A 72089-nucleotide genomic window follows, 5' to 3' on the forward strand; every position below is an offset into this window, starting at 1 on the left:
TGAAACCCTAATCCGCTGCTGGGCTGGTTCAGGCCCCAATTTCGTTGGACTTCTATTGGACTCAAAATGGACCTGACAATAAAAATGGAAAATAAAATTAATAGAAGATAAAAAAAATAAAAAAATAAATAACGATAATAATAATATTATTATAAAAAATGTTTTCAAAATTATATAGTTTTAAAAATGTTCTTAAAATTATATCATATAAGTTTTCAAAATAATGTCAAAACTATAATATACGTGTTTAAAAATGCTTTAAAAACTATATATTTCAAAATGTTTTAAAAACTATATATATTTATTTTTAAAATGTTTTAAAAACTATATATATATAAATATGTTTTCAAAACTATATTATATGTTTAAAAAAAATGTTTTCAAACTATACAATATATATATATATATATATATATATATATATATATATATATGTATGTATATATAAAAAAGACGAAAATGAGTGTCTACAGTCCCTACCTTCATATATGTTTGATTTAATATGCTCCAATAGAAGATAAAATAAATATGATAACTAAATAATAAGGGGAATCATTTTGATTTTATTTGTAATTATATTCTCTATAAAAATATAATTATTTAATTATAATTTATTAACGATTAATCATCACTTAACTGTTCATAAAAAATTATAATCATAATCGTAATCGTTAATCAGTATTTTTAACAGTTCTATTAACTGAAACCGTTCAATTTTAAAGGTTTGATTAATTAACCTATAAAATATAGATTTTACACAGATTAATAATTACTTATAGTTTAATTTAAACACTCCTAATAATAATATAGTTTAAAAAACAATTCTTTTTTATCAAAGAGCCACTAGACAATAAATAAAGAGAAAATCGCCTCAGTGACCAAAAAAAAGTTATAATATACGATTTTAACCAACTTTTTTTGGATTTGCCAAAATGACCAACAAATTCGCAACGCGAAATAAAAATCGCAACGCGATCCCCAGAATCGCAAATCAGTTTCCAAAATCGCAACGCGATTCTTGAAAATCGCGATGCGATAGTACAAATTCGCATTGCGATTTTCCATAATCGCAACGCGAATATGAAAATCGCAACGCGAACACATAAATCGCAACGCGTATCCGTAAATCGCAACGTGTATCCGTAAATCGCAACGCGTATGGGTAAATCGCAATGCGTATCCGTATATCGCAACGCGTATCCGTAAACCGCAACGTGTATCCGTAAATCGCAACGCGTATCCGTAAATCGCAATGCGTATCCGTAAATCGCAACGCGTATCCGTAAATCGCAACGATAATCCGTAAATCGCAACGCGTATCCGTAAATCGCAACGATAATCCGTAAATCGCAACGAGAATCTGTAAATCGCAACGATAATCCGTAAATCGCAACGAGAATCTGTAAATCACAACACTGAAATTTTGGGTATATAACACTGAAATCATAAACTAAATCCCTAAATCGCAACTCATTCCATCTCCATCTATCACTCTCTCCGGCGACATCCGTTCCTATATCCAACGACATCCTTCCCAATCCGGCAACAGGTTTTAGTTTCGCAGCTCGTCTGTTTAGTAAATTAATTTACAACCATGAAATCATCTAATGTTGATCATGTTTGGATAGATTTGTGTTTTGGAGGGTCATGGGATAATGTTCATGGTGTTTTACAATATATGCCTTTACCCATGAATCTTCAACTAAAATTGTCTTTACAAAAGTTAACTTATGAAACTCTAATGCTACGTGTTTCAAATAAATTGAATTTAGAGCCCCTAAGTGGATTTAGGCTATCTTATCAGAGAAATGGTAAAGTTTATTTGTTAACGACAATGAAGATGTTGAACGATTCATTGCTTACATTAGTGTTTCACAAGATGATGTTACATGTATGTTGTTGAACCTAGAAGTAGTATTGTTGGGTCAGTAGCGGGTAGTAATCAACTAAGTTTTTCTCAAAACCCACAACCTTTCTCTAATCCAAATCCCAATCAACTTTCAGCACCAAATTCCGGTTTTCGTATTGACCAGTTAGACGATGATGAGCCAACAGAAAAAATTGTGAGTACTAGTCAGTATTCGAAATTTGGTCTTGGTCAATATCCGGACTTTGATATTGGTCAATACACGGATTTTGATGATGTTCAGAAGAAGAAACAGACCATGCGTGTAATGATATTGATATTGGTCAATACCGAATTTTGATGATGAAACAGCCGTTGCCGAAGAATGTAATGTTGATGATAATGAGGAGGAAGTTACGACTGTGAATGAACATGTTGAACATCCATTCTGTAATTCATATAATCCTGAAGAAGAAAAAGAAGAAGAAAAAGTCCCCGAAGAAAAGAAAATGCCACGGGCGTATAACTGGAATATGCCAGAATTACTTCAGATACCGGAAGAAGAGTTGATAAAGAAAGCAGTTGATTGTTACACAAAAGTTATTCGTATCAAGAAAGATGATTGTTTGATACAAAGGAAGACTTGAAGATAGCTTTATATACGAAATGTGTGGAAGATGGCTATCAACTAAAAGTTAACAAATCAAGCAAAGATCGTTTCGAAACAAGGTGTATGATTGACAAAAACTGTACGTGGCGTATGATTGCAAAGAGAATAAAAGATTGCAAAATGTTTCAAGTTAGGACTTTTATTGATAAACATACATGTTCAAGAACCCAAGTTTTTCACCATATACAGGCAAACAAAAAGGTGTTGGGTGGTTTTCTGGCTGAGTTAATGTTTTGAATGGCAGGGTATATCGGGGACATGAAATTATGACTGACATGAATGCTCGGTTCAAGATTAGTATATCATATCTCAAGCTTGGAGAGCCAAATGTTATGCCTTGGAATTGTTGAGGGGGTCGCCAGAAGCATCGTTTGCCCAACTGCCGGCTTATTGTCACAATTTAAAGCTGAAAAATCCTGGGTCGGTAACTCATATCAAAACAGATAGAGATGGACGCTTTGAGTTGCTGTTTATCGCCATTGGTGCTACGGTTAGTAAATCAATATAATTTTGTTGACTCATTTTTGTTAGTTACATGCATTTCACATTTAAATGATTATATTTCTTGTGTATATTTTTGTAGATTCGTTCGTTTATTACTTGCATGCGCCAGTTATTATAGTTGACGGAGCACATTTGAAAGGTCGATACCTTGGAGTAAACTTATTAGCAGTAGCCATGGATGCTAACAATGGGATATTGCCAATAGCTTACGGGGTTGGCAAATCTGAAACTCTGATTCATGGACATGGTTATGGGGCATCTTAGGGATTGCATAGGTCCTATTAGCAATCTGACAATCATATCCGATAGGGCAAACTCAATTGACAACGCTGTTAGAAGGTGTTTCCCAGATGCTTTTCATGGACTTTGTGGTGTTCATTTGTATAGAAATCTAAAATCAAGGTCTGCTGGTATAAAAAAGCACAAATGGACATACTGGAAGGCTGTAAAAGCTTATCGGGAAGTGGATTTCAATAAGCATATAAATTGTTAAGACGTGTTTTGCCTCAGTGTGCTCAAACACTAGAAGATGTCGGGTTTGAAAGATGGTCAAGAGTACATCAACTTGGAGCAAGATATGGTTTCATGACGTCTAATAGTGCAGAATCAATCAACGCTCTAAGTCGTCATTCCCGGAAATTACCATTACTATGTTAATGGAGTTTTTTCGAGCCTCTATTCAACAGTGGTACTACAAGAAAAGAAACCATGCAGGTATTATTTCTTTGAATTCATAACTTATCATATTTATATATTTTACTAAGTATTGTTTATTTAAATTACAGGAACATTGGAACATCGTGTTACACCATGGACTGAAAAAAAGATAACGAAACGTGTTGTGAAGTCAACGTCATGGAGAGTTGAACCATGTTCAAACACTTTGTTTCAAGTACTGGATAATAACTTAAATGGGCTAGTCGATCTAAATGCAAAGACGTGTAGTTGTATGAAATGGCAAACATCTGGTTATCCGTGTGGCCATGTTATAAAAGTTGCTCTTCATTTAAACCAAGATGATTCAAGCGCATACGCTATGGATTGCTACACTACAGAAGTTTATCGACAGACTTATGCCGAGATTGTCTACCCTATTCCACATCCTTTGAGTGGGACATACCAGATGACTTACAAACAGTTTTGCCACCAGCCATGGACAGAAGGCTACCTGGCCGACCAAAAAGTCACGATCGTATACCGTCTAAGGGTGAAGAGAAGAAGAGATCGACATGTAGTCGGTGCAAGGAAAGTGGTCATACAAGGTTGACATGTGGATCACCAGTGCCATCAAATCATCTTTTCCTCTACCAAAATATGGATCCTCATCAAAATCCAAAGCTCATATGGTGTCAAGCAAAGGCAATCATCTTAAAATCCAATCACGATTGGCTTCACCTTTTGAGACTGTTAACTTAGGTGATTTTTAAATGCAAACGTTGTATTATGTGGATTTTATGTGTGAACTTTTAACATTTTCAGTTGAATTAATGACTCAGGCCAACCATTTTGACTTAACCAACTCTTGTTATTCAGTTGTTATCACTATTAGGCATGCATTGACTATCGCAACACGGAAAATACAATCGCAACGCGAAATGAAAATCCCAACATGAAAATCGCAATGCGGAAATGAAAATCGCAACGAGAGAATCGCAATGCGAAATGAAAATCGCAATGCGAAATGAAAATCGCAACGAGAGAATCACAATGCGAAATGAAAATCGCAATGCGAAATGAAAATCGCAATGCGAAATGAAAATCGCAACGACAGAATCGCAATGCGAAATTAAAATCGCAATGCGAAATGAAAATCGCAACGAAAGAATCGCAATGCGAAATGAAAATCGCAACGAAAGAATCGCAATGCGAAATGAAAATCGCAATGCGAAATGAAAATCGCAACGAGATAATCGCAATGCGAAATTATAAACGCATTGCGATTTTCATTTCCGCATTGCGATTTTCATTTCGCATTGCGATTCTCTCGTTGCGATTTTCATTTCGCATTGCGATTTTCATTTCGCATTGCGATAGTCATTTTTGCCTTCAACATAATGCAGATTGAAATCAACAAAATCAACCATTACATTTCAATCAATTAAACAAGCACAAATAAGAATTATGTTCGCATCAATTACACAAATCAACTTTTACAAATCATCTTTTACAAATCAATTAAACAATCAAAAAATAAGCAATAATTCTTATTTCCGATCATCTACTATTGAATCAACTTTTACAAATCAATTAAACAATCAAAAAACAATCAATTAAACTATTGAATCAACTTTTGCAGCTCGACATCATTTTCACGCAGTTCACTTCTGAGAATGTTGGCCTCCTAAAATATAAAAACTCAAACAAAGTTAAACGTCTACTATTAATAACTTGTTTATATATTATATGAAAGTATTTGTGTTAACTTACATTATTTATTGTGACATATGGTATTAAGTCTTCCCAATCCAACAGAGTTTTCCTCTTCCAGGAAATAGCCCTGGGAATATCATTTGACGTTTTTATTGCATATGTACGCATGCTGGGGAAAGCCTCGAATATCCAAATCTACAAACAATATAATAACAAAATTAGTAATTGTTAAATAATTAATTATAATTTTAGAAACATTATATAGAAATTCTTACCTTAAAGGCCCAAACAAAGCCTGACAAAGTGTATTTGGACCCATCGCCCCGCAAACTTTTGCGGTCATCAAAGGCAGACGACAACTTAGTCCAGGTAGCTTTCCATATATACGAACCCCACGGAAACAGATTCCATGCATTCAGGTCCTCTACCAATATTATTAGCTCCCGATGAATAGGTTGTCTGGCCTCTCTGCCTAAAAAGCCAGCATACACAAGTAGTAGAAGGCATACTCGGACAACATCGACGTCTTCCATCCGAGTGAAACCAGCTTTCTTATTAAATAATTTCTTCAGGTCGTCAACATGTAGGTTCGGCTTCTCCATTGACTCATCCGGAAAAACCCGGGATAACCATGATGGGCGGGCGATATGACGAGTGTACCGGCCTACATCATCGTGTCCGAATCGTAGACTAGTGATTAAGCAGAACTCCTTCCGCCCAAAGCAAGTATACGCTGGTGGAAAATGAAACCATATCTCTTCCTCACCACGTTGTATACTGTCGGGTAGATTTGATGTCATGGTCTGAAGCCACAAATGGGTCAAATTAGCATCTCCACCCGGATGCTGTACTCTCAGCCATGGCCCGAAGCAGGTTTCCTCAAACAATTGTCTTTGAGCAGGTGAAAGCTTCTTTGCAATTGTAGTGGCCAGGCTGACTTTATTTCTCAAGGTCAATTGAGCCGAAAAAAATTTCTACAAAAACAATAAACATACCAAGTTAGATATACCAAAAACTACACTGTGAAGATATACCAAAAACAATAAACATAAAAAGTAGTAGTTTATTCTTGAAACTAAAATTTGCAACACTGTTTTGTCTTTTGGTTGAAATGAAAATCGCAACGAGAGAATCGCAACGCGAGATGACAATCGCAACGAGAGAATCGCAACGCGAAATGAAAATCGCAACGAGAGAATCGCAATGCGAAATGAAAATCGCAATGCGATTTTGGTTTCGCGTTGCGATTCTCTCGTTGCGATTTTCATTTCGCGTTGCGATTCTCTCGTTGCGACAGTCATTCTCTCGTTGCGATTTTCATTTATCTCGTTGCGACTCTCTGCAAATTGAAACTTGAATGGATTGCATTACTTCAACCAAAAGACAGAACAAAGAAAAAGACAAATACTAACTTGAAAATCGCAACGAGAGAATAGCAACGCGAAATGAAAATCGCAACGACAGAATCGTAACGCGAAATGAAATCTAAGTGAAATGGTTAATCTATTATTGAAATGACCAGTAAACTTATCATCAGTTTCAATATGAAAAACCTACAATAATGCAAACATTTCAAAATAAAAATAATTAAAAAAACTAACCCTCGGAGGTTGATTTTCCATTTCTGAATATTGTGAGGGATTTCTGACCGTGAATGGTTGTGAGGGATTTCGCCGGAGATGGGGACGGAAATCTTCGGAGATGGGGACGGATTTCTTCGCCGTAGAGAGTGAGAGATGGAGATGGGACTGAGTTGTGATTTTAGGTTTTAGGTTATGAGTTGCGATTACGGGATTTTGTCTTAATATTCTTTTTGTAATTTGAAAATAAAATACGCGTAGCGATTATAATGGCGCTTTAAATATCGCGTTGCGATTTACGGATACGCGTTGCGATTTTATGTATTATCGTTGCGATTTACGGATACGCGTTGCGATATACGGATACGCATTGCGATTTACCCATACGCGTTGCGATTTACGGATACACGTTGCGATTTACGGATACGCGTTGCGATTTATGTGTTCGCGTTGCGATTTTCATATTCGCGTTGCGATTATGGAAAATCGCAATGCGAATTTGTACTATCGCATCGCGATTTTCAAGAATCGCGTTGCGATTTTGGAAACTGATTTGCGATTCTGGAAACTGATTTGCGATTCTGGAAACTGATTTGCGATTCTGGGGATCGCGTTGCGATTTTTATTTCGCGTTGCGATTTTGTTGGTCATTTTGGCAAATCCAAAAAAAAGTTGGTTAAAATCGTATATTATAACTTTTTTTTGGTCACTGAGGCGATTTTCTCATAAATAAATCATTGTTAATACTAGCTTTATCAGACTCAAAAGTGCTAAGCACTGCGCTTGGAATGTGATGGAAGAGCGGGTCAGTAGGACCATCCCTTCCAATGTGGGCAAGCTCGTGAAAGACAAACTTTTAAAAGAACATAAAACAACCATTGTACTATTATTCCTTAAAATTAATTAACTAATAATTAATCATTTATCAAAATTTACAACCGTAATTATAATCATTAATCATCGTTTTTAGTAATTTGATTAATCCAATTGTAAAGGTTATAATTATTTTTTTATTTACTCTTATACAACACATTGGGAAGTTGCTTTGTAAAGATGATGAAATGATGCTGTTTTGTTTTATGTCGGTGATCTAAGTCCATGTTGGTTACCTAACTGTGCTCGTGTCTCGAGGGTTTAAAGTCAATGGTTTTTGGCTCTTAATAAACAATTCCAAAATCTTTGGATTGATATGGTAAATAAAATTGGACCAAGTGGCATTAAGATATTCTATATTTTAAATGAATTTATTTGCAAATAAAATACGAGTGGCTTAAAGAATTTAAGTATTTAATCAACTATAAACATTTCTTATACCTAACAACCACTGGTCTTCGCCTATAAAAATGTTCTTTGAAGCACAACGTGCTGTTTGGTTTCATTTTACTTTTGAAATGGAAACTTCCACGCACTTTAAAATTTCTAATATTTAAATTATCAATTTATCTTATTTAAATTCTTTCGTTATTAAAATAATTAATCTAACCGATAAATACGTATTAGATCTGGTGTACATTCTATTATAATCAGATGTAATTGAAAGAATTCATTTGATGACTTCGGTGGTAAAAGAAATATTCTTCTTCTTAGAGATCTCGAGTTCAAATAGCTTTGTTGGTAGGGCGTGTATACAAGAGACATAGAAATATAGGGCAAAATTTATGGTTTAATAGCATTTCAGGTCATTATCAGTTTGAATTTAAGTAAAATTGGATTTTTGCCCCCTAAATTTTTAGATTAAATACATAATAAGTTCTTATTATTTTGAAATTAAATATTTTGTCTCTCCCAATATTTGATCATGACTCTGTCCCTAGTGTATACGTTGTCCATAAATTAAGAAAATTTAAAATAAATACCACTTGTAGTTGCTTTTGACTATTTAAAAAAACGATTATAATATATTATTTAAATTTCCACAACGTGTAGAATAAATTCCAAATATTAGGCACATTTTCCAAATCTACTTTGAAATTCATGCATATATGATGAAAGTCGGTCAACTATGAGCAAACATCTCCGTTATATAACCCATCTTCCATTACCCCTAAGCCTTGCATCGATCGTTCAACCATTAAAGCATGGCATTTGCGACAAAGTTTTTGGTTATCATGGCGTTTTCTTTGTCTGTCTTCAACACAGCTGCGTTGAAACAGAAGGTGACTCGGATCCAGTTTTACATGCATGACATTGTCGGAGGACCCCATCCGACCGCCGTCCGCGTCGCCGGACGCTCGAACTTCACGGGCCAAGACCCCATGGAGGCGGCGTTCGGGTCCATTTCGGTGATCGACAACCCGCTGACGGTCGCCCCGAACATAAACTCGACGTCGGTGGGGCGTGCTCAGGGGATTTACGCCATGTCATCGCTGGAACAAGAGTGGAGCCTTCTTATGACGCTTACGTATGCTTTCACCGCGGGGCCTCACAACGGCAGCACTTTCAGCGTCCTCGGTCGGAACCCGGTGATGAAAGAAGAGAGAGAGATGCCGGTGGTCGGAGGCACAGGAAAGTTCAGGCTGGCTCGTGGGTATTGCCTGGCTAGGACTTACTCGATGAAAGAAATGGACGCAGTCATCGGATACAATGTTACTTTACTCCACTATTAGTCATTTCGAGAGAAGTAGCATATAGTTTTGTTTTCTTTCTTTCCTGCCATTGAAATACAGTTATATAATTTATTCTAAATAATTAATAAGATTATAATAATTTTTAATCTTATGTTAATGGATTATATTTTTTCCCCTTACCCTGCCTTCCTACACGTAAACAAACAGATTCAAAACATCAGAAAATTGAGGATTTCTCAAAAGCAAAATTCAAACTTTCATATCTTCTGCATCAAATTTGTCCGGCCTATTTACTAGAGTTCAATGCTGAGTTAAACGAGTCGTGTTGAAAATAAATCCGAACGGAATTAATCCGAATCAGCTTAACGGTAGCTCAAACCTAAGTCTAAACCATGATTCAATTGTCTTTGCCCTCAATACACTCTCCCGTACACATAGTATATATTAAATTAGGCGTAATATAAAAAAAAAATGTCTTGAATTTTATATTGAAAAATGTTTTAGTGCTACCGTTTTCATCGGAGCACTTTTAAGTGCCTGAACCGTAAAATCCGTTAAATTTAACAATTAAGTGACACGTGTCAAGCCCTGATAATCTTGATAATTTATTTTAGAATTTTTAAAAATAAAAATATTTTTACCTCAAATTTGAACAAGCTAGCAATTGAATGAAGTAGCAAGCGGACAAGAACATATCAAAACGAGTATTCAAAGTTGGGAACGAGGTTTACCTCAAATTGTAACCTTACAGGCAAACTTCCCTTGCCTTGCACAAAAACTTTAAATTGACAGCCAAGTATTATGGCCCATACAAGATTTTAGAGAAAATCAGGGAAGTTTCATATTGTCTAGACTTACCTATGACATCGCGTTTGCACTTAGTGTTCCATGTTAGCCTTCTAAAAAAACGTATTGGTAAATCCTCGACATTTACAACTGATCCTCCTACAGTAGATGAAGATGGTCAATTCAAAATAGAACACTCTAAAATATTGGACAGACGTATTGTTAATTGTGATAACAAATCGGTGACTCAACTTTTAATACGTTGGGCGAATCTGGATGAGACGCATGATGCTTGGGAGGATGTCTTTGTTCTCAAAGGCCAATTTCCCTCATTTGATCCTTGGGGACAAGGATCGTCTCAATGGGCGGGTATTGTCACAGTAGGAGAAGAAGAATGATGAGGAATCGAAGAGGGATTGGGAATTGATGGTCAAGGGTTAGGGATTGAAGGAGCATAATTGGCAAATTGTATCAATGGTGCACGTGAGAGGCACGAGGAAGAATTAAAACTCTCATCAGCCGAACCTGATGCTGTTGGATTAGGCCAGACAAGGAAGCCCAATATACTTGCAGAAGAATAATAGAGTTTGTTAACAAGGACAATCGCCTGGCATTTCATAGATTTTCAGTATCATTGTAAACAAATAAAACTGAGTACCTTGTCGAGAAACGTTATGCATATTTTGAATGAAAAATCAATTCTCTCGTATCTCTATCTTTCTCTCCTTGTTCCTTTTTCTCTCTATTTTCTCGCAGGGCAGAACACTATGCAACTCGGAAACATTGAGAAATCGTAGTTTGCACCTGCCGGAATTCGAGCTTTTAGGTAAGGCATCATGGATATATCCTTCCTTGTCACGCTTAGGTTTACTGTTGGTCATCATAAAAGAAGAATCATATCTCGTGTACCTCATAAAGTTGAAGTGGAGTTCAGAAATTGGGACAAATGATTGAAGTTTGTGAATGGTGTAAACATCCCGATTGAAATAAAAGAGGTACTGAAATATTCTACTTCATTTTTCTTGGACCACCATGCAACCGCTGTGAATCTATCTGAATTCGGGATCGAGAATATGAAGTGGCTAAAATTTTGCTTGTTGGTGGACTGTAATGAAATGGAAACACTTGTTGATGGAGATGTGCTTTATGAAAGAAAAGAAGTGGATCAATATGCATCCGACCCTGGCTTTGTAGACTGTGTGCTCGAGTCCCTAGAGTGTTTGAGCATTTATTACATGGAGAGTTTGCAGAGTATTTGGAGAGGACCAAATGAAGTTGAATGTATGTCTAAGTTGAAATTCCTAGCATTGCATACATGCCCCCGGCTGAGTGAAATTTTCAATCAGACTTTGCTAGAAAATTTTGTCAACTTAGAGGAGATAATTCTTGAGGACTGTCCCCAAGTCACAAGCCTTGTAAGTCATTCATCCGCCAAGCCGGTGATGTCAGGTAAATTATTTCTTCCAAGTTTAAAAAGATTGCTGCTTCTTTACCTTCCTGCACCGGTCAGCATTTCAAGTTGCTTACTGATAGCACCTATCGATAATAAGCAAGATGTGATGTCCCAATTGGTAGATGATAGAGACGTACTTGAATAAACCATACAACATGAAGGCCAACAACTAGGTAATATAAAATTTGGTTTATTATCCTTATGAAAATTGCTAGATTTGTTATCCTTAGTTTGCTGTTCTTTTGAAAAACAAGTATGCTCCTCCTATTGATGCATTTTAAACTGGGAGAATTTGCTGGTGTTCCTGAAGCTTCAACAAAAGGCGAATCCCAACAATCAGGTAATCTTGTTCATTTTTTATTTTATTTTTTGAAGCACAGTTGTTCAATTTGAGTCAGAAAATGTATTTATTTGAGAGGCTAGTAAGATTTTTGTGTGTGTGTGTGTGTGTGTAGCTAATACTGTGTAATTCCTGTCCTTTCTGGTAATATAAGTTATCCATTGCCATTTTGTCATACAAAATATAACTTGATTAATGTCTAACAAAAGATAAATGAATCCTTAAGCCATGTTTGGCACAACGGTGAGATTAGCTACGTGAGATTGAAATTAGTGGTGATGGGACACTGATACTTTAGTGGTGAGTTTAGGAATGACTGCAATGAGATTGAGATTAGTACTGTGATTAGATAGAACCAAACTGTACCACAACATGCTTTGCCGATCAGCATGGTGTGGAATAACTGGACCTTTAAGGGGGGCAACTGGCCAACTGCACTGAAATATGGCTCCGAAGGAGCCTGATTGCTCTTCTGTTGGTTGATAATTTTGCTTTTCAATGAAGTTGGCCTCTCATATGAGCTTGATCATGATGTGTTTGCTCGATACGATAATCTTGTCATGGGTGAAGCGTTCAAAAGAGTGCGATAAATATGCAAACACAAGGACTAGAGCTAGCCAAGCAACTCCAAGTTTATCAAAATGTTCCTATTTCTCATGAAACTTGCTAATTGTTAGTCCAACGGATCCAAGCATTCATATGAGACGGCACATTCAGTACTGAAGTTCAAAATTACCTCTTTGACAGCAGGAGCAGAGCCACAGTACTAGAAGTCACAACGTCGGAGTTGACAGAGTCGATCCCTCTTTCTCGTACTGGAACTTGGAGTGGAGACTCTAACCGTGGTTTGAAAGAACTGGATGAGTTCAATCTAGACGCCTCCAAGAAAAGGTATATATAAGACGAAAATCAAAGCACTTATACAACTAATATCTCATGCAATATAGGTTCATTATGTTTTCTTTCTCTGTTTCATATATTCAGAAAAACTCTGCCAAGATTTACACAGCATGTCCGAGTGAGGGATGAAACAGACTCGAAGGTAAATTCTGAAGATGACTTCTGCTGGAGGAAATATGGGTTAAAACAAATACTCGGAGAAAAATATCCAAGGTTTGCCAATTCTACTTTCCTAATATCCAAACCAACAGATTAAAGCATACTTGCTAGTTGTTTATATATTAAAGAGCAATTAATTAACCTTTGACATGCTTCACATCAACTCTAAACCATGCAAATTGAAACACCTATTTGACAAAGTCCTAGCTTGCAAAGCTTGAACTGTATATACTTTATTGTTAACATTTTAATGTTTGGTTATATAAATATATGTTAATTGAGTTAAGCTATGGTTTCAAACGATAGCGGTTTGCAACTTCTATTCCACTACTATCTCTAGAAATCCTAGACCTTGTTTATCCTTTCTGGATTGCAGAAGCTACTACAGGTGCACACATCGTGCCCAAGGTTGTTTGGCCAAGAACACAGAGCAGATGATGACCCAAGAATATTTGAGATTACTTATCGCGGAACGCACACTTGTAAGCAAGTAGAAGGAACCAGCATAGAGCCACAGAAGTTGCTGCATAACCATCATGGGCGGGATGTCAGGGGGCTGTATATGTTGCACTCTCAACCTTGCAATGTTCATGGGGCCAATGAAGTGGAAGATGCTGCTGAGGCAGCCAAAACTATCACCTCTAAAAAAGATGAAGAGTCAGATCCCTTCCTTGATCGTCATAGTATCAGTCTTGATGCAAATTAGAGAGTAAAGATGATCATTGAGTTTAACATTAACAGGAATAATTATCTTCTCTGTTTTGGTGTTTAATGCCTACATCAGAAAATTTCAGAGGACTGTTTACAACAATTATTGCAATCTAATACTTGATTTGGTGTGTGTTTATAATATGCAAAGAACGACTTTTTTTTTCTCTCCTAACATCTAGAATCGAAATGAAACAGAGTTCGAAAATCAGCCAGATTATCTGAAGTTTATGTTTTCCCCAGTCGATAAGGAGAAAGGTGTGATGACCCAATTGGCAGAAAATAGAGGTCTAGTTAAATTCACCGTAGAAGATGAAGACCAACAGCCAGGTAATACTTCTTTTGATCCATTTATTTCTTTTCATCATCCTATAAAACTAAAGAGTAGGCAGATTTATCTACAAATGGTACAAACTGCAAAGCACTGTAAAGGAAAAGCACCCAGAGCTAATTAAGCTTAGGCAAACACCCTTTCATCTCAGTAACCAAATTGTACACATATATGCACTCCAAGCAAGTCTCTTAGTACAGAGACAAATGCTTCCTTTTAATCTTTGGACCTCTTTTATCCCTTGGTGCTAGCAATCATAGTCAAATCACGTAATTTTTTGTATTATTGTGGTATTACTTTCTCTTCTTTTCTGTCCATACGTGGAATTAAAGATGTAAAAGCTTTATTTCTTGTGACATCTATAATTGTAATGAAGAGGAGTTGGACAATCAGCCAGATTATCTGATGTGAGTGAGTGTTTGCCTTATTATCTGATGTGCATCTTTTCCCTTATAGATAATGAGAAAGATGAGATTACTCAATTGGCCAAAGACAAAGATCTACTTGAAACCCCCATAGAAAACGAAGGTCAACAACAAGGTAATATATCCTTTTTATTTTACTTTTTATTCATTGTCTAATATTAGCATACGTGTGAAACTAAACCAAGGAGCATGCAAGCTCCACAACAAATCTTATAAACTTTATTGTGTAATTAATTAGTTGCTCTAACATTAGTTTCTGTTCATCGGCAGAATATACAGGTATCGATGAAGTTCAAATGCATGATAAATCCCAGCAATCAGGTAATCTCCGATTCAAGCTGAACATTTAACGATATTATCCAGGTACCATAATAATACACAAATTGATAGTTTAGGTACCATATTGGATTTTTTTTCTTGACAAAGTATAGGTACCACATTGAAAATTTTAAAGGTATAGGTAGTACATTGGAGATTTTATTAAAATACATGTATCATATTAAACAGTTTGTCAAAGGACAAATATTGCATTAGGACATTTTAAAAGTACGTGTCATATTGAATATTTTGTTGAAGTACAACTATCAGATATGATTATACCAAAAAAATTAATCTCAACTTAATTTTTATTTATAATATATTATAAATGGCTAGGTATGTAAATAAAATTATCTTTATATATATTGGTAGTATAAACAATTAATTTCATAGAGAACTAAAAGTTTCAAATTACATAAAAATATAATATAGGGACCTTGTATTAAATTTAACGTATTTAGGACTATAACAAAGTGAGATAGAGAGAATTTAAGAGTACGTATATCTCAATAACTCTTCTCTACTAATTATTGAAGTGTGATAAGTTATTCAATATTAACCCTAGAATTATTATATATGTGTATATATTATGAGGCCATGAATGCAATGGTATTTGGCCATGCATGCATGTGCTGTAATTAACAAATAGTTAGGTCAAATATCTCATCTCTAATGATAATTAGAGACAAAGTTTACTACTAAAAATCTTCTTGATTTTTTTTCCTATATAAACCCCATCTACCTTCTCCATCACACTCTCTCCATCTCCCTTTTCTTTTCTCTCATCAACTATATTGCTAAGCATGGTGAAGGTCGTTGGCATCATCTTGCTAGAACCGCTGGTAAATATATTTCAAATATAATTTAAGCTTTCTTTTATAAAGCTTTCATGAACCATACGAGAAAGCTAATTTATTGAAGAACATGCATAGTGCTACTTCAGTTTTACATAGTAACCTTAATGATACAAAATAAATTGTTTCGTTAGGGTTGAAACGTACCGGAAAAAGTTGTCGATTCCGATGGTTGAACTATCTTCGCTCGGACGTACGTCGAGCCAATATCACTCCTGAAGAACAACTCTTCATCAAGAAATTGCATGCTAAGTGGGGAAATAGGTTAGTTCATGTTACGATAATATATTGCTGCTGCTCAAATATATGCAACAATATATGCATTATTCATATACAAATTAACATATAATTATAAAACTCTATTACCTGTTGATCTTCTTCACCTCTCATTGGTGTGTGTTATGAGTTGAAATACAACATTTTGAATTTTGATTTTGAGGAAAAGAGAATTGCACTTCTCTAAAACCTATATCGTTTTTTGAGGATTTAGCAATGTGGGGTTTGATTTAGCAGAAATGTGTTCTTCTCATATCAGTAAATCAGGATTACATGATCATAAAAAAATCACATGCCAGTTGGCCTGCAATAGTCCTGCTAAATCCATGGAAACATACTCTACAATTTCGTCATTTAACCATGACAACGGCGAACTGTTTCCCAGTCAACAGCAGCAGCAGCAGCAACCACACATCGTGGATTTAATGGAATAACGGAAACGTTTGGAGTATGGAGGATATATGATCCATGCAGCTGCTTAATTGTGACTAGACATGAAGATTAGTTAATCACATTTATATGGAATGAATGAGGCTGAGATTTGAACTTGGTGCTTCCCAATATGTTAATTTGGTATTACAGATACATACATATACATGTATTAGAGTTTTTATTCAGTTACTTTATTTATATACAAATTTGTATGCATTGCACATACATATATGTATATATTGCTTTTCATTGTGGTTGTCAATTGTATAATTGGGATCTGGGACTGGAAGGCCTGGATGAGTAGAAGAGAAACTCAGCATATGCATCTTCCATGGCCTGCTGAAAACAACATTGTCACCCAATAGGGCTTATAGGGAAGGAACCAGCACCGTGGAGCCCCAACTGAGTAATGAGATTGGCTCTTTTGAAACCTTGAAAATGAAACGTGCTTAGAAATCCAACAACTGCTCACGTGCCCTGTTTTCAGCTTATTAATTAATTATATATAGAGATGGCTTTATGGGTCCATCCCAGATCAACAATACCAGTGAAGTTGTCCAAATGATAAATGAGAATATTCTTCTTTTTAAAAGATTCAAATTCGAACAATTACATCTATAAAATATATGTTTATTGTCAATAAACTACATTATAGAATGAAAATTGTTGATCTCTAATAAAAACTTCATCCACCACATAAAAATTAAGGTTTATGTTTTCTTCTTATGATTAACTAATTATTGAATGAAACAGAACTCAGAAGTGTGCAGTTATTTTAATTTTGATGAAACCGAAATTATCATATATTTTAGATATTTTTTTATTTTATATTAACAATATACTTTTATTCCACCAAATTTTTTTGAAATTTGTCCCTATCGTAAAATTATATATCCGTCTGATTTTAAGTGAGGTTCATTCTTTTGGTAATGCAGAAGAATCCGAAACTGGTGAAGCCCAGTGTTCACCAAAACCAGCATTGCCTAATGCCTGAAAGGTATGTAATTGTTTGGTTCGGGTCTCACGAGCCATGGTGAGGGTCAGGGTCCGGAACCTCCACTCAACTCGACCGAGACCTGTTGTTGTTGAGTTGGCCAACGGAGTGGCCGTCTTGGAACTGTCTAAATTGTTGGCTGTGTTGCCTAAAATTCCCTTCACCCCGCGTGCACGACAATGTGTCCCCACTCCATTGGAGCTTCCTAATGCGTGAATATGACTTTGTTTTTGTTATTGTCTGTATGGTTCACTATTAGGCTTTATTAATCTCTACAACAAAAATAATCTGTCAATTCTACAAATCTCGTGGTTTATAATATTTGCCCAAGGATTTGTCATTTCTCTACCTATAACAGTCATATACGTCAAGTAGGTTTATGATTGATTTAGTCTGGAATTTCAACCAACTTATGATTTCAATCAACACTCTTATAGACGCATCCTTTAATCATTGAGGTTGTTTGATTTATACGACATATTTGAATGATCTCAACACTTAAATTCTAAATTTATTTAGTGATTTTAATAGTAAAAAAGAATATTATTCTTTTTAAAGAATTTAATTTTAATAATCGCACAACCTGCAAAATGTGTACGCGTTGAGTTAAAAAAATTGATTGATCGAACTCTTCCATCGAAGTTTCAATAACAACACAAAACATATAATAACACAACATATAATTTGTTACGCTGAGTTCTGATAAGCATTTTCCCTGCAAATCCATCAAAAAGAACAAAGGAAGCAGTTTCTAGTTTCGTTTACCGAACCAGATGCCTGGTCTTAACTTGGAACCTGTTTGACAAGGATCTGATAGAGCTCGTTTGGCCTTGAATGGCGTATGTTTCCTCACTTCTTCGTCTTGTTTGTTTCTCATTGCCTCAAGCTTTTGTTTCTCCATTGATTTCTTCCCTCTCTTGTCCAAGAAACAACCCCTTTCGTCCTCCTCCTCACCGTCTTCATCATGCTTAGTGGTTTCACTTCCATGGCTCTGACGTCTTGGACCTGAAGAAGCATCAGACGCCATTGAATCATGATCGCTTTGATCATCATCATCGGCAGCAGCTTTTTCACTGCCACCGTCGTCGCTGCCGCCGTGTATGGGGGAACCAATATACATTGTCCACCCCGATTCACTGCTATGGGATTCTTCGACGGCTCCATATGCCTTGGAAGGCTCCATGTCAGGTTTTAGGGCAATTACAGGAGAAGAAAGAAGAAGACACAAGAATCAGGAGGATAATAGCGAAGGGTTTGATGGATGGGAATTGTTAATGAGTAAAGATGAAATTGAAGGATACGTATTTAGAGAAGGCATGAGAAAACCTTAATCCATCTCATTGTCAAACCAGCTTTGATCAAAGACACCTGGAAATCTACATTATATATATATGTACATTCACCACCTGGAAATCTATAGACCCATTAATTCTCTGACCTTGAGCTAAGCAGAAGACAGCTAAAAGGTGTCAAAAGAAAGTGAAATTTAGCATACAAAAAGTTCAAATAATGCCAATGTTTCTTAAATACCAAAGAACAAGAGTTGTTGGTTTTGCATATCTCATTATGGATTTGTTGATCGGTATGCTTTTAATACAACTTTTCATATAATTTTGCTCCTCATCTTTCTTGAAATGTATATTTTTGTGTTGTATCTTCTAGAGATCTTTATGTTAAATATTTGCTGTAGTATTTAAAATAAGAGTTTAGAATCATTTAGCGATATCAATGATAGAAAAATAAATATTATTTTTTAGAGGTCGTAGATTCGAACGATAAAAAAATTAAATTTTACTTTTTAGAGGTTGTAGATTCGAACAGATTAATGAGTAAAAAGGATTTTGAACATATATATACTTATAATTATCTCAATTATTTATGAAAAATGAGAATTTAGTTGAAGAATAGAGAATGAATTTGAGAAATTATTTAAATTTGAGTAAACTTAAATTTTGAGTTGAAATTTGATTATTTTGAATAGAATAAAAAAAATTAAAATGGCGTAAATTTTATGGTTCGTTAAGTAATTTGATTATTTTGTTGTTTATTTGGGTCTCTCAATTTCCTCTTGTTTTAAGTTCATCTTAATCCAATTATACCTATCTCAAAGAGTATATTTATAACTCCAAATCCTCTTTTGTAATAAAGTTACTCTTTTCATAATCCAATCCTTCAAATTTTTATTTTATTTAATTTGATCATTTGATTGTAATTCTTTACAAATTCTATCTTTTCATCAATACTTTATCCTTAAAATTTCTTCTTTAGAAAAATAACATTATAAATATATTATATAATTTTGAAAAATATTTGATTTAACAAATTACATTATAATTCTTATTTACATATATAAAAATAATTAGTACCATAACACTATAAATAATTATGTTTAAATTTGAAATGAAACTCGATCAAATATATTTTTTACTCAATTTTAAATTTCGTAAATTATATTCGACTCAAAAAAATAAACAAAATTTAAGTGATAAAATGATACTAATAAACTTGATTAATTTTGTTTTTCATTTGATTCAATCTGATAGAACATGACCCCTAATTCTTACCAAGAATGTGCATTATTACTAACAAACAGTGAAAAAAAATTCATATATATTTTTTTGTTGCCCTCCAGTTTCAAGGCTTCGTCTTAATTAATTTGGACCGACTCGGGTCGTACACCTGGTTTTGGTGGGTGAGTCTTCCAGCGGGAATTTTCTGCATACATAATGACTCAAACCCGATACCTTACTTAAGTGATATTAAGCTGCTTACCACTTGAAACTAATCCATTTGATAATTTTTTTTCATTTATAATATGATTTAAATGCAAAAATAGATGGGCCTCAATTTACAAAACAGTGTGATAAATAAAGGCTAGAGTGCATACCTTTCAATATTATTATCCCTTGATTCCCTCTGCTAAAACTTGAAAACTTTATTTTATTAGGGATAAAGAAATTAATATGAAACATAAAACAAAAAGGCAATTCAATTTTTTTTTCAAATATTTAATTCTGATTACTAAATAACCCAAATTAATGATAATAATAATAATAATAATAATAATAAAGGTAATATTGAATGGAGCAAAAGGAGTGTTGAAGCAGCCAAAATAGCTTTCGATGTCGGCTCTTCTGTCTTCCTCTAACATTGAAAGTGCCTGTCTTCTCAACAATTAGGATCTATGTCTTTTGTTTTTTTATCGGACGAGGAATATTTCAGTTTCTAATATTAATTGTGATTGATTATTTTAATTCAACTGAGACCAAATTTATTAAAGAATTGGCTGTTAAACGATTGCTCTGTTCGGCTGGATTATAGTGATACTGATCAGACCGGTAACTCGCCAAATTTACTTCTTGTATTCACTCTTGAAATGACCCTTTTTAAAAATAATAAAAATCTTTGGGTTATATATAAAAAATTTGGGAAATAATAATTTTAAGTGGAAAGGCATCGCTAGTTCATGTTAAACACGGTGAAGAAGTGATAATTAGTTGGTTTAGTAGGATAAGTTAATAGATCTTTTAAGGTTTGGGGTTCGAATCCTGATATTATAAATGAAATCGATTGAATTAAAAAATTATTTTTATAAATAAACATATATAATATCTGAGTCAGATTAATCGATGAAAATACTGATGACCAGAAAAAAAAAAGATATGAACAAGTGAGAGAACGTTGCATGAAAAGGGCACAAGAATTGTAAGCATGATTTGTGGTCATTCCGCCACTTTATTTTCAGGGTTTGTGGAATTATCAGACACCATGTCCCCATACGTTGCTATCTGTTTCTCGGTCATCTTCTTTACTTTCCCATTCCACAATCTCTTTCCTTTCTTACAGGGTTTGTGAAATTATCAGACACCATGTCCCCATACGTTGCTTTGTGTTTCTTTGTCATCTTCCTTACTTTCCCATTCCACAATCTCTTTCCTTTCTTACAGGGTTTGTGAAATTATCAGACACCATGTCCCCATACGTTCCTCTTTGTTTCTTTGTCATCTTCCTTACTTTCCCATTCCACAATCTCTTTCCTTTCTGTTTCTCTACTTGTATAATGAATGGCGTTATCTGATGCTTGTCAGAAGTCGAATTTATTTAATACTAAATTGAGTATTAAAATGTTCTATACTTTATAATTCTCAAGTAAAATCCCGATCTCAATCCTAAACCTCATCCTCAAAAATGATTAAATAACTAAAACAGTGAATATAAACATAATTTAGAAATCGATCCACTCTAAAATTATTACGTCCATTCTTTCTTTTTCTCAAGCTTCTACTAAAAAAATTAATTATATATCTTTATACAATAAAACTAACAGTTATTATTAGAATAGTTCAAATAATACAAGTATACAATCCAATAAAAAAAAATAAAGAGAACAAAAAATATTAAAAAATTATATCTGGGATGTAGGGGGAGATCAGATCTGGTCTTGAGTAACTCACAGATCATGAAGTTTAATAGGTATGACAAAAGAACAACTACCACAACTACTCCAAAAAGCTACGACTCTTCATTTCCCATAAATTCCACCTTTCGGACACCGTATCGTATTCGGATACGGATATGGATACAGATACAGGATATGATTCTTTAAATATATAGAAAAATGCATATGTATGCTCGATACTCACCCTCGAATCCGAGTACCGTAGGCAAAAGGACTACCATGTAACATTTTAATAAGGAACTGCTACTGCTTTCACTTCAGAAGTAATTCAAAACTCACGTTTATTAACAAGTTGCTGGACTGTGGATGATCAGATTGTAAGTTACCGGTTGAATGCCCTCTCCTCCTCAACCGAGTACCGGTATGATATCTCACTGTGAAAACTTCGAGATCAACTTTTCGACGTGATATATGATATCATCTATGCAAGGGCGAACGGTAGCCTGAGGCTGAAGCATCCAAGTCACGAATTGGTGAAGAGCTTCGGGATACAGCGGTTTAGGTCCGACTGGCCATTTAATTTGTGCATTTACAATGGCCAATTGCAGGCTTCCTCCAGATTCCCCAAGTGCATACTCAAATGGGGATACCCCATACCTGCAACAAATCACAATGAATGATTGTAGATAAAAGAAAATTGCTAACCACATATGCCAAAAAGGTTCGAAAACGGAGATCTTTATGTTAAAATATCATGAAAGAACTTCATCATTCTTTTTACCAATACGAACAGGCAACTTACGAAAAACACGAAGACCTGCAACTTTAAAACCAAATACTTAAATATACTCCAGAGATTTAGCCACAAGGAAAATTCCAGCCATAAAGGCTTCAAACACTTCTTTTACTATATTGTTTGAAGAAACTTAATTGACAAAACGAAGTGAATGTACAACAACAAAAGAGGTTTAAACGAAAGAAAACATTGTATAAGTATCAACTCTTACATTATCGCATATAAAGTGCACCCCAGTGACCAAATATCGGTTCGCTCATCAATATCTGCATGGCTCGGGCAATCCCACAACTCAGGAGCTCGGAATGGTGCTGCACAGTGCTCAGATGCCCATTCCTATATATGGAAATAAAAAACAACCATGATCATGGTAGAAGATGCATTAAGCTGTGATAGACAGAGATGAATATTATTTCAAATTTCTGCAGAAAATACAAGGATGACAACCATAAGCCAATGCAGTAAATTATTATAGCATTTAAAATCAAGAAAAAGAAATAGCATATTTTATGATGAAGATAACTAAACACATCATACAGATAAGCCAATTATGTACTTAACTTATAAATCATTTTATACATGTGTAAATACGTGTACGTTTGTTGGAAGAACATGAAGCATACAGATTTAAGGAACTAGAAGAGCTTGGGTTATTTTTCAGCAAAGATGAAAAAGAAGTTTCAAAGAACAGAATCTAATAAAACTGTTCAGTAATGAAGAAAAATAGAGAAGAAATAAGCACCTGAAGCTGTAGTGCCTCGGAACGAGAACGAATTTGCTTCCTTGCAGGACGAGCACTCCCAAAATCCATTAATATAGCAAGAGGTGATTCCCCTTTTCTGTGGGTTATAAGAACATTGCCAGGCTTGACATCGTTATGCGCATATGGAGGCTCGAGATTGTGCATATGTTGGAGTCCGGCACACAGCTGAGTAAATAATTAGGGACAGTCAAAATGCTTATAGCCATTTGTAATCAGTTATAGCATTAACATGAGAAAATAGAAGAATGCATCGGATCCACTGATAATAAGTGCCACATGGTTATCGATTAAATCTGTATGAGAACATGTTCAAAACTAAGATAGTTTTACTTACCTGCCGAAATATTTGAAGAACATCCGGGGTAGAAAAGAATTCGTTTTTTTGCACTCATGGCTTTGGAATTGTCCAGTAATGTTCCATCCAAATGAACAGGAAATAGTAAATATGCTTCGTGATTCCACGATCCTTGTTGTGTAGGCTAGACAATTGAATCAAATTGTTTCAGACAAATACAATTGCATGAAAAGTGATTTAATAAAAGAAGAAAAGCATCTTGAAGAATAGTTTCTTTTACACCGTAATTACAAAGAGATTCGAATAATTACCTTAACGGAAATGATAGCATGATCAAGAAGGGGAAGCAGATTACGGTGATTAAACAAGGATGAAACACGGATCTCCTCTCGAACCAATTCTAACTGTTCAGTATTCTGAATGAGAACCTTCTTCATTGCATAAGTTCCATCATCTACAAATGCAATCCGAGAACATTCATTCCGAAACCAGATTAATTTTCTCTTTGATCTAATGGAACAGAAATACTAAAATAACACATTAAAATCCGGAAGATGGCATAGCAAATCCATTTAAGATAAGAAGGGGCAAAATGCAAAAATCTGAAATCTGATAGGAAAGAAATCAAACCTTCACAAAACTGAAAACACGGTTGACTCAGTGCTTAAGTATGAAATTCTAGTCAAATGCCATAGTTTTACCAAAAGAAAAGAGATCAAAGATTCAACTGATCCGAAATTGTAATTATCAATCCAATTTTATCAGATTCCATATTCCATTTTCTGATCAATAAGCCAAACAAACCCAGAATTTTACCGTAAAAATTCGTTGGAAGTAACATAGAAGGTTTCAATATTCAGTGACACATGAATTCAGTTAGATCTCCACCCAATCCAAAGAAGAAAACAACAATGCACAATTTAGCAGAAACATGTAGCTAAACATAAGATTCAAACTAATTAGAAACTCAAAGCAATGAAGAATTAAGATTGAAAGGAATATCCAATGGAGAAACACCCAAATCATAATACCAGAGAGATAAGAAGGGTCTTTGACTTTGTTGGCTAAGCCACCGGATGAAGCAGAGGAAGAATCGGGGATGGATTCCTTGACCAGATAAACGTAAGCGAAGCCACCTTCACCCAACTGCCTCACGATCTTGAACCTGCTTTCGTTGATCCAAACGTCACCTCCCACATTCGTGGAGTCGTATAACGCATTCAGCCCTGAAAATGTACACCCCATTGTTTTCCCTTTTGCTTTTCAAACTCTGAGAACCTAAAAAAAATCCCTTTTTACACCATCAAAGATCTAATTTTTGGGGTGTTAGACTTGAGAAACGTGAAAATGTCGGATCTTAATAAGCTCTCCCCCCCCCCTTCCTTCCGCTCTTTGGGACATTTATTTTTAGTTAATTAGATTTCAACGTTTACAGCTTTCATATGCATGTCAACTATAAGTTAATTTTATTACTTTCGTATAAAATAATATTTATTCTAAATACTCTTAATTATTTGATAATTAACGCTCATCACTGGAGCCGCTGATGTTTAAAACCTTGATCTCTAGAAATAAAGACGATTATTTTAACCAATAAAATAAGTTGGTTCATGCTCATCAAACAATATTTAAATTATTCTCTTTAAAAATATAGTTAAATTATCAACACGAATAAAACCAAAATAATTTTTAATAGAATTACAATTAAAAATTTCACAGAATACATATTACATGTACACATTAGTTTATATCCTCAATTGAAAAATGCATACAATTTTATCAAAAATCTAGTCTAAATCCCACAATTTTTTCTACACCGTTTTATAATATTTTTAATTTAGGACACTTTTTTTAATAAAACATTAAAATATTTTTTCTTTAAGATTCGATACATACGTGTCAAACTTAGCAGGTGAATAGATAACCCTGCGAATATGTCATTTTCCTTGAATTTAATTATTTATGATTATGTGCCCAATAAGAACTAATTATGTTAAACTACACTTGTCCGAGATTGTCCCAAATCCATATCAAGTTTTTGTCCGAAATCTAGAAGGTGGCTGCCTAAGCAAGCAGCCTTCCTTTCTTCCTTTAGTTTATTGCAAATAACATCTATCCAACTCATCTGCTGTTATAGGGTTAACTACACGGATAATCACTTGTATTTATATTTTATCCACTTTTGGTCTTTAACTTTAAAAAATATAAGATTTAGTCACTTTTGTTTCTATTTAATTAAGATGTAGTCGCTTTTGTTTTTATTTAATTAAGATGTGATCACCCTGAGTTAACTTACATTAATAGTAGTTAAATATTTTGATATAATCACACATTTGATTCATGTTATTTACATATTCTCTCAATTTAGTCTTAATTTTATATAATGTTAAAGGTCAGATTCTCATTTTAGTCTATTTATTATGCTTAATTTTGTGTTTGTTGTTTTTTAAAAGGTAAAATACATTCTTAAATATTAAACATTGACCATATTTCTGTTTTGATCATTGAGTTATACAAAGTTAAAATTATAGTACTAAAGTTTTCTAATTCATTTTCTAGTCATCAAACCGTTAATATTTTAATACAGTTTATGATGTAATCTTTTTCTTTGTAAAAAGGTCTTAAAATCTTTTCAATTATCATGTACAACAATGTTTACCTTTTATCCCCCATTTTCTTCTCAGTAATTTTGTTTTTCCCAAAATTCATTCAAAATCCATGAAAATCAAGTCAAAATTTTAATTTTTTTAATGCTCAAATCTCTGACGATAATGGTCTGATGAAATTAGTTTCATAATATATTATTTTTCTTATCGAAAGCATGTTTCTTATTGTTTAAATTTTTGGTTGACTATGTCCAAAACCATTAAATCTGACAAAGTTTTTATCCCTCTAAGAAAGAAAGAGATAAGTGTTAAAGTTTTGTTAATTTTATAAATCTTTTGATAAAATTAAATTTATAAACGATAATAAAACAAATTTATAAGTGTTTAGAGTGACCAAAGATGTAAGAGAATGTGATATAATGATAGTTGATAAACAATATAATTAGACTTATTGTATCATGTACATCATTCAAATAAATCTTGTTGTTAACAAACTAATATAATAGATATAAAAATAAGAATAAATTGAGAAAATATGTAAATAACATGGACCAAATGTGTTATTATATCAAAATATTTAACTAATGTTAATGACAGTTAACTTAAGGTGACCATATTTTAATTAAATAAAAACGAAAGTGACTATATCTTATATTTTTTAAATCAGTGACCAAAAATATATAAAACACAAACATAAGTGATCGTATGTGTAGTTAACCCGCTGTTGTATATCTGTGTCTGCTTAGCAATCACGAGAATCTTAAGCGCTTCTTCGCCTTTTACATAAAAATCCCAGTAACTTGAAGTCCATCTTTTTTCCTGGTCTTTTAAGTTTGACTGCAAAGTCCTCAACACTAAAGACTGAGATAAAGGTATGATCTTTATGCTATGATTCTTGGGAATTGGTTTAAATTTGATCTTTTGTTTAATGTTTGTTGTTTTGGATTTTGGGTATTTTGGATTGATGTTTATTTTGTTGTTTGTTGTTGAATTTCATGGATTTAATCCATAGGAGCTTGAAAGTTCAAATTTTTTATGGATGGTTTATAGTCTTTTTGAGATTTCAATTTGGACTTGTTTGCTGTGTTTCTTCAATCAAGAGCACCAATGGACACCATGCTTTGATCGTATTTTTAATTGCTTTTTCTTGGGATAATTTCTTATATTTATGAAATCAGTGCACTTCAACAGAGACTTTTTATTACCTGAACAAATTGATGATTAGTGATGCGTGAAGAAGCGCCCTAAACTGTCTGAAACTTTGGCTTAGCTTTTGATGTTTGGTGATTGAACAACTTACTGCTTAAATTTTACTGCAATCTTGAATCATATTTGTTCAGTTTGTAGGGTATGTGAATATATCATGTAGATATAGATATAGACAGGACATGAAGAGCATAAAAGAAAGAGGACCTAGTGTTCTTAAATCTGGTGAAGGGGTAAACATTTTTCTGGTCAGAAAAAAGACTTTAATGTATTGCAAGTGTGGGAACTTAGAAAGATATATGACGGTTCGGTTTATCTTTGCTGGTTTAAATGTTACCATTACATGAGCTGCTGATTCTTGTATAATATGGGGCCTGTATTATTGGTTAAGATCCTTTGTTTCACTATTCTATAACTGGTCCATGTGCGTTTCAGTTTGTTCATATTCCAAACTTGTGTCTTTTTCGTATTTTCCCTAGTCCTCCTAGATTTTTTACCACTTCATATTTCTTAAAAGTTGTTGAAATTTCGGCAACATGTTACCTTATATTTAAATTTCAGGAGTCCTGGACTTTTCACCCTTGGTGTGTAAAAAGTCATGATCCCACCACAAGAAAACTCCGTGATTTTATCGCATTTCATCCTTATTGCTATGAAAATGTATATCTGACAGTTGCATCTGTCAATGCAGCTGCATAAAGAAGTTTACTAATCTTTTAATGGCTCATGATACCTCTTCTGTTGCCGAATCACCTCGACGTCGTTCTGGTCTTCTGCGAGACCAGGTGCAGTTGACTAAACGAAAGGACTGTGATCGCTATGAGATTGTTCCGATCGAAGATAAACTGTCGTTTGAGAAAGGTTTCTTCATCGTAATTCGTGCATGCCAATTATTGGCTCAAAAGAATGATGGATTGATTTTAGTTGGAGTAGCTGGACCATCTGGAGCTGGAAAGACTGTGTTCACAGAGAAGGTGCTCAACTTTATGCCTGGCATAGCCGTCATAACCATGGACAACTACAATGATGCTAGCCGAATTATTGATGGGAACTTTGATGGTAACATCTAAAATTCTTCACATTTTAGAAGAACTTTTATGTAAGGGCATCCCATCGTTAATTATGTTGCTTTATTTCTATATATGATAAAAATGGATGCCACCCGATATTGCTTTCTGACATTGGATGATTTACAGCATATGCTTTTAAGAGCTTTTATATTAGGAGTTGTTTTACTGCTTGAAGAATCATTTTAGATCTTTCGGTCAACATTTTAAACTGGTCCCATTGCTAACCTGAGTGTTTGGTATATCTAATACCGATGCCTTACCATGTGGCACGCATTGCGCCAATGTGTGGGATCCATTTTCGTTACTAGAAAGATTTTTGTATTGCAATGACTGGAGGAGGATGCATGGCAAAGATCTAATTATTGTTGCATTATGATACAGACCCACGGCTGACAGATTACAACACACTGCTTGAAAATATTCACGGTTTAAAAGCTGGGAAACCTGTTCAAGTTCCAATATATGACTTCAAGTCTAGCTCTCGCATAGGATACAGGTTGTCTCTCTTAATTTCTTTTTTCTACCTGCTAGGAAGAAAAGAAATGAGAAAAAGGAAGGAAGGGTTTTACAGATGGAAATGAATAATATGCATGTTCTTGATCTAGTTTTATTCATTACAATTACAGGACACTTGAAGTGCCTAGCTCCCGCATTGTGATTATTGAAGGAATTTATGCCTTAAGTGAAAAAGTACGGCCTTATCTAGATCTCCGTGTATCTGTCACTGGGGGAGTTCACTTTGACCTTGTCAAGCGAGTTTTACGAGATATCCAACGTGTTGGCCAAGAGCCTGAAGAAATTATCCATCAAATCTCTGAAACGGTTTCTTTATCTTACCTAATTTACTTAGGTGTCTGGTTTAGCTGTTTTCTGGAATCATGCATAGTTATAGCCTTGAATTCTTTCATCAAATGTCCCTAAACCTAAGAGTAGTTAAAGTAGTTATCATGTACTTCCTTTCACGCAGGTATATCCCATGTATAAGGCTTTTATTGAGCCAGATCTCGAAACAGCTCATATTAAAATCATCAACAAGTTTAATCCATTCACTGGATTTCAGAATCCTACTTATATTTTGAAGGTCAAGCTCTAACTCCGATATTTCTATTTCAAAGTACATGGTTGTATGTTCCTTATTGTAGTACTATTTTCTTTCCTCAACCTTACGGTCCTTAGTCCTTACCGCTGACTGTTTTCTATCATTTTAGTCTACAAGGTCAGTGACAGTGGATCAAATTAAGGAAGTCATATCTGAGGAATACAAAGAAAGTCTAGAGGAAACATACGACATTTTTCTTCTACCCCCGGGTGAAGATCCTGAAGCATGCCAGTCGTATCTAAGGATGAGGAACAGGGATGGAAAATACAATCTCATGTTCGAGGTTGGGTTTTAGTTTCTAAGCATTTTAAAAATTCTTAACAAGAATCTAGTGGCATTTGCATAGTCTAAAACCGCTTTCTTCTTTATATCAGCAGTGAGATGTTTGAATCATCTTTTTGTTAGACTCTCTCTCTCTCTCACAAAAACATCCTTGCCTATGGCGAAAGTGTCGCTTGGGTGTTTGATTTGCCTTTTAACTCTTGATTTTTAGGATTCTGCTTAATATTCTTTTAAGATTGACCAAAAGGTGGTATATTTTAAGGCTTATAACCAACTTGCATGGTTCTCAGGAATGGGTTACTGATAGTCCCTTCATAATATCACCAAGAATAACTTTCGAAGTTAGTGTACGCCTTCTTGGAGGACTAATGGCTTTAGGGTATACAATCGCGGCCATCCTGAAAAGAAGTAGCCATGCCTTTTCTGGTGATAAGGTGACCGTGAAGATTGATTGGTTGGAGCAACTCAATCGCAAATACGTTCAGGTATCACATCCTTAATACATGTATATCATTTGTCATGTTTTATTTATCCGGTTCGTGTCATCTTTTGCCTCTTTTCTTTCTCTGAAACATGTGTTTGGACTTTAATTATGACATTCTTTTCCCTGATTAGTATTATGTATTTGGTTATGGCAACGTGCAATTGCTATTCTTTGTTTGGTAAATGAAGAAAACACTGCAGTAAAGAGAACCAACAGGAACTGGACTAGTTCTCCATTGACAACAAGTCTAACAAAATATCGAACAAGTAGCTATAATTTCAAAAGGGATAACTCTTCTCCCTCAAAAGCCCTTGTCCTCGAGCTCACTACTGATCTATAACAGGACCGGAACCCGCTTCCCATTGAGTTTTCAGCTGAATAACTCAATGAATTATGGTGAACTGATTTTGTCACTGCCTTGCAATATAAAGCATTGATTGGGTTGTTTCTGAGGACTTATTAAATCTTTGTTGCACAACGTGTAATGTTTATGTTGTTTGTACAAGGTGCAAGGTCGAGATCGTTTGTATGTTAAATATGTTGCTGAGCAGCTGGGCTTGGAAGGTTCATATGTTCCTCGTACTTATATTGAACAAATCCAGTTGGAGAAGCTTGTAAATGATGTTATGGTATGATTCTTCAAGTTGATTGTCGATTTTTGAGTCCTGTAGTCCTGTTGACTCGAGAAATATACGCAGGCATTGCCAGATGATTTGAAAACGAAACTTAGCATTGATGATGATTTAGTTTCAAGTCCTAAAGAAGCCCTTTCTCGGGCCTCTGCTGATCGGAGGATGAAGTATCTCAGCCGGTAATTTTTCTTTTAAGCTACATTTTCTCATGTCTTAAAATTTACTGGTAAATAGGGTAACCGTGTCTGTTTTCCATCTCTTCTGCTTAAAGATCAATATAAATTGTTGCTATTTTTATTTGCGAAAGCACTTATCCTGATCGCAATAAAAGTCACCTATGAAATTCATTTATTTGGTGCATCAGTATCTCACAATCGTACTCGAACCAACGGGACAAGAATTTGCCAAAGCTGACAAAACTTGCTATTAACAGTAGAAGGTTTGATGGAAGGGCACCAGAGTTGCCTTCTCCAGCGGTGAATCCGGTGAGTACATGGTTTTCTTTATCCATTGTGAAAAAATATTTTATCTTTCTGGTTGTTGGAAAATTTTAAAGTTAACAAAAACCTGGCAACCTCCTCTTATCTTCCTCTTCAAGAAAAGAAAATTTATGAGATTTTTACAAAAGGGTCCAAAATATATTTACAAACCCAAAACCTCTCGATCAAATATATATATATATATATATATCGGTCTGCCGTAATAATGTTTGATTATTTTTTTGTTTGGATTGCTTAAAATGATTCTCTTAATTTCTTGAATGGCATTGAAATGTGGTGTCCATTATCGAACCTGTGTTTTAGGGAGTCGTTACACAACTCTCGGAGCAAATTTCAACTCTGAATGAAAGGATGGATAAGTTCACTTCGAGTATCGAAGAACTAAATTCCAAGGTCTCTACAAGGAGTATTTCGGCTAGCCAGCAGAATTTAGCTGTGCAGGCAGAAGCCTGCAATGGTTCTTTACCGACTTCTCTTTTTGTGTCCGGCTTGGGTAATAATTCACTCGGTTCATTGTTGCCTCATTCTTCATCTTCTTCTCAGCTGGCTAGAGAATCCCCACTCATGGAAGAGGTACATACAAGCTTCATGTCACACTTACCCTTTCGTTTTGTTTTCCTTAAAAGTCCGACCTTTTTACTAGAATATGATACACTAAGTTACTGTTTCATATTATTGGTTTTTACGGTACCATCAATGATCATATAGGTCCTAGTTATCGCAAGAGCGCAACGCCAGATTATGCATCAGTTGGACAATCTAAGCAATTTGCTACATGAATACCGAGGAGAAAGATGTCGCCAAGAAAGGGTCGAGAGATCGAACAAAATGATCAGTGTTGAGACCATCGGCGTTCCACTGATCCTTAGCCTAGCAATAGGTGGTTTAGGAGTAAACTTGTTTAGGAGCCTGACATCCCAAAAGTAACACCATCACTACCATTTTTAACGTTACAGAGGACTTATTATTGCTTGTGGACTCTGGACTCTAGAGGGTTAACACACTTCTGGTCGTTTGGTATGGCAAAATTGTAAATATTGAGAAAATAAATATGAAATTCTGAAACTACTGATTATATATATGCTGCTATTCTTATATGTCATGTTCATGAAAGCAGAACGTGGAATCTCAACAACAAAACTTGTGTATATATCACAAACGCAACATTTTCGTTTTGGTTTAATAAACAAGGGATGATGTGAGCTATTAAATGTCCGCGACTATCTGGCTATACTTGGCCTTTATCTTTTCTTGTTCCGCGGAGTCTAGTTCGCCTTTGGTCGGCTTGGTAAGAACCAACACAGCATGTCGGTCTCTTGGTAGCTCCTGCGGTTGCAAGATCCTGAAACGACAGAAAAAACTAATCAAACAGGGTACATCGAGACCGCATATAGCTGGTATATACGAGTATGTTTAAGGTTGGAATTCCAGGATGTACGGACCGAATTGGATGTCAATATAGACTACAACCAAGAGTCTTTGTTAACTTAGAGAAAATCGAACATAGAGTCATAGCTATACCCTTTTGTTTGCAGAACATAATAATGCCATCTCTAATAAATAAAGAAATAAAATGAAATGGAAAACTCGAATAGACTAGGCCGTGTTACTATAAAGGTGCAGCGAAAAATAACATTGAAGTTTCAAAGTAGGTAATTAGGGTATATGGACTCTGATAGTCAAGCATGATAAAAACTAGAAGCATTCAATGCCACCAAAATTATACGGCAAAAAAGAGGAGGCCCGAAGCTTACTTCTTTTGAAGGAACATAAATATAGGGAATATCAGCCTCTTCACATAGGATCGGAACATGAGTTATGACATCAATGGGAGATATGTTTCCGGCTATAACACACAACCTGCATCAAGTACAAAAAGACCAAAGCGTTTCTGCAATTAACATTTGAAGTTAAACTACTTTTCCTAAATTCAAAATTTAGATTGAATAGAAGAGAATGTTCTTCAATTCATCAATCGGTAGCAGTCAGGCTGCCAAAACAAGCAATATCCGTCTGTCTGTCTGTGTGTGTGTCAAATTATTACAGTTTCCTTCTCATCTATGCAGTCCCAAACTCTGAATATGACATAAAAGACATCATTTACAAGCACACTCGAGAAAAAGCCAAGGTTAGAGTTTACTTGATGCATGCAAAAGTAGTTGAAATCAAATTCTTGTTTAGAAACTTTATCAAACAAGCTTAGAGCAATTAAGTGATTAAAGTAATTAGATCAAGTAAAATTTACAAATTTCTATGGCTTCCCCTCACTCTATATTCCTTTTTTCTCAGTGCTCGCTTGGCTTCTTTCGATGCAGCATAAATGCTGAAATCAACACACTTTTGAACCGAAACTTAGCAATTTATAAATTTGAACACTGACATTAAAACAGGTAATGAATTACTGGTTGTAGAAAACAGACTGTAGAAAACAGACAAGTCTGTTATTTTATTCTTATTTCATTCAGTAGAGCATATTACATATTTATATACAAATTATGCCTCTAAACTAGGAAACTCTAAGTTAGGAAAGATACTAATCCTAGGAGATGTAATCCTCTGAAAAAAGGATTGAAAAACAGAGAATAATTACAGAATCTCTTAATTTAAGGGATTGAACAGTTCATTTCTATAATTCCTACACTCCCCCTCAAACTGGTGTATATATGTTGTATATACCCAGTTTGAATGACAGCTCATCAAAGGTCACTCGTGGAAGGGCTTTGGTGAAGATATTTGCTAGCTGTTTCTTCGTCGGAATGTACTGCAGTTTTGCAACTCCATTGTTGACCTTCTCGTAAATAAAATGTATGTTTATCTCAATGTGTTTCGTTCTATCATGTTGCACTGGGTTTTTTGCTGTACTCATAGCTGATTGACTATCACTAAAAATCTCAAAATTCTTCTTGTCATCTAAGTCTAGTTCTATGAGCAGTCTTTTAATCCATATTCCTTTACATATTCCGAGAGCCATTGCTCTAAACTCTGACTCAGCACTACTTCGAGAGACAACGACTTGTTTCTTACTTCTCCAAGTCACCAAATTACCCCAAACGTAGGTACAGTAGCCACTAATTGACCTTCTATCAGTTAATTCACCTCCCCAGCTTGCATCCCTATAAACCTTCATTGTCCTGTCTTGATTTCTTCTAAATATAAGTCAAGCTCCTGGGGTAAACTTCAAGAACCTTAGAATTCCGTTAACAACTTCCAAATGTTCTTCTCGAGGATCACTCATATGTTGGCTGACAATGCTCACTGAGTATGCAATATCAGGCCTGGTCAGTGAAAGGTAGATCAACTTCCCAACTAACCTTTGGTAGGTTTCCTTGTTTTCTAGATTTCCAGTCCTTTCCTTGCAAAATTTCAAGCCTGGCTCCATTGGAGTTTCAACTGGTTTGCAATCGAGCATCCCAGTTTCTGCAATAAGATCCAAAATATACTTACGCTGGTTTATGACCAGCCCTTCCTCGGACCTTGCAACTTCCATACCTAGGAAATACCTCATACTCCCTAAATCCTTGGTTTCAAACTCCTTTGCAAGATTCATCTTTAGTTTTCTATTTCTTCTATATCACTGTCAGTTATAATCATATAATCTACATAGATAATTATGAGGGTTATCTTACCACTCGGTGTAATTTTTCTGAATAATGTGTGATCCGCTTGGCTTTGTTTGAAACCATTCTGTGCCATAGCCTTAGCAAACCGATCAAACCAAGCCCTGAGAGACTGTTTTAAGCCATATAAGGATTTATAGAGCTTGCACACAGTTTTCTTAGTGACCTTTCCTTCTAATCCGGGGGGACTTCCATGTATACCTCTTCTTCAAGGTTCTCATTCAGAAAAATATTCTTTATGTCCAGCTGATGCAATTTCCAGTCCATGTTAAGCTACTGATAACAATATTCTGAAGGTATTCAATTTTGCAACCAGTGTAAAAGTCTCATGGTAGTTGATGCCATAGGACTGAGAAAAGCCTTTAACAACCAGCCTTGCCTTGTATCTTTCCACACTCTCATTCGAATGATATTTGATTGTGAATATCCACCTGCATTCAACAACTCTCTTCCTTTTTGGAAAATATGTCAAACTCCATGTCTTATTCTTTTGCAACGCTTTTATCTCCTCTTCCATAGCCTTTTTCCACTCAGGAGATTGAAATGCTTCTATCATATTTCTTGGGATTTTCACACTGTTAATGCTGGCAGTGAAGGCCCTGAAATTAGACTGTAATTTCCCATATGCAACATACTTATTTATGGGATGAGCAGTGCATTTTCTTACCCCTTCCTAATAGCAATAGGAAAGTCATCAAGATCAACAATAGTAGCCTCTTGGTAACCATCATTACTTTATGTTTCAGCTGCAACAGGATCCGAATCTGGTTCTTGGCAAATGCTAGGTTGACTGATTTCTTCAGTAACATCTTTCCTTCTTCTTGAGTAAACACTGAGTTATTTCGGTTGGGGAGTTAAGGTTTCAGGGTCATTATTAGGTGCATTTTTGGTAGTGGTGGAAGGTATTTTGCACAGACTAGAGTGTTGAGATAAGGAGGAAGGTAATTCATCAGAGTTATTTAGGTTATTCCCATCACCCTCACTAGGAACTGGGACAGTGCTAGCCGGCTTTGGAGAGACAATAATAGGTAAATAAAGGATAAGCTGTAAAGATATATCGGTTTAAACAGGCTGAAATTCCTTGTAACTCTCCCCCTGAATTTATGTTCCTGAAAAATAAGGTTGGTTTTAAAAAAAATGTAACATCAAAGGAGACATAGGTCTTTTTTATAGAATGTGAGTAACACTTGTAACCCTTCTGACTCGAAGAATAGCCCAAGAATACACACTTTATGGACCTAGGATCTAATTTCCCTCTGTTGTGGATATGAAAAAAGGTTGTACACCCAAACACCCAAGGAGAAAGACTTGAGTTTAAATGTTTAAAATGGGGATAATGTTGAAACGGAACCTTAGTAGGAATTTTGAAATCTAAGGTCTTACTTGGCATTCTATTGATGAGGTAAGTGGCTGTAAGAAGAACTTCCCCCCAAAGATACTTAGGAGCATTAGCAGCAAACATAAGAGACCTAATAACCTCTAGAAGATGTCTATTTTTCTTTTCTGCTACCCCGTTTTGTTGAGGTGTGTTGACACAAGAAGTAAGGTGAACAATGTTCTTTTCCTTAAAGAAATACCCAAGAGTTTTATTCAAATACTCACTTTCATTGTCACTCCTTAGAATTTTGATTCTTGTGTCAAATTTGGTTTCAACTTTTTGATACAAACTTTTAAAGAGATACTCAACCTCAGACTTTTCTCTTATTAAGAATACCCATGTCCTAGAGTAATTGTCTATAAAAGACACAAACCACTTATACACATAAATACTTTTGACAAGACAAGGGCCCCAAATGTCACTATGAATGATGGAAAAAGGTGTTGTTGGTTAAAATTTGGCTGCAATATATGGTTTTCTGGTGTGTTTGGCTATTTGACAAATTTCACAGGAAAAAAAAGATGGATTTTTATTTATAAATAAGTTCGGTAACATTTTGGAAAGATAGCAAAAATTAGGATGACCTAATCTAGAGTGTCATAACATAATTTTATTGGTATTGAGATCAGAAGATAAAATTGGTTTCCTAAGAGCATTGGATAAGGCATGATTATGAGATGCTTTACCTCCAAGGGTGTACAGTCCTTTGCCCAACCTAGCACTGACAATCACCCTCTTCTAGCCATGTGCCTGAAAAATGCAACCACCAGTACCAAACACAACATTACAACTAGAATCTTTAATTAATTTGCTATTTGACAACATATTGCATGCAAGTCTAGGTACATAGAGGACATTATGAAGTAGTAGATTTTTGTTTAATGTTACAGAACCACTCCCTTTGACTGTAGTGAGAGATCAATCTGCTATTTTGATAGAAGCTAATAAGCTGCTTTCACTATATTCCTCCAAGAGATCAATATTTCCTGTCATATGATCTGATGCACCCGAGTCTATTATCCATTGAACCGAGGAAGCATATGGATTATTTTCATCAGTAGTAGTATAAGTCACATTGGTAGGCTTGGCTGTCATACTGCTCAAAATCTGCTGCAGCTCATCCTCTATCTGTTTCTTGTTAAAACTGCTTGAGGAATCATCTTGAGAGGCAATATGGGCCTCCTTTTGAAATATGGACCGTGTGGGCTGTCAATCAGTTGGTTTTTCGTGTAGCTTCCAACATTGATCTATCATATGGCCTGGTTTCTTACAATGTTCACACCAGAGGCGATTTTTCCTCTGCTGCTCTGAAAATCTGAAATCTAAAAATCAGATTGAGAGGGGCTGGTCTGGGAAGTGATTTTAGATGCTAAGGGATCTGGATTAGTCATATAAAAAAGAGTTAAACAAGAATTGATTTAAAGAGAAGCAGAAATCGGATTGATCGCTCTGCTCTGATACCATGTAGAAAACAGACTGTAGAAAATAGACAAATCTGTTATTTTATTCTTATTTCATTCAGTATAGTATATTACATATTTATATACAATTTATGCCTCTAAATTAGAAAACTCTAAGTTAGAAAAGATACTAATCATATGAGATGTAATCCCTTGAAACAAAGGATTGAAAAATAGAGAATAATTATAGAATCTCTTAATTTAAGGGATTGAACAACTCATTTCTATAATTCCTACACTGTCACTCATATTATGTCATAACTCAACATATTTTACCCGAACTGGACGAAGAGCATAAGATATCATATATTCAGATAATCATGCTCAATATTTAAGTCCAAATATTTGTTGGAAAAAAGTGTTGCACATGAAAACTTCCGTACAAGAGAAAAATCCGGATAGCAGAGGTGTTAAGAATCCTTCACTTAAACTTATTTTGGCATATCCGATCGTAAATATGCTTTTAAAACATGCTTGAAAATGGACAACAGGAAAGCATATACATAGAATCTGAAAAAAATATTATATATATATACCCTTTATGACCACGACAAATGCTTTTAACCACTTCCTTTACTCCTCTCTTCAGACACTTGTTCTCAACAGCTACATCAATAAAAACAATACATTCTTTAAATATTCATACACCACCAAAAATCCCACTATTAGAGCTTTGGGTTTCACTGTTTATGGCCAAAATAACCAAAAGAGCTATAAATTATTCCATTTTTTTTCTCAAGTAACTCATTATCTGTTTAAAATACATAAGTAAGAACTTATCTTTTGATTTACACTGAATAAATTCTTGCTTCAAGTGAAAGAAAGTTTCAAGATAAAAGTTTATTGAACCATTAAAGGTTTAAATTTTTTCCCCAAAACATTGCACCATTAAAAAAATAAAAATCCCCAATGATGATTATACCTTAGCGGATGAGCTTGAGGGTTTTCTTGCAGAGCTTTTTGCCGGCAAGTGGCTTTGCAAAGGGAGCAATAACTAACATCTTCTTCCTTTCCTTCTCCTTCCGTCGTGACTTCTCTGCTTCACTATCACTTCCCATTTCTCTCTTCTCCTTCTTTTCTCTCTTTTAAGATAGACAAAGCACTTTAAAAAAGAAAGGGAATTTATAGGGTTTTTAAGTTTTAATAATTAGGTGATCAAAACAGAAACGAAGTAATAGATATTGATTAAATAGGTAATTTACCCTAATATAATTCTAGCCCGTATAAATATATGAACCCTAAAACTCAATGGCTTTAACCTATCTTTACAAAATTGGGCCTAAATTGCAATTAATCTAAATCATGTAAGCTTTTATCTTCATCTAAAATTGGACCTAAATTGCAATTAATCCAAATATATTTTTTTATGAAACGAAAATAAACGGTAAAATTGACTCAATAAGCCATGCGAGTAAAAAAACTTAGCCTATTAACATATCTTTAAAATTAATTTGGGATTTTATGATAAATAGTACAATATAAGATAAATTCGTTAAATTCATATGACCAATTTGTCCAAATAAATTTTTATATCCGAATTTGTCACGAGGTGATAAATTCAAAAAATATAATTCTTATTAAAATTTTGTTATATCTAAATAAAAAAAATTAATAAAAAATTATATTTATTTACTACAACAAATGTCTGAAATCCAACTGCGAAAAGAGAAGAAAAACTGATGCCACGTAGGATGAAACGTGATTGGAATGGGGCCCGGTCCGACAAGATGGTGATGCGTCAATTGTTGTTGAGACATACAAAACTGGTGATGCAGTTTTGCATAATGCGAGGGGGAGGGTCCCCACCCCCACAGCCCATGAAGTGTCGTTTTGGAGGTTATTCACCCAAACAATAAAGGGAACTCGGCATTCGCTCCCAAACTAGTTCCTCGCTTAGGCCAACAACATTGTTCATCAAACAAATTTTATTTTATAAATAAGTGACATCTTAGATTGTTATGTATAAAAGTAGGGTGAATTAAAATATATGGAATTACCGATCCCATCTGATCGGTTTGCAAAGCTGTTCATCTTTATTTTCTCGTATTATTTTAAGTCATTAGTCCTAGACCGATTAAGAGTATTCTTCTTTCTTTTATAATATTCTTTCTCATATCTCTACTTCAGGAAAAATTATAATTAGAATTAGGATATGTGACTTTTTATTCAAAAAAAGTCAAGATAAATTATATCGATGGTCGTTGAATTTTAGAACGTTTTCACTTAGATCATCAAATTTTTAAAATTTGTATTACCAACTTTTAATTCACTTTTGTTATGCTCCTTAATGTTAGTTGTAATTAAAATTATTGACGTTGGATATTAAAAAATTCTAAACTTTTTTTTTTTCAAATTGACAACCATTGCTCTTTCGTTCGTCGTTTTTATTATCAGTGTCCTCAACCACAACTAATCACTAATAACAACATGTAATAAACAACAAGAAAAACAAATAAAGAAGTAAATGAAAAAAATTAAGATAAAAGAAAAAGTATTTATCTTACCTTGACGAGTTTTCAATGAAGAAAAGGATCTCCGATAACATCCAATGATGAAAAGTTTTTGTTTGACTAAATAGTTATAACTTCTTTCGTACCAAAGCCTAAAAATTGTGTACATTTCATGGTTTATAATTTTTTTAATTTATTGATAATGTATATCTGTCTATATAAATACAAATATTTAAACTCGAATATCCTGATATAAGATTAATAACCTTTAATGAATTCAATTTCATGAATCCTTTTGCTGGTGGGACAGTCCATGTTTCTTTTGTCAGCACTCAGGATCCTCTTGCATTAAGGCAATGGACCAACAAATCTCTCCATTTCACAAATCTCTCTCGCACACTACTCTTCTTTCTTTCTCCATTTCACGATTCTCCATTAATGGCGAAAACCTCTCAAGACACCTGCAAAATACACAGCTTCCACTGGACCAACAAAGTTGGAACCGAAGACGACGGCGACGATGTAGAACAAGGTTCAACGCTCAAGCACCCATATTCAAACCCCAACGATCAACAAGACAAGAACCAAGCAGAATCCCTTAAACCTAAAGCCCATGTTGGTGTTCCCACACCCAGGAAGAAGAAGCTTCAAGCTGTCGCCATTGCCAGGCTCCGAGCTGTTCTCACTTCTTTTGGGAAGAACCGTTTAAACTTGCCCTTCGGTACTGGTGGTCTCGGACCTCGAGTTGTCGGCACCCTTTTTGGCGCCAGACGAGGCCACGTCCACTTCGCTTTTCAGAAACAACCGGATTCCGCACCAGCTTTCCTCGTTGAACTCGCCACCCCCATTAGCGCCCTGGTTCGGGAAATGGCGTCCGGGTTGGTACGGATTGCTTTGGAATGCGATAAGAAAGAAGATGAAGATGAGAAAAAAGCTACGAGGTTACTCCAAGAGCCAGTTTGGAGAGCGTATTGTAACGGAAAGAAAAGTGGGTTCGCAACGAGAAGGGACTGTGGGGCTAAAGAATGGAACATTTTGAAAGCCGTGGAACCAATCTCCATGGGAGCTGGGGTTTTACCGGCGACTGAACCAAACGCCGGAGCCGGCGACTGTGAGCTTATGTATATGAGGGCTAAGTTCGAGAGAATTGTTGGGTCTAGAGATTCTGAAGCTTTCTATATGACGAATCCTGACAGCAATGGAGCTCCTGAACTTAGTATCTATTTGCTCAGAGTCTGAAAATCACCATGGAAGCTAAGCATTTTCATTGAGTTTTCGTTTTCAGTTTTAAGAAGGGGTATACCAGGTTGATTTTTCTTATCTTTTTTTCACTGTTTATCGCAGCCATGGAAAGGGAGCTCTCTAGTTTCTTGGGATTCTTTTAGTTTATATGGAGGGGCCATACATTATGAATATATATGTATGTATCGTTTTCTTCTTCAATGCATTATCAAAGTAATGAGACAATGAAGATTGAAGTTAGTGCACTCGATGACTATCTTTACATTTCTTTCTTTCTTTTGTTACATTTCATTTTCTTTTATATGCTAAAGTTAAAAATAAAATCGCATTACTCACCCAAAGAATATTTTATATTCATAAATATTTAAAATTTAATTAATATTTTTTATTATTTAGTAATTTGTGCAGATTTATGCCTAGAGAATTTACTAAACCTAATCATCGAAGTTATCAAAAGACAAATATGTAATAATAAAAAACTCCAAAATCCAGATATAAAACAATGCTCTTTCTTATTTGTTGACTGCTTTTTCACTTTTGATTTCCTGCCGGCTCATGCAAGCTTCACTCTTACAATCTGTTCCACACTAACTGACCTTTTCGAGTTCATTCTATCCATACGTTCCTCGTTGGGTTGGACTAAATCGAATTAAAATATTTTTATTTAACAGATAATAATTTAGATTAGATCGAATAAATCTAAATTATAAAAGTTTGAGTTTACAGAAATCATCCAAAATCATTCTTCAACATTATTTTTTTAAATAATAATATAATTTGAAGTGATCATATGTGATATATGATAACTTCAAATTATACGAGAACAGTGATTTCGTGGAATGTGGGTTACAGCTCGAATATATGTTTAGAAACAAAAGTGCTTTAAGGTGATAACATGCACAGAAACCGAAGTGAGATGATGTGTTTTGTGTTTCTGTAGTTGATGATCTACTAATCATTCTTCAAAAGATTCAAAAGTTGCCTGCTCCTTTACCCTTTACCTTTGCTGCATGCATTACTGCTCTGCACTTTACCTTATTATTAGCCCACTCTTCTTTTGCTTTTCGCCATTATTAAGCACTCCATTCATAGGTGTATATGTATATGTATATATATGTATATGTATATGTATATGTATATGTATATGTATATGTATATGTATATGTATATGTATATGTATATGTATATGTATATGTATATGTATATGTATATGTATATGTATATGTATATGTATATGTATATGTATATGTATATGTATATGTATATGTATATGTATATGTATATGTATATGTATGTATATGTATATGTATATGTATATGTATATGTATATGTATATGTATATGTATATGTATATGTATATGTATATGTATATGTATATGTATATGTATATGTATATGTATATGTATATGTATATATATGCATTAAACCTAGGTTGGATCCAAGTAAAATTAAAATTTTGGACCTAATTCTTAAATTTTTGGATCCGTCAATATATATATATTATATTCGAATATGTGTTAAGACACAAGTGTTTGAATAACTTGAACTGAATTTAGTGATGAAAACAAGTGACTGATCTTTCAAGCTAGGCAACATTTCAGAAATAAGTCTCGTATGCAATGAGAAAAGCAGAAACTTTCTGTCATTTTCTTGCGAAAATTCTAAGAAGAAAACAAGAAACGCAGATAATGTTCGACATTTATGGGGAAAGGACGAGAATAATGTCCCAACAGCATGTCGTAGCTCGCCTTATGTTTATTGCTAAAGCAAAACTAATGGTGGGAGACGCTCATCAAGATCATGAAGTCAATGAATTTTCAGTGTGCTGTGTTCAAATACTGGTTCATTTATTGGTAAGATTTATTTTCCTTGTCAAATAGCTCTCTTCAGTGAGTCCACTCGGTCATTATTCGGTATCGAACAAAAAGGTTTTAATGAAGTGACATCCATTGTTCTGTTGGTCATCATGTTTCCTTGCTTTTTCAGGACAATATCATCACATTATAACAATAAGTTTTTAACACTAACCTATGTGTAAACGTTAGATTAAATGTACCCAACCAGACAATAATATGTGACTGATTGTGATGTTGTCATTGCAAGTAGAGTTTGGAAGGAGCTTTTCTGGGTGCGTGAGAGCAACTCAAATGCCCTAAACCAATACAAACACAAGAGGCCCAAGTACCCAACCAGACAAGTCCTGTGACTTGTTGATCTAACCTAAACAAAATCCCTAACCCTAACCCTAACGTTAATGTAGCTTCCGTTGCCGAATCTTCAACAGCTAACAACCATGTTAGGACCTTCAGCGTCGTCGTCGACAACAGCCACACCAATAGGGACCACTGGTCTCTCCATCTGAAGGCTCGTACGTGAACCCAAAATTTTCGTGTGTCCTCATCACGCCACGTTTGTCGGTCCCCTTTCAAATATCTTCGGCATCAAGAGATCTAGGTCATCTTAAAATTTTTATTATTATTTATATATTTTAAATGTATTTTTATATATTTTTAGGGTAAACTACACGGGAGACCACCAAACTATAGTCAATAATCAATCTGACCACCGAACTTTTTTTTGAATCAATGAGACCACCAAACTTTTTAATTGATTCAATTAGGCCACTCTTCGGTAAAAAAATAACGACGCATCCGACGTGGCTGTTATAAACTAACGGCGATGTTTTTATATTATTATTAATGCTAGTTGAGAAGACACATGGGGTTTTTCACACAAAACCCATTCGGTTTCTAACCATTTTCATTACCCTCGTTTTTTCGTACAAATCTCTTCTAAAAATCAATTTGGTTTAGTGAGATTTAGAGATTTAGAGAAACAAAGATATTTTCTTTCTTGGGGTTTAGGGGAAACAATTGTTGTTGGTTGATCAAAAGATTCCGAAAGTAAAAAAAAATCTTATTTTTTGGGTTTTTAGGTTTTTGGGTTTAGGGTAAACACTTGCTTGATCGAAAAAGGCTTCTGCTGAAAATTAACAACGGGTAGCAGATATCATCGTGAGGAAGAAGACTCAAACATGAGATATGGTAAGCGCTCAAAAAATCTTTAAGGGCTTTTTCCGTTTAAAAAAATATTTTTGAAACTCCTAAAAATAAATTTGAAAACTCTTATTTTCTTATGTTAAATTTGAAAACTTTCTTCTGCTTACTGTTTAGTGGTTTCTCATATTAAAATGCTATATACGTTAGGAAGTTTATATGGGTTTGTTGTTAGTATAATGGGTTTACTTCTTACTGATTGCACAAATGAGAATAATATATATGAGGTTATATGGCTTTTCTTATGCTTACTGCTTACTTATTGCACGAATGAATTTACTTTTAGTATATATGGGTTTACTGCTATATATGTTAAGGAGATTAATATATATGTTTATTAATGATATGTTTATTGATAGAATATATGTTCCGATAAAATAATTTTTTTATAGAATATATGTTCTGATATGTTTATTTGGATAATTTATATTTTTTGATAGAATATATGTTGTGATAGAATTATTTGTTTGCATGAATAGATATGCTTTGCATGAAATCAATGAATATATGTACTGCATGTATATGTTCTGCGTGAATATATGTGTTTAGTGAATTTTAGCATGTTGACTTTATTATGTTGGGTGTCCATATAATTAATATCACTTTTGCACTTTTGTAGTTATTTTTTTCACATATTATATTTGTCTATTTATATCACTTTTGCAGTGCACATGTACAAACATGCAACTTTGCAATTGTTGTGGTCCCCACATGTTATGTGTTGCTATTAGTATAGTATTTTGAATGTGATCCCCACATGTTATGTGCTTGAATCTATTATTTGAAAAGTTCTTTTTTGTCTCTTTTGATATATTGTTAGTATATTCAGTTGTAGTTAAATATTCATTAATTATTTGAATAATAATGAAAAAATTTCATTAACAGATTTGAATTCTAAAAAAAGTATAACTGTAGTACATCATGGGGTTTTTTTTTGTTAAGAGACCAAGGCTGGAATACATTGGCATACTAGTGGACTACTTTGATAACTGTGATACTGATGAAATGTCTATCTTTGTAATTATTGATATGATAACTTTTGATAGGGATATCCTTGAAATGCTTAGGGTTTTACCTAGTGACCATAACATTCACATTTATTTGGAAGGCATTGAAAGACTTAATGAACATAATCAACACTGGTCTGAACATAATGAACATGAAATTGATGAAGCAAAACCAGTTGAACCAGAAATTAGTGAACCCGAAATTAATGAACCAGAACCAGTTGAGCCTGAAATTAATGAACCAAAACCAGCTGAGCAAGAAATTAATGAACTAGAACCAGCCGAGCCAGAAATTAGTGAACCTGAAATTGATGAACCATAACCTGTTGAGGTGAGGATAAATTCTGAGTATGAAGCCCCATAGATAAGTAGTGATGAATCTGATTTTTCTGGTAGTGATAATGACTTTGAAAATTCAGAAGTTGAATTATGTGATTTGAATATTGGGGTAGAAAGTGATGAAATGAGGGTTGTTAGTGACTCTAAAGATGGAAATTCTAACTCATTATACAGTGCAGATAAGTCAGATGGCGATGATTCACATAGAAAGCCTAGACACCCTGAATTTAATACTGCCACAGATATTGCAAACCCTAAATTAAAGGTTGAATTGATCTTTGCTAACAAGATAATATTAAGGGAGGCAATCAGAATGTATGCAATTAAAAATATGTATAATGTGAAGTTTAGAAGAAATTACAACACAAAAATCCAAGTAAGATGTAAGACAGGTTATCCTTGGGTTTTATGGGCCTCTCCAATTATCCCTAAAGATCCTAGTGATAGTACTTGGCAAATTAAGTCACTGAATGATGAACATACATGTCTTAAAGTGTTTGAAAATGCTAATATAACTACTAAGTGGATATCAAAACAATATTTTGAATCATTCCATGTTGATCCTAATTATTCTGTTAAATCCCTTAAGCAAGATGTGCGTAATGATTATGGCATCATAGTCTCTGCATCTAAGTGTTGAGCTAAGTAGATAGCCCTTGAAAAGATGCATGGTAACCACATAGAACAGTACACCAAATTGTATGATTACCTAAGTGAGCTTAGGTACACAAATCTAAGCACAATCACTGTTTGTCAATTGGATGAGAGAGTTTTCAAGAGGGTTTATATTTGTATGCAAACAATGAAGGATGGGTTCAAATCAGGGTGTAGGCCGATTATATGTTTCGATGGGTGTCACCTAAAGGGATATGATGGGAGTCATCTGTTAGCCGCTGTTGGAGTTGATGCAGATGACTCTATTTATCCATTAGCCTTTGTAGTTGTAGAGAGTGAGAATCAATCATCATGGTTATGGTTTTTAGAATTACTGGGTAATGATTTAGAGTTGAATAATTCTCACATATTGACATTCATGACTGATAGACAGAATAGTTTATTCCCATACTTTTAAAATTCTTTTTATTTTAAATCATGCTAATTTTGATTTCTAATATTTTATTTGGTGTATAGGGGCTGATAGAAGCTGTGGCAGAATTGTACCCTAATGCAGAACATAGAACATGTGTGAGACACTTATATTCAAATTTTAAGACCAATGGTCATCACAAGGGGAAAACATTGAAGGAACAACTGTGGATGGCTGCTAGGGCAACGTATGTTAGGGAGTTTGAATATGCCATAGAAGGATTGAAGGTATATATATTTTTGGTAAACTTGTTATTTTATATGTGTTCATGTTGATCAAGATTATAATAAAAAATAAATTTTTTCATGTAGCTTTTATCAGGGACAACACACAAGTGGTTGTCAGAGAAGGATCCTAAACAATGGTCAAAGTCACATTTCTCTTTCAGAGCCAAGTCAGACATGTTGTTAAACAATCTTTGTGAGTGTTTCAATAAGGTGAATATGACAAACCAAGTCATACAACTTTTAAAATATTGTTATTATGTAATCTAAGATGTTTTTTTTTCATTTTGTGATTAGTTGATACTTGAAGTTAGAGACAAACTAATTATTACATTGTTGGAGTCCATTAGAACAATGTTGATGAAAAGACTTGCCAAAAAAAAGGATCAAGCTAATAAGTTTGTTGGGTTTGTATGCCCTAAAATTCAGAAGAACCTATGCAATGCAATATCACAAGCAAATATGTATAACTTTTTATATTTTTTTTCCATTTGTTTTGTTTGAATATTGGTAATGCTTATATATGCTTTGGTTAACTTGCTAATACATATTCTTCATGCTTAGTATTATTACATATTGTTACTACATAATGTTATTGCATACTGTTCATGCATACTGTTATTACATGTTGTTCATGCATACTGTTATTGTATATTAGAATAATTGAATACTGTTATTACATAACTTGCTAGTGCAGATTGTTATTGTGTTAATGTTTATGTATATATTTCTTGTACAGTTGTTGGCACATTCATGCTGGTGGACCAATATTCCAAGTTTCATATGGTCCTTCAAATCAACATTGTGTTAACATTGAAACTAGAACTTGTTCATGTAGAAATGGGAACTAACAGGTAACTTAATGTTTTATTAATATAATGTTAATTTTTTCCTTTCTTTATTTTATAATAACTAATTGTTTTTAATGTAGGTATTCCTTGTATACATGCAATTTTTTTCATAGTCATGAATCATGAAAACCCATAAAACTTTCTGGACCAAAGCTACTTAGTGAAAACCTAAATGGACATATACTCACATTTTATCAACCCTGTAAGAGGTCCTAATTAGTGGACTCCTATTGAAACAATGGAGCCTATCTTATCACCTACTTTGAGAAGGCACCTGTGAAGACCACACAAGAACAGAAGAAGGGAGGCTGATGAAGCACCACCTTATACGCGTAGGGTGACAAAGAGGGGAGTTAAAATATTATGTAGAAAGTGTGGGGATTCTGGACATAATGCCAGAACATGCAAGGGTCAGGTTGGTTGCAATACAAGGCTCCTCCAACAAATATCTGCTGCAAGAAGATCAAAATTGCCAGTAAGTTATACTTGAGACATTTGTGTTGCAGCTGAATTTCTTATTGATTGTATTTGTTTTTTATTGAGTTTGTTTTTCTTGAATTTGTTTTAGATTGACTTTGTTTTAGCTTGTATTTATTTTAGATTGAATTTGTTTTTTATTATAGTTTAGAACATCAAATGAAGCTGTCATGCAAAATCAAACAAGCAGTTCAAGGTCACAACAACCTTCACGGGTCCATACTGTTAGATGGATGCTCACTCCCACTGTACCATTCAGTCAAGATAGTTGTGTCACTCAGTCGTCTCCCCATCAACAAGCTCCAACACCAAATCAAGCTACGATACAAAATCAAAGAACTAGTCCAAGGGCACAATGTAACATCCCAATTACCGGGTAAGTGACTAAATTGTAAGAATTTATAAATTTAGTTGGTGAATTAGAATAAAGTGATAAGTCTAGTGATTTATGGAGGAATTTTGTGTGTTGGGTATGATAGTAAATATTGAATTATAATAAGGGTAAAAGGGTCATTGATCAAATAAAAGAATAAAATAATAATTATGGGTATTATAATACCCATGTGAATGAATTGAGGAGATAAGTTTCGAGAGACTTATCTTCTTCATCTTCTTCTCCCAACGTGAGGCACACAAGCTCAAGGTAAGAATTTGAACCCTGGTCGTTTCTTTGATTTTTAGTTTGGAAATGGAAGTTTGGATGTTATATAAGCTAAAAGAAAGCTACAAGATAAATGTTTTAGAGATAGATTTGAGAAATGGGGTTTTAGATGAAATTTTGATATGTATGAGTTTTTGAGGTTTAGATAAGATTTTTGATTTGTCAAGGGGTTAATTAAAGGGTTAGGAGTTTTAGAATTGATTAATAACATGTTTGAAATTTGGGTATGATTATTGGTTTTAAGAATTTGAATGAAGTATTGGAAATAATAAAGTGTTGAAATGATAGAATTTAGTTAAAATGGTTGTAGTTAAGTTTGGTGGTATGAAATAAATTTTGTATGAGAAAATTTAGTGAAGAGTTGATGATTTTCGGGTTTGAACAATAAATTCTGTGTTTTTACAGATTATGCAGGGGGAACCGATTCCCTATGAGGAGGGAATCAATACCCCCTAAAGGAAATTTGAAGTTTGGTTCATTAAATTTGTTTAAGCTATTAGGCGTTAATGATAAGGTTTAGGCTTTTGATAATTGTCTTGGAAATTATATTTATGTAGATATCGAGCCTAAACAAGTTCCGGAACAAGTGACAAGTAAGAACAATCGAAGGATTAGAATCGAGTCAAATTAAACAAGGCTAAGGTGAGTGCACATACTAGATAGAATTGTATGGAGATAAGACTTGCGATAAGTCTATCTCTTATAGTTGAATTCATGATTTCATAATTCATACATGCTTTAATATGATATTATATGAAAGAATGCAATTGTCAAATAATCAATTCAGGTATGTGAAATAATGGAAATGATCATATGTGTACATGTGAAGTGAAATATGTGCTTATATGAAAAGTGATGAAAAAGATATGAAAAATGAGAAATGTATTCATATTTAAGCCCATGTTATTTAATATGAGAGCTGTAGGTATCATTGACATGCCAAGAGTCGAGGGTTATACAGTGGTCCTTCGGGACATAGTGATCATTCGGGACATATACAGTGGTCCTTCGGGACAAATATTCAGTGCCCCTAGTGAGAATTTATTCGAGCTGTGGCGACAAAATTCGTGCACAACCTTAGTTTACTCATTTACCTCTTGTTCTCAATAATGTACATGGGCAATACAAAGATAAAGTGAAGTGAAACTTGCATAAGATGATAAATTTCATATATGCAGGACATGATCATATATGTTGTAGTGTAATGGATACATGTAGTTTATAATATTACGATTGAACGGTAAGAGTACATGTTTCATGAATTCATCGTTATATATTTAATTATGCCTCACTAAGTCTATAACTTAGCGTGTAAGTGATTTACACGTAGGTACCAAGAACCAAGAAGAGTAGAAATAGGAGTGGCACGAACAACAACACTACTAGAAGATCAGATCAGAAGTAATTGAGAAAGTATGTATTTTGATTTGTGTAGTATGTTGGCATGTAAGAAATGTAATAAGTTGTTAGTACGAACGCTCTGATCGACTTTTCTAATGATTTGAAAGTATTTATGTAAATGTAAATGTATAGTAATGAACAATTAAATTTTTACGAGTTTTATGTACGTTTTACGGAAGTATTGTAGCAGTACTGTAATAGGGGAATCGATTCCTTATAGCAGGGGAATCGGTTCCCTATTTGCAATATGGAAAATTTTTGTAATCGGTATTGTAGCAGGGTACTGTTCACGGTATTGTTCATTATTGTTCACGATATTGTTCATACCATTTTTTACTGTTCATAAATATATTTTTGCCTCTAAATTTTATAACAATTATAATTCAATAATATATTATCGTATTTTCTTAAAATAAGATCAAATATTTTGTTATTCGATAAGAATATTGTTTTAAAAAGGCAATGTGACATCTCAGACTCGTATTCGTGTCGGGTACGGGTTGGGGGTGTTACACACAATCACCTTCACAGGGCTATACTGATAGATGGATGCCCACCCCCACTGTCCATATTAGACAACATAGTTTTTCGAGCCATTTATCTCCAAAGAGGCATAAAAGTGATACTTCTGACAGCCAATCATGTCCACAATCATAGACCTTTTATTTGATATTTTGAGCAGTGCATTTGACCATACACATTATAGTGTTTTGATAAGCTGATATTGTTAGGTTTTGTGTTGATAGCTGAAAAGATCTTATGTATGTTTAAACAATTGATCTCTAAATGTTTTGTTTTTTTTTTTTGCTTATGTTTATTGGTCAAACATTTGATGTATGTCATATATTGGCTTGAAAATGAATTCAATGACATTTTTGTATGTTTTCTTTCCTTATATTTGAAGCATTTCCTTAAGACAAATATAACTCACAAATTTAACGTTTCATTTCATTAATACTTAAAGCATAACACTGAAAATAACATGTTACATACATTGCATCTTTATTTATAACACAAGTCTTGCATATTCTTTTCTAACACAAATCTATTAACTCATACAATGTAGTTAACAACACATAACATAATATTACCCTAAATTACTCCCACAAAGAAGATAAAAAAAGAAGACTTAATCAAGTGATTATAATTCCCTGTATCACTCTCACAAAGAAAACAAGAAGAGAAGTCAACATCCAAGCAGTTTTACGTTTCCTTTGTTCCTCCTCCATAGCTCCAATCTTTCTTAAAAGACCAACAATAATAGCTTTTGACCGATGAGTTACTGGTGAATCATACCAGTAAAAAAACTTGCAAACACGAGCCCTTTTTCTATAATTTTCACAACCCCAAAATCTCCTACCAGGATTTTCGTCGGTCCATCCGATTGTTAACGTCGAACGAACTCCACATAAGCACAACCGATTCTCATTTTCTTCATCCATGTTTCGAAGCAGTCTTCTCTTCTTCTTCATTCACTCTTTGTTTCTTCTATTTTCAGCAGCTATGTTAGGGTTTTTAGAATGAGGAACATTTGAATTTAAGGGTTTGAGTGCCCTTAAATGGTTTTTTTCTTATGTGGCAGTCTGACGTGGCGTGGTGCATGTCCAACCTGGAAACAATAAGCTTATTGAGCAGCCATGTCAGACGCGTCGTTATTTTTTAACGGAGAGTGGTCTGATTGAATCAATTAAAAAATTTGGTGGTCTGATTGATTCAAAAAAAAGTTCGATTGTCAGATTGATTATTGACTATAGTTTGGTGGTCTCCCGTGTACTTTACCCTTTTTTATTGACAATTTCTCCCGTGTAGTTTACCCTTTTTTATTGATAATTAATTTTCGCGTCCTAAAATTTTATGTCTCTTTAGACATTAATTTTCGTCTGGGTATTAATTCAAACTTTCATTTGAAAGATTTTGAATTGTTAGTCCTTCAATTGTTTTCTTTAATTAATTTGCAACTATATATTATGAAATAAGTGCAATTACTAATTGTGTTAATAATGATTTATAAATTTGTTATATCCTTGTAATATATTAACTATTTTCTTAAAAACCTAGTTTTCTCTAGTTGGTATGTTACTCATCTCTTTTCTTTTTTTGTTTTTGTTGATCGGCAATAGCACCAACTTTAATGTTGGTTGCCGATCGTCAATATTCTTTATTGTCTTTTTCTTTTATATATAATATCTTTATTTTCTTTTATTTTTTTATTTTCAATAAGTCTGCATGTGTTGCACGTTTTCATATGCTTTTATGACATATTTTCTTATGGTTTTTTGGCATGTTTTTCGATTCTTTGACGGTTGTTTCATTTAACTTTTTTCTAAGGATTGATTTGACATCGCCACAACTAATCAAGATGGCGCTCATCTGATATCTTATTGATCTTCCCTGCTTTGGACCCTCGGATTGGATTTGGATACCTAATTTATGTTCATGAATAGCTTTTCACGTCGCTCGGGCTTGATTTGTGGTTTGTCAGTGGTCTATCAATAGCTTGATCCCCTTTTGTGGTTCTTTTGTCGATACAATCATATATGTTTGTATCTATCTTTGTTCGAGTTTCTTGTTTGGATTTAATCTTCCCTTGTATGGTTGTTATGTGATCTTAAGTTGCTAGTTTTGTTTCAATGATTATAGAAAATTTTCATAATTATGTGCTTAATTTACGATTGTGATTATAAAATCTTTATTGTAATTTGGTATATTTCCTATTTTGAATAAAATTAGTTGCTTTTATAAAAAAACAATGATTTTAAATATAAAGTATGTACTGTATCTATTATTATTATTATAATTAAACAAATGAATTCAAACAAATGATTATAAAGCTTGGTTATATATTCAAACAAATGAATTCAATAACTAATGTTTATTTTATTATTTTATTTGCAGGTATTACAATAGCACAATATAAGGAAACAGTCCACGTTCAGTTAAAACAAGACAAGCCCAAACCATATTACAAAGACCTAACAACTCTGGTCCAACGAAGACGAAGCCAGTTTGATAACATACGAGGGAATTAGGGTTTTCTGAACCCTTCCAGTACCGTTAATGGAAGAGATCGTTTCCACCGTCAGAACTAGCTGAAGATCAAAAGTTTAGATTCAAATTAACATAATCATATTAGGTGCAATGCCAACAATTTTCTAACTATTAGACTCAAACAATACAATGTATCCCTTATCACATAATCAGGTCCGGTCCTGACATTTTAAGGGCCCTAGGTTATGAGGTGATGACAAGAAGATAAGTGGGGATTCACACTTAGTTTCTCTTCCAATCATTAAAATGGGACCCATTGGATCACTATATTTTCGAGTTTTTTTTAATAAAAAATGATGTTTAACAATATTTTTTAATTATTGGGGCTCACTGAATTATCATATTTTCGAGTGTTTGAAATAAAAAAATACGTTTAAAAATATTTTTTAATTATTAAACTTAACAATATTTTTAAAAATGAGCCCCTTCAAGCTTGGGGCCCTAGGCGGTCGCACCCTTGGCCTATGCCCAGGGCCGACCGACCCTGCACATAATTGACTAATACTAAATAGATTATGCTTCAACCCATTCACATATAAAACATTTTTAATAAAGGCAAGAATGACTAACTTGGGTGACTTATTTATCATGAAAGAGACGTAAGTTAATTCATATTAGGAGCAAGAATGATTTTTATAAAGAATAAAGTGATGTGCAATTCATATTAGGAGCAAGAATGATTTCTATAAAGAAAAAAGTATTGTGATAATTAAAAAATAAAAAATTTGTATGCCACGTAAACATTGTCATTATTAGTTTTAAAAAAATAAAATTTAGATATTAAAATAAAATAAAAGTGATAATTTCAGTATAAAACATGTAATTTACCTTTCTAATTTTTATTTAAGAACACCGAATTTCATCCTTTCTTTTGAAAATCACTAGCATCGGTCTCAAAATCTAATGAGGTGTGGGGACTAATTCGACAAATGGGCGATCGATGATGTGAAGTGTTGTGTTAATGAATTACGTTATGTAGATAAGAGTGGATCCTTAGAGACATGGATATTTTCGACTAAAATTATAATGATATTCATATTCCTAACATAATCTATCTATTGAATAATTTTAGTACTAAAACAAGATTATAATTATTTTAAAGATATTAAATTCGAGTAATTATGTTTTATAAAGCATGTGTAAATTAATAATGACTAAAATGATATATGTGAAAATGTTTGATTTTGAATTTTATTTATTCATCAAGTTGAATAACCACATAATCAACTCAAAAGCAAAAAAGGCGAAAGGGTCACTCTTGGTCCTGTAGTAAACCAAATTTATCATTTTCGCTCCTACAACTTTTTGCATCAATTTAGCCCTCGAAGTTATCTATGGTGTTCATCCTAATCTTCGAAGTTCGTTTTGACTAACAAAACCATTAGTGTTCTGCATTTTACAAAATGATAAGATGCATATTAGACATATATTCTATGATATTTTCCTCATATTTGAATAACTACATGTAATACCCCAAAAATTTAGTTAATGACCAAAATGCAAATTGTAAAAGTTGTCAAAGTAAAACATTTGGGAAAAGTTTAAGGAATTAAGTGATAATTTTCCCAAAAAGAATTTTATTCCATAAATGGATTTATTTAGTGACCAAATTATAAATTTGGTGACCAAAGTATAAACTTTGAAAAGTTTAGGGACCAAAATATAATTTTGGAAAAATTACAAATGGGTCACAAAAATAAGAAAATAAAAATATTATTTTCACATTTTTAAAATGTTGGAAAATAATATTTAATGGTTTAATTACGTATTTAATTTGAACTGTTTGATTAAAGTGACTGAATTATAATTTTTGGAAAATTGTAAGGGCAAATCAGTAAACTAAGATATTATTTGTTCATATTTGACTTATGGATGAATATAAAGTTCAGGTGATATGATTTGGAAGATGATAAAGATAGGAATCTTGGTTTTATGGTAATTATGAAGTTTCATTAAGGGTATATTGGTATTTTCTCAATTTAATGAATTTAATATTCATTAAATGATAAATTAAAGATAGATAAGCATGAAAAATATCTAAAATTTCATGCCTAAGTGTTCATCTCTTCCCCATGGACGTGAGCTATACCAAGGTAAGGAAAAAATATTTGTTTTCCATTTTTGAGTCGATTCTTTTGAAATTCGGGTTATGCCGTGAAATAAGAAAGTGATCTATGCGAAAAACGCTATCATTTGGTACCGATATTTCTTTCTAATCTTGTTAGATTTCAAAGATCCCAAATTTAAGGGTTTATGTTCATAATAGGATTCATGAAATTAATGATAAATCTTGATGATTTAGATGTTGTAGATTCATTTTCAAGCTTGATTTATGGTTAAAACATGTTTAATCTTTCTAGAGATTATTATATAAAATTCGGCCAAATTATAAGTTGGAAAACTTGGTGTTCTGATGAAAGTTAATTAGGGATTTGATTGAAAAGATGTTAAAAGGTTGATTGAAAGTTGATTTCATGCTTGAATCGAATCAAAATCGAGCAAAATCGTGAAAACATAGTTTTAAAGGATAAAGTATTCGATCATGATGTATCTAAGTGATAAAATGATAAAGAATCATTTTATGTAATTGGAAAAGTTGATGTCAATGTTAAAAGAAATTATTAAGTGTTAAAGATTTGGTAGAAAATGAGTTCCAAGTATGTTATGGATTTTGTTTTAGGGAAATGTGTTATGTTAGTACAATACTAACATAAGTATTGTTATGAATTTTTGATTTTACACAGATCGTGATTGAATTGTGATTGAAGGAAATCAAGTATAAAAGAGTTATTGTGGACCGTAGTGAGGCATACATATTGTGGATATTATAAAGTGTCAAGGTGAGTGCAATACATGCATGACATGGTACATAAATGTGTTATACATCGTGTACATAGATGTTTTATACATCATCTGGAAGACTTGCGACAAGTCGACCTTGTTTTATCAACATGAGATTTGATATGAATGTTATTTTGGGTATGAACTACCCTAATGTTTATACATGGTTATACGTATCCATGGATGATTTAATTGATGACTATATGCCCAAATATGTTATTGAGGTTCAGTGGTATTAATGACATGCCATAGAGTCTAGCAGCTGCAAAATTAAGTAGTACTATAGTGTCAAATAAGATACATAATACAAGTCAGGTGGGTAAAACCCGACCTCAGCACTACGGTGCATTATTAGGTGAGCGATGCTCGACCTCAGCACTTTTGTGCACTATTTGACTCCTATATCGGGTTCCTCATAGATTGAGAATTATGGCCAATAGTGGTGGATAAAAATGATTTTATTATATTATGTTGTTTTGATTTTGATATGGAAATTCATGCATGAATTGTGTTGAACTGTTTATTGTTTTAATTGCCTCGCTAAGTATATACTTAGCGTGTGATGATTTTCACGCGTAGGTAAAAAGCCAGTACTGGAATAAAGAGTTCAAAGCAACATAAAGCATCGAGAAGTACATTTTAATATCAATAAGACATCCTATGATGTAATATTGACTTTATTAGTGGCATGTAGTTATTAATGTTCTATTTGTTTTGATGAACAAATTTGGAAACAAGATGGTAACTTTATAGTGCTGAAATGTTAAGTTTTATGACTTTATTACTGTAGCATCGATACACATTTTACTGTTCACGTTACTGTAGCAGTGCATTGGTATATTGTTCACGGTAATGTTCATCATTGTTCACGGTACTGTGCATCACTATTCATAAAATAAAATCTTTTTCCTTAAATTTGTTATAACGAATCATAATACATATGATACGATAATTTTGATAATATCATTTACCATTTTAAGGAAATAAATTTTAAATAAGTTTTGCAGAGGAAATGGTTTCCAAAATTCGGGTGATATCTATAATATGTATAGGTATAATTATAAGGGTTATGGGTGTTACACTACAATTACTTAAATCATGGATTTTGATTAAATTTTGTATTTTGTGGATTATATTGAAGATTTGGATTAAACAAGTTCAAAATCCAATGAATAGCATGGTCTTCACGAGATCCCCAAATTAAGGAGGAAAAAAATAGAATTCAATAAGTTGGCAAGACCAGAAGAGGTTTTCGCATAAGGCATGGGCATGACTTATTCATCCTGAGCTATTGCAGAAGAAGTCTTCAGTTAAGGCGTGGACACACTTTACTAGTCCGTATAACCCTAAATTAGGGTTACAAATTTACAAAGGAAAAAGAGTTTAATAACGACTGGAAGACTCTTTTGAATCATTCTTATCGTTAAAAAAGGATGAGGGTATTTAAAACCCCTATTTTTATGGGATTTTCTTTGGGAAAACTTCTTTATCTAAAATAAGGAAATCCTTATAAAAGAGGAGCTAAGGTTTTCATAACGAGAATTAAGTTTTCTTTAAGTTTAAGTTTTTCTCTAAGATTATTTTCAGACTTCATCTTTATTTTCTTTTGGTGTTCTTTCAATTATGAGTAGCTAAATACTTTTGTTCCAACTGATGGATAATTGAAGTTTTGGTTCTTCAAGGATTATGAGATCTAAATATTTTTCATTATTTTTTTACTTCTTCACTATTTATATATATTTTGTTTTTATTAAGAATTATTGTCTTGATTGATTCTACAAAGGGCCCGTTGTTCAATTATCAGGTTGATAAATTGCCATTTAGAACTTTAAATCCGTATTTGTTTAAACATTCTAATATTAGTGGTAAAGTGACATAGTTTATTTTTGATTATGTTATGAAGGTATATAATCTAGTCTAAATTAATCGAGCTTGTGTATTTGTTAGCTAGAATTGGTGGTCTCTATAGTGGTTAATGCTGTTGGTGGATTAAATCTTAAGCGCTTGTCTAGGGTTGTTCATTAATAAGGGAAATAATCAAAGAACTTCTCTTGATTATCAAGAAACTAAGGAGAGACAGGTTGTTAGAGCTTGTCAATAACCATAAGCAATTTAGTGAAAAGTAGAAGATTTTATCATTGCATCCGTGATCAATTCTCTGAACCAATTCTGAAATTATACCTTTAGTTGGATATTTGCTTAATATTAATCTCTCTAAATTTTTAGTTGATTATAATTGCTTTTTCTTTTGATTTTTCTCAATTTCAAATCCCCTTTTATTTTCTTTTATTTTCATTAAAATAAGTCTACCCAATCCCTGTGGATTCGACCTTGCTTATCGCAACTATAATTTTATATTTCAAAAAGCAAGTATTATTATTTGTTGGATTCAACACCCACCAAATTTTTGGCACCGTTGTCGAGGATTGGTGTCATTTAGAGTTATTTTGATGCCCTGTTCTTCTCGTACAAGTGAACTCCAATACGATCCTAAGATCGAGAAGACCGCTCGCAAGTTAAGAAAAGAAACTAAATTGCACAACAGACAAGCTTCTTATTCTTCATCCCCTGAATCAAAATCTGCAGTCAACTTGGTTGATTCATCCAGTGATTCTGAAATAGAAGGAACTCTGGCCAACGAAGAAAGAACTCTAAGTGAATTGGTTGCACCAAATGTGAATCAACAACCGCTCTACAATTACTACCCAGCTTTGGAGGTAAGTTTTGAACTAAAATCTGGTTTAATTCATTTGTTGCCTACTTTCCATGGACTTGAGAATGAAGACCCTCATAAGCATTTAAAAGAATTCCATGTGGTATGTTCAAGTATGAGACCACAAGGAGTGACTGAAGAGCAGATCAAATTATGTGCTTTTCCGTTCTCGCTGACTGATAGAGCTAAAGATTGACTCTTTTATTTACCCCCTGGTTCTGTAACTACTTCGGCCGAGATGGTGAGGATGTTTCTTGATAAATTTTTCCCTGCTTCAGGAGCCGCTGGCATTCAAAGGGAGATATGTGGGATAAAACAAAAAGATATTGAGTCCCTTCACGAGTATTGAGAACGATTCAAACGACTGTGTGCCAGCTGCCCTCAACATGGGATTTCTGTGCAACTTCTCATCTAATATTTCTATGAGGGACTTCTACCCATAGAGAGGAAGATGATGGATGCAGCTAGTGGAGGTGCCATAGTGAATAAGACTCCTTGCGATGCTAAGGAATTGATCTCCATCATGACCACTAATTTATAACAATTTGGCTTTAGGCAAGACACATCTTCAAGAAGGGTAAATGATGTAGGTTTGTCCTCTATTGAACATCAATTATCGCATCTCACCTCCCTTGTTCAACAACTAGTTGTAGGAAACACACAGCAAGTAAAAGCTTGTGAGATATGTGTTGCGATTGGTCACCCAACTGATATGTGCCCTACACTTCAAGATGGTTCTCCTGAGCACGCCAATACAGTTGGACGGTTTCTAGGCCCACCACAAAGGAAGTATGATCCTTACTTAAATACCTATAATCCAGGATGGAGGGATCATCCTAACCTTAGCTATGAACCAAGACCATCGTAATTCCAACGTTTTCCACCTGAGCAGTCTTCTTCAAAACTAGGTATGTCAATTGCAACTAATACACAACAATTTCAGCAAGAGACAAGAACAATCATACAAAATTTGGAGAATCAAATGAGTCAATTGGCATCCTCCGTGAGTCGGTTAGAATCCCAAGGTAAGCTACCTTCACAAACCATTGTTAATCCAAAGTAAAATGTTAGTGCAATCACATTGAGAAGTAGGAAGGAGTGGAAGGAACCTAGTTCATTGACACATGGGAGAGCCTTAGAGGAAGAAACTGAAAAGGAAATTGTTGCTTCATAGACTCAGAAAGACCAACCCAAAGGACTCAAAAGTGAACAACCGAAGGAATTAGTCATAAATCCTCCTTTTCCCGCTAGATTCTCTAAGTCCAAGAAAGAAGCAGAAGAGAAAGAAATTCTTGAGACATTTCGCAAGATCGAGGTAAATATTCCTTTACTTGATGCAATTAAACAAGTACCTCGATATGCTAAATTTCTTAAAGAATTGTGCACCAACAAGAGAAAGCTCAAGGGTAATGAAAAGGTAAGTATGGGGAGAATGTTTCAGTTGTCCTCCAGAAAAAAACTACACCCAAGTGCAAAGATCCAGGTGTGTTTACTATCCCTTGTAAACTCGGTAATGTTAGGATTGAGAGAGAAATGTTAGATCTAGGAGCCTCAATAAATATCATGCCTCTTTCTATTTACTCATCTCTAAATGTTGGTCTTTTGAAAGAAACATTAGTGATTATTCAACTTACTGATAGATCTAATGTATATCCTGAGGGAGTTTTAGAGGATGTTTTGGTGCAAGTTAACCAATTGGTTTTTCTTGTAGATTTTTATGTTCTTGATATGCAAGAAGTTGATTCTTCTAAATCAACATAAATTTTGTTAGGAAGGCCATTTTTGAAAACAGCTAGGACAAAAATTGATGTAAATGATGGTACACTTACCGTGGAATTTGATGGTGAAATTATTAAATTCAATATTTATGATGCCATGAGATATCCTAGTGATGTGTCCTCTATTTTTGTCATGGATGTTATTGACCCTCTAGCATAGGAAACTTTTGATCAAAATGATGATGACAAGTTGAAAGTTACACTCAACATGAATTTCACTTCTGAAGGATTGCAGGGAATCATGAAAAAGTTTGTGTTGGATCTTGATTTGTAAGATGCAATCCAAGAACTAGAATCACCCAAAACCCTGAGGCACAATGTATCTTATATTGAATTACCTCTTTCTCACACCAAACTTCTTCATTCTCTTGTGCAAGCACCAAAATTAGAAACGAAGTCTTTGCCAAATCATCTGAAGCATGTATATTTAGGAGAAGAGGAAACTCTTTCGGTGATCATTTCCAACAAACTCTCTCACTTAGAAGAAGAAAAGTTAATTCGAATGCTTAGAGAGTACAAGAAAGCTATTGGGTGGAGGAAAAATTTATCTATTGTTGAAATACAAAGTTTGAATATAGGTCAAATATTTAAGGTCAATGATCATCGTTTGAAACCTTTTTATGAAAGTTCTCAGGTGCATACTGTTGGTCAAACCATTTTGGAATACCCAACTTAGGATGATTGAGAAGATACGACGTCTAGCCAAAGACGTTAAAGAAAGACTCTCTTGGGAGGCAACCCAATTTCGCCTTTTCAATTTCTATTTTCGTTCTTTTTATTTTTATTTTATTTTTATTTTTTCCTTGATTTTTTGGAGTATAATTAATCTGTGTTTTCCTCTTTAAGTTAGAAGATGAATTTTGTAACCCATGGGCACACTTTACAAACGTGGAATTATTCCTAGAGTCTCGCACTATCTAGAAGTTGTTTTTATATAAGACGTGCCCACGTCTAAACTAAACACCACTTCTGGTTTAAGAACCAAGATTCAAAGAAACATTTTAAAATATAATTGTGCCTTATCTTTTCTTTATTTTCTTTGCTTATTCAGAATAATGCACGCCACCAGTCGTCCTCCCCGCTCCACCCGACCCACGTCTCCACTCAGTCCGAGAATCAACCCAGCCGATGCACAACGCCTTCATCCCTAGCTCATGACAGATATCGTGGTTGATGCTCAACATTTTCAGGGGAATTTTCTACTCTTACTCTTTTATGGTTTTTGAGCATCTATTTTTTGATACATTGAGGGCAATGTATGGATTAACTGTGGGGGAGAGTATTTCATATATGGTTTTGCTTTGAACATAATTTTGCTTCAATTTTTGAGGAAAAAAAAACAAGTATGCTTTAGTTATTGTTTGTGATTTTTTCTCTTCAAAATTCCATATTCTTTCGATGTTTGTCCTTACATGATTTGGATTGTTTTGAATTATCGAATTAAGTTGAAGCATAATAGGGGATTAGCTTGAGTAGTTGAATTCTTAATTGCTACACACTGGTTGATTACTCTTGATGACTGATTGAATAAAAAATGTGTGAGATTTGATACATGTTTACCCTTTATGCGAGTTTTTGGGCCAATGAGCACTCATTTTCAGTATGCTCCATTTCTTGATTGAGTGATTGCCAGACATAGTTAATTTTTCTAGAACTTGCTTTGCTATACATGTCGAAGACCATATTTTAGAATTAGATGCATCAAGAGCGATAAAGTCATTTAGGTGAAACCCCTTTTAGCTTTCGTAAATAGCCTACCCTAATTATCATCCTTAGAAAGCCAATTTTGAGCCTGAGCTTTTTTTTGTTCGAAATTAACCATGGTACAAGCAACTATCAAATACCTTTTTGTTAATTTTCCCTCTTTTAAACCTTGAATTGGAGGATTGTATGAGCTTTTTCACATGAGAATTCAAATTATCTTGAGAAGATCGGAAGATGTTGGAATAAAGTAATCAGAGTTGCAATCTCTTTCTTTTTTTTGAAAAAGAAAAAAATTATGCAAAGGAGAGGAAGAAAGAGAGATTGTGCAATGAAAAAAAGTTATGTGGCTTGAAGAGAACATTTGAGATTGAGTTCCATGTGGATAAGTTTGTATGAATCCTTCGATAAAACAACTCAAATTCATTTCCTACCAAACCTCACTTAAGCCCCATTACACCCTGTTTAAGACCCTGAGGTTTTTATGCATTCAATTTATTGATTAGTGGTGGGGATGTGATAGGTTAGCAAGCTTATGGTAAAAAAATTTCTATGTTTAAGCTTGAGAGTTTATTGACACCCTAAACACTTCGAGCGTATTGAGTGAATCCAATGTGAGGGTATTAGATCCCACTGCATTTTGAGTTTGAAAAGATTGATGGAGTGATTATTCATGTGTGCTGGTTTATGAGAATTTCTTCTACGAATTGCTCATTCCTTACTTGTGTCTAGATTTGAGTATTTAAGGCATGACAATTTTGATTGTGGAATGATGAGCAAAGGAAGAAGAAGGATTGATGTCGAGAAGAGTTATGAATTTAAACTATTGTATGCTTGAGGACAAGCATTGGTTTAAGTATGGGGGAATTTGATAAGATACATATTATCCATATAATCCATATATTCTATGATATTTTCCTTATATTTGAATAACTACAATTGCTTAAATCATGGATTTTGATTATATTTCGTATTTTGTGGATTAGGTTGAAGATTTGGATTAAACAAGTTCAAAATCCAATGAATAGCATGATCTTCATGAGATCCCCAAATTAAGGAGGAAAAATCAGAATTCAAGAAGTTGGCAAGACTAGAAGAGGTTTTCGCATAAGGCGTGGGCACGACTTATTCATCCTGAGCTATCACAGAAGAAGTCTTCAGTTAAGGTGTGGGCACGCCTTATTAGTCCTTATAACCCTAAATTAGGGTTACAAATTTACAAAGGAAAAAGAGTTTAATGACGGCTGGAAGACTCTTTTAAATCATTCTTATCGTTAGAAAAGGATGAGAGTATTTAAAACCCCTATTTTTATGGGATTTTCTTTGGGGAAACTTCTTTATCTAAAATAAGGAAATCCTTATAAAAGGGGAGCTAAGGTTTTCATAGGGGGAATTAAGTTTTCTTTAAGTTTAAGGATTATTTTCAGACTTCATCTTTATTTCTTTTGGTGTTCTTTCAATTATGAGTATCTAAATACTTTTGTTCCAACTCGAGGATAATTGAAGTTTTGGTTCTTCAAGGATTGTGAGATCTAAATAATTTTCATTGTTCTTTTACTTCTTCACTATTTATATATCTTCTTTTTTTTATTAAGAATTATTGTCTTGATTGATTCTGCAAAGGGCCCGTAGTTCAATTATTAGGTTGATAAATTGTCATTTAGAACTTTAAATCTGTAATTGTTTAAACGTTCTAATATTAGTGGTAAAGTGATATAGTTGATTTTTAATTATGTTATAAAGGTATATAATCTAGTCTAAATGAATCGAGCTTGTGTATTTGTTGGCTAGAATTGGTGGTCTCTCTAGTGGTTAATGTTGTTGGTGGATTAAATCTTAAGCGCTTGTCTAGGGTTGTTCATTAACAAGGGAAATAATCAAAGAGCTTCTCTTGATTATCAAGAAACTAAGGAGAGACAGGTTGTTAGAGCTTGTCAATAACCATAACCAATTTAGTGAAAAGTAGAAGATTTTATCATTGCATCCATGATCAATTCTCTGAACCAATTCTGAAATTATACCTTTAGTAGGATATTTGCTTAATATTAATCTATCTATATTTTTAGTTGATTATAATTGCTTTTTCTTTTGATTTTTTTCTCAATTTCAAAACCCCTTTTATTTGCTTTAATTTTCATTAAAATAAGTCTACCCAATCCCTGTGGATTCGACATTGCTTATCGCTACTATAATTTTATATTTCAAAAAGCAAGTATTGTTTTTTGTTGGATTTGACACCCACCACAAAACCAACAATTTCCAGATCAACCAAATATTACTAACATGGCTTGATGATGACGTGAATTTTATATAAAATAAACTATTTACTAAACTCAACAGTTAAACAAATCTCCAAAAATTTGACCTAATATGTTAATCTCACTTAAATAAATAATAAAATTTTGGAAATTTGTTATAACTAGTGTGTTTAATAAATATTTTAATCGATTCCTTTAATCTACATATGCAGAAGACTCACAATTCTATTAGTAAAAAACAATCAACGAATTTCAAAGATTAAAATGAACATTATAGACAATTTCAAAGATTAATTTGATAAAAAAAATAGAAACAAAAATAATAAACTAAGTTTATTAAATGAGCAGGAGTGACCTTAAGCGAAAAGTAAAAAAAGTATCAATCCGGTGATTCAACTAATTAAACAGAAAATTAAAAATTCAGTTAACTCGTGCTGTTGTCGGATTTCGCAAATATGGGCAGAACACGAAGGGGTACTTTCTTTCAGACAGTAAGTCCATAGGCTTCGTCCATGTCTAAATTCTCTGCATTTTCACCGTCACCCAATTTCCAGTCAAACCAATACAGAAGATTAGCAACCAGATAATGGATGAACGCCTCCGCAAACGCAATTCCCGGACATCCCCTCCCCCCGAAACCAAATGGCAAGTACTCAAAATCTCGACCTCTGAAATGTCTTGAATCTATCCGGGATCAATTCGGGGTCTCTGTGAATCGCCCACACATTGAAGAAACTGAAACATTCTCAGGAATCTCGTAATCTCGGAGGTTAACCTTTTATGCGGTTTGTCGAGGAACGAGGAGGGGAGCAGCTGGATGAATCTTTAAAGCTTCTTTGATCACACATTTTAAGTAATCCATTTGATTCACGTCGTTCATGTCGATCTTCGATTTGTTTCCGACCACGTTTCTGATCACTTTTTGAAGCTTTTTCATCGCTTCTGGGTTTTTCATTAGTTCAGCCATCACCTATTCTAGCGTCATTAAAGTTGTATCAGTTCCACCAACATGTCCACTATGATTGCTTTGATGTTGTCTGGAGTGAGTTCCATATCGAGCAAGCCATCTTCTTGGAGGTTAAGGATGATAGATAAAATGTCCTTTTCGCCATTGTTATTGTTCTCTCTATGTTCTTCGATGATCTATCGAAATATGTATCCATTTCTTTATGAACTTGATTCAGACTTGATTTGAATCCTCGAAGAACATTAATCCACTTCTAGTAAGGAAACATGTCGCCAAAGCAAAAACTCGTCATAAGAATCAAAAGCCTTCTCGCCAACAACCCGAACTTGCTTTTCCCATCTTCGTCTTCGTATTTCCGGCTGAGAGCGCTTCCAGAAACGACGTCATTCGAAACAGACGTCAGCAACTCCGACAGGTTAACGGCCTCTCCATTTAAAGAACCTCGACGGAGTTTACCGATGGTGGCTTCAACTTCTTCACCCCTTAAGAAATGAAACAAGTTAACTCTTTGGAGACTCAAAAGCTCGATGACACATATCTTACTAGCTTGTCTCCAGTACTCACCGCACGGTGCGAAACCGACATCGGCGCAACCGTAAAGCAAGATGTTTGCGGCATTGGTTCATGGTCTGCCTGAGAAAGCAACGTCATGATTTGTGACGATTTCTTTAACCATGTCGGCTGATGAAACCACCAGAGTCAGGTTATGGCCCAACTGAAGTAGCAAGAATGAGCCGTATTTGGTCGAGAGGTCTCGGAGGGAACGATGGGGAAGCTTGCCGAGTTGATGGATGTTGTATTGGGAAATAAATGAGTAACAAGTAATTTCCCTATAGCCAGATTAGTGAGAATACAAAATAAAAGCGGAAAAATAATACCCGAAAAATTGATAACGGAGTTCAGCCAATTGTGCTTACGTCTCCGGACTGCTACAGATCTTTTATTAAAGAGAAAAAGTTACAGGTGTTTATAAAACACACTTGAGAGAGAACTGGAAGATTTTGGGATGATTTTGAAGCTAAATGAGCTAGGGTATTTATAGTTGAAGCTTAGGGACTAATCTTTGAAAATACCCTAAAGTGCAATGACTAAATGTGATTTAACCATTGCCAAAAAATCAACAATATCAGCCCCCTTTTGACTTCCCCATTTTCGGTGCCTACATTTGAAAATTAAGCCACCCATTAAAAAAAAAAAAAGAACAACCCCTTTTTGACTTCCCCCCATTTCGGTGCCTAACTTCAACAATCTCCCACTTGAAGACTGATTTTAATCTGTCTTCACACCTCAATTAATACAGCAGCTTTTGTAGTCTTGTTATTCTAGCATGCCAACTGAAGTTGAACACAACTTCAGTTTTTCCGTGGTCAACATCTTTGTCAACATGTCTGCCGGTTTTGAGCTCCACTAATCTTTTCAAGTTTCAAAATCCCATCTTCCAGAAGAGACCAAATAAAATGATATCTAAATTGTATGTGCTTCGTCCTGGAATGAAAAGACGGATTCTTTGCTATATGGATAGCACTTTGACTGTCGCAATACAAGACATTGTTTTCTTGTTTCTTGCCTAACTCTTCTAAGAAACTTTGGAGCCAAACCATCTCCTTGCTGGCTTCTGTAACAGTGACATATTCTGTTTCAGTTGTGGAGAGAGCAACTATCTTCTGTAGTTGAGAAACCCAACTCACTGCAGTACCTCCTAGAGTATAGACATACCCTGTAGTGCTCCTTCTGATGTCGACATTTCCGGCTAAGTCAGCATCTACATAGTCTGTCAGTATTGTATCTCCACCTTTGAAACAAAGTGCTTTGTTTGTGGTACCCTACAGATATCTGAGGATCCATTTGACTTCTTCCCAGTGTACCTTGCCCGGATTATTCATGTACCTGCTAATAGCTCCCACTGCTTGAGCAATATCTGGTCTGGTACAAACCATGGCTTACATCAGACTTCCAATTGCTGAGGCATACGACACCTTCACCATGTGTGCACGTTCTTCCTCATTCTTTGGTGACTGTTCTTTGGAGAGTCTGAAATGAAAACCTAAAGGTGTACTTATTGGTTTAGCATCTTGCATGTTGAACCTGGAGAGTAGTTTGTTGATGTACTCAGCCTGTGATAACACCAAAGTCCCCGACTTTGTGTCTCTCTTGATCCTCATCCCAAGAATATGCTTTGCAGTGCCCAGATCCTTCATAGCAAACTGCTTCGACAATTTTTACTTCAAGTGTATAATCTCTTGCATGTCTGAGCCTGCAACAAGCATGTCATCAACATACAACAATAAAATAATAAAACTGTTGTCGAACCTCTTGATGTAGCAACAATGATCTGCTTGACATCTGGTAAAACCTCTGCTACTCATGAAACTATCAAACTTCTTGTACCACTGTCTAGGAGCGTGTTTTAAACCATACAAGCTCTTCTTAAACCTGCATACCAGGTTTTTCTTGCTTGCCTTTATGCAGCCTTCTGTCTGCCTCATATAGATTTCTTCCTCCAAATCACCATGAAGGAAAGTTGTCTTTACATCTAACTGCTCAAGATGTAAATTCTCTGTAGCTACAATTTTCAACACCAGTCTGATTGTAGACAGTGTTACGACTTGAGATAAAATTTCATTGTAGTCAATACCTTCTTTTTGCTGAAAGCCTTTGACAACCAATCTTTCTTTGTAGCGTTTTCTCCCATCGTGCTCTTCTTTGATCCTGTAAATCCACTTGTTATGGAGCGCTTTCTTGCCTGGTGGTAATTCAGCTAATTCCCACGTCTGATTTGACATAAGCGAGTCCATCTCATCTTTCATGGAAGACTCCCACTTGACTGAATCCTCCACCTGCATTGCTTCATCATAGCACTCTGGTTCACTATTGTCAGTCAGTAACAAGTAGTGCAAAGAAGGCGAATAACGTTGGGTTAGTTTAGGAATTCTGGAGGAGCGTCTCAGTTCTGGTGTGCGTGGTTCTTCTTGAACTGCTTCAGGATTGATCTGAACATCATTTCTAGAAATCTCCTCGAACTCAGCAAGTTCCTTTGTTTCAGCCTCGATATTACTTGATTCTGCGGTTGACTTGTCTTTGTACATCACATTTTCATTGAAAATGACGTCTCTGCTTCAGCCTATAGCAATTTGGGCAATCCGACATGTATCCTCATGCTTCTGGCACGATCATTCAGAGTTCTGTTCATGCACTCTGCTACGCCATTCTGCTGCGGTGTTATGGGAACTGTTGTCTCCATCTTGATCCCATTGTTTGTGCAGAAATCTCTGAATCTACTGTCTCTGTATTCTCCTCCATTATCAGACCTCAATTGTTTGACTTTCAAACCAGTCTCATTTTCCACCATGGCCTTCCATTTTCTGAAGGTATCAAAGACTTCTGATTTCTTCTTCAGAAAATAAACCCATACCTTCCTTGTTGAATCATCGATGAAGGTGACATAATATAGTGAGCCTGCAAGAGATGGAATTGGGGATGGTCCCCATACATCAGTATGAACCAATTCTAACCTTTCTGCCTTGGGAGTCTTGCCAATCTTTGTAAAGCTAACTTTCTTTTGTTTGCCAAAGATGCAATCCTCGCATAGTCTGGCATCTACATTCTTTAGATCCGACAACTTCCCTTTTGACAGAAGTATCTTCATTCCTTTCTCGCTCATATGGCCAAGCCTTTGGTTCCATAGGTTTGATTTACCATCAGCATCTGCTACTGCAATGATATTCTCTAAATTTTAGGTTACATAGAGAGTACCAGTCTTCTTACCACGAGCAATGACGAGTGCTCCTTTGGTAATCTTCCATTCACAGCCTGAAAAGGTTGTACTATATCCTTCTCCATCAAGCTGTCCAACAAAAATCAGATTTCTTTATTGGCCAAGAATATGTCTCACTCCTGTCAGCTTCCAGGTGGTCTGGTTTGCCAGCTTTAGTCGGATGTCTCCTTTTCCGACGATCTTCAAAGTTTCATCATCAGCTAGATGAACCTTTCCAAAATCACCACTGACATAGTTCTCCATGATTTCTTGGCATGGGTTGGAGTGGAAAGATGCCCTTGAATCCAAGATCCATGATTCAATCGAATTGTTGACACTTAGAATCATGGCATCACCTGTCTCTTCTGTCACGTTGGCAGAATCCTGTGCGCCGGTATTTTTCTTCAGTGCTCGACAATCTCTTTTAAAGTGATCCTTCTTGCCGTAGTTATAACAGGTAAAATTTTTCTTTCTCGTTATTGATTTTCCCCTTCTGGATTTTGATCTGCCACAATTTGAATTTCTTTCTGAAGTTCTTCCTCTAGACTCCGTGTGCAAGGCTGAGGAGGTTGATGCTTCACCCGATTCTCTCCATCGAATTTCTTCACTCAATACCAAATCCCGAACATCGTCGATTTTCAATTTACTGTTTCCCGACGAGCTGCTGACTACTGTAACAGTAGCATTCCAACTGTCTGGTAGAGATGATAAGAGAATTAAAGCTCGAACTTCATCATCGAACTCAATTTCCACTGAACTCAACTGGGTTGTGATTGTGTTGAGTTCATTTAGGTGTTGTGCCACCGATGCCCCTTCCGTCATCTGCAAATTGAATAATCGCCTCATCAAATGAACTTTGTTTGAAGCCGATGACTTCTCATACATACTCTTGAGAGCAGCCATAAGACCCGTCGTGGTCTTTTCCTTTGCTATGTTGAAAGCAACATTTCGGGACAACGTCAGTCGGATGACTCCGAGGGCTTGTCTATCGAGAAGAGCCCAGTCTTCATTCTTCATGCCCTCTGGTTGCTTTCCTAAGAGGGGTCTGGTTGCTTTCCTAAGAGGGGTTGATATAGATTTTTCTGGTACAAAAAATCTTTAATCTGCATCTTCCAAAAGCCAAAGTCCGCACTATCGAACATTTCAATTTTCACATTCACTTCGTCTGCAGCCATCGCTCCCACTCGAATCTGAATTCGTTTGGATCGTTTTTGAAAATTCTTACGAACCACCGTGTATTAGAACACCTCCGTCGACAAATTCATATTGCCGATAAATTTCACTATTCACGACATTCACTATTCACGTGAACAATAATAAATAGTAACATCACAAAAAAAATTGACAAAATTCACAACCAAAAGCTCTGATACCAGTTGTTGGGAAATAAACGAGTAATAAGTAATTTCCCTATAGCCAAATTAGTGAGAATACGAAATAAAAACGGAAAAATAATACCCGAAAAATTGATAACGGAGTTCATCCAATTATACTTACGTCTCCGGACTGCTGCAGATCTTTCACTAAAGAAAAAAAATTACAGGTGTTTACAAAACACACTTGAGAGAGAACTGGAAGATTTTGGGATGATTTTGAAGCTAAATGAACTAGGGTATTTATAGTTGGAGCTTAGGGACTAATCTTTGAAAATATCCTAAAGTGCAATGACTAAATATGTGATTTAACCATTACCAAAAAATCAATAATATCAGCCCCTTTTGACTTTCCCATTTTCGGTGTCTAAATTTGAAAATTAAGCCACCCATTTAAAAAAAATAAAAAAAGAACAACTCCTTTTTGACTTCCCCCATTTCGGTGCCTAACTTCAATATGTTGCCGATTAGTGGGAGCTTTGGTGGTGACGGTGGCGAATTAACTTTTTTTTTTCTGCCATTTGCTCGTAATTTGAGCCAAATTATAAGGGGGAAAAGGAGAAGAAGGAGAGATAGACACAATGAATCGTTGTAAAGTTTAGCTACAATCAACTCCATTTGCAAATCTATAGCATGAAACGAAAACGTTACTTATGCAGGAATTATATAATATATTAAATAATAATATTATTTATAATTATATACTAATATGCATACAAGTTTTGTATATTTAAGTTTTTATTAATAAGAATATGTTAAAT

General features: G+C 34.4%; 4 protein-coding genes and 2 pseudogenes across 5 annotated transcripts; 4 read left to right on the plus strand and 2 right to left on the minus strand.

Annotated features, from left to right (window-relative positions):
• Nucleotides 1-8979: 8979 nt before the first annotated feature.
• On the plus strand, nucleotides 8980-9629 carry LOC120160381 (dirigent protein 22-like). The gene has a single exon (XM_039170801.1). It carries the CDS (start codon nucleotides 9049-9051, stop codon nucleotides 9574-9576), a length of 528 nt encoding a protein of 175 aa, XP_039026732.1. The 5' UTR covers nucleotides 8980-9048; the 3' UTR covers nucleotides 9577-9629.
• A 3240-nt stretch (nucleotides 9630-12869) lies between these two features.
• LOC120160391 (transcription factor MYB78-like) lies at nucleotides 12870-16616 on the plus strand. The gene is made up of 7 exons (XM_039170810.1): nucleotides 12870-13007; nucleotides 13101-13229; nucleotides 13552-14213; nucleotides 14671-14754; nucleotides 14910-14960; nucleotides 15946-16075; nucleotides 16473-16616. Exons 3-7 carry the CDS (start codon nucleotides 14114-14116, stop codon nucleotides 16519-16521), a joined length of 414 nt encoding a protein of 137 aa, XP_039026741.1. The 5' UTR covers nucleotides 12870-13007; nucleotides 13101-13229; nucleotides 13552-14113; the 3' UTR covers nucleotides 16522-16616.
• A 5314-nt stretch (nucleotides 16617-21930) lies between these two features.
• LOC120160401 lies at nucleotides 21931-25136 on the minus strand (annotated as a pseudogene).
• A 1969-nt stretch (nucleotides 25137-27105) lies between these two features.
• LOC120160410 (inorganic pyrophosphatase TTM1-like) lies at nucleotides 27106-32598 on the plus strand. Of its 2 annotated transcripts, none has more exons than XM_039170830.1 (12): nucleotides 27106-27244; nucleotides 28270-28637; nucleotides 29030-29144; nucleotides 29275-29470; nucleotides 29616-29729; nucleotides 29857-30030; nucleotides 30320-30514; nucleotides 31020-31142; nucleotides 31212-31324; nucleotides 31510-31630; nucleotides 31949-32218; nucleotides 32354-32598. In XM_039170830.1, exons 2-12 carry the CDS (start codon nucleotides 28298-28300, stop codon nucleotides 32570-32572), a joined length of 1980 nt encoding a protein of 659 aa, XP_039026761.1. In that variant the 5' UTR covers nucleotides 27106-27244; nucleotides 28270-28297; the 3' UTR covers nucleotides 32573-32598. The 2 variants fall into 2 exon arrangements, with proteins under 2 accessions (XP_039026761.1, XP_039026769.1); XM_039170838.1 differs by lacking the exon at nucleotides 27106-27244 and adding an exon at nucleotides 27518-27582 and having other exon boundaries at nucleotides 28267-28637.
• Nucleotides 32599-32824: 226 nt separating this feature from the next.
• Nucleotides 32825-39158, minus strand: LOC120159826 (annotated as a pseudogene).
• Nucleotides 39159-40949: 1791 nt separating this feature from the next.
• LOC120160006 (protein MIZU-KUSSEI 1-like) lies at nucleotides 40950-42040 on the plus strand. Its single transcript, XM_039170480.1, has one exon. The coding sequence runs from the start codon at nucleotides 40989-40991 to the stop codon at nucleotides 41787-41789; it is 801 nt and encodes a 266-aa protein (XP_039026411.1). The 5' UTR covers nucleotides 40950-40988; the 3' UTR covers nucleotides 41790-42040.
• The last annotated feature ends 30049 nt before the right edge of the window (nucleotides 42041-72089 follow it).

The sequence above is a fragment of the Hibiscus syriacus genome, unplaced genomic scaffold, assembly GCF_006381635.1.
Source record: "Hibiscus syriacus cultivar Baekdansim isolate YM2019G1 unplaced genomic scaffold, ASM638163v2 tig00002847_pilon, whole genome shotgun sequence".
NCBI classification, from domain to species: domain Eukaryota; kingdom Viridiplantae; phylum Streptophyta; class Magnoliopsida; order Malvales; family Malvaceae; genus Hibiscus; species Hibiscus syriacus.

What these genes read in the sequence shown, in the direction of transcription:
- LOC120160381 (XM_039170801.1), top strand. Translation starts at nt 9,049, where the DNA reads ATGGCATTTGCGACAAAGTTTTTGGTTATCATGGCGTTTTCTTTGTCT.
- LOC120160391 (XM_039170810.1), top strand. Translation starts at nt 14,114, where the DNA reads ATGTTTTCCCCAGTCGATAAGGAGAAAGGTGTGATGACCCAATTGGCA. An exon ending in AGATGAAGACCAACAGCCAG is followed by an intron (nt 14,214 to 14,670) that starts GTAATACTTCTT and finishes TTTCCCTTATAG; the next exon opens with ATAATGAGAAAGATGAGATT. An exon ending in TGATAAATCCCAGCAATCAG is followed by an intron (nt 14,961 to 15,945) that starts GTAATCTCCGAT and finishes TTGTTTCGTTAG; the next exon opens with GGTTGAAACGTACCGGAAAA.
- LOC120160410 (XM_039170830.1), top strand. Translation starts at nt 28,298, where the DNA reads ATGGCTCATGATACCTCTTCTGTTGCCGAATCACCTCGACGTCGTTCT. An exon ending in TATTGATGGGAACTTTGATG is followed by an intron (nt 28,638 to 29,029) that starts GTAACATCTAAA and finishes ATTATGATACAG; the next exon opens with ACCCACGGCTGACAGATTAC. An exon ending in CTTCTCCAGCGGTGAATCCG is followed by an intron (nt 31,631 to 31,948) that starts GTGAGTACATGG and finishes CCTGTGTTTTAG; the next exon opens with GGAGTCGTTACACAACTCTC.
- LOC120160006 (XM_039170480.1), top strand. Translation starts at nt 40,989, where the DNA reads ATGGCGAAAACCTCTCAAGACACCTGCAAAATACACAGCTTCCACTGG.